The following is a 60,948-nucleotide window of genomic DNA, read 5'->3' as shown; positions in this document are numbered from 1 at the left end:
AAAAAAAGGGAGATTTTCAACACTTCGGACAATAACTCCAAAAGGCTTTCACCAATGACCATGAAACTTTGGTGAATTGTTTATATCTATTGATGTAAGCTCCCTTTTAATTTTTATAATTTTCAGATTTTAAGTTTTGGTTTTATGGGGCTTTATTCATAAAAAAAAGGGGATTTTCAACACTTCGGACAATAACTCCAAAAGGCTTTCACCAATGTCCATGACACTTTGGTGAATTGTTTATATCTATTGATGTAAGCTCCCTTTCAATTTATATAAATTTCAGATTTTAAGTTTTGGATTTATGGGGCTTTATTCATAAAAAAAAGGGGGATTTTCAACACTTCGGACAATAACTCCAAAAGGCTTTCACCAATGTCCATGAAACTTTGGTGAATTGTTTATATCTATTGATGTAAGCTCCCTTTCAATTTTTATAAATTTCAGATTTTAAGTTTTGGATTTATGGGGCTTTATTCATAAAAAAAGGGGGATTTTCAACACTTCGGACAATAACTCAAAAAGGCTTTCACCAATGTCCATGAAACTTTGGTGAATTGTTTATATCTATTGATGTATGCTCCCTTTCAATTTTTATAAATTTCAGATTTTAAGTTTTGGATTTATGGGGCTTTATTCATAAAAAAAAGGGGGATTTTCAACACGTCGGACAATAACTCAAAAAGGCTTTCACCAATGTCCATGAAACTTTTGTGAATTGTTTATATCTATTGATGTAAGCTCCCTTTCAATTTTTATAAATTTCAGATTTTACATTTCCGTGTTATGAATTTTTATGCTTAAAAAAGGGGGGATTTTCCAATTTTGGGACAATAACTAACACTTTCACAAAATTTTATGCAACTTTGATAAATTGTTTATATCTATTGACATAAGCTCCCTTTCCATTTTTATAAATTTTAGATTTTAACGTTTTCTTAAGTAATGAATTTTTTTCCTTAAAAAAGGGGGATTTTATGAAACTTTGGTGAATATATTAAAGTAACATCCCTTTTGATTTGTATATATATTTCTAGTTGATCATATAAATTCATTTAAAGCATAAAAGACAAGTTAAAAGAGCAACGGGCGTATCATGCGCTAAAGCGCAGCCCTTTATTAAATATTGTAGAAAGAAGGCTATTTTTACTAAAGAAATAATTGTTTATTTTAACAATATTATCACTCAGAAATTATTGCATGCATTTATTATTGCAATTTTGTCATTTTATGCTAAAATGCATTTTTAATTTTTGCAATATTGAGAAAAAGCCTGTTTAGTTCATTTAAAAAAATTCATAATGTGATTTTAAATTATTGTGATTATAACTCTATCGTATTTTTCGCAATAATTAAAACATTGCAATAATTTCTGAATTGCAGTATTTTGACATCTTCAAGATACATGATATGAAATTAGAGGACCTTAGTTTAATTTTTTTCCTGATCAATTTTATTCCAATTTTTCTGTATATGTGACTTGAATTTCTCCTACAAAGTTACATATCATAAACAAGTTGTGAAGTAAGTTGATTTAAGAGATTTACTATGAAACTGTCAACATTTGTGTGGATTCAAAAGGTTAACTGCAGTTTTAAATTGTCATATGTAAATTAAATTGGAGAAATAAATGATAAAGCTTACTGTTATTCAATTGTTTTTCTATGAACAATTTAAAGTAAATAGAGCCAGATGCCAGAAGATGGTTTTCCTATTATCATATATTTTGTCACTACTTTTTTGTACTCGGAACAAATTTATACTAACAGTTGTCTATAGTAAGTGGATACATTTTTAAACTGCATCAATGTTTTACGTTGCTATTAATCTGTGATATTGTAAGATAAAAAATATTTATATATAGCAATAAAAATGTGAAAATATTTAATGTTTGTTTTTATATGTGTACATGGACAGAGCTGTTGGAATTGCACTATACTGATTGATATTTCAGTCTAGGAAAATATGGGTTATCTATCAGTTGAACTAGCTTGCAGTAACATCAAGTACACTTAGAATGGTTGTTTGCTACTACATGTATTTTTTTCGGGGGTTCGTATAATACTATGATATTGTCGTCCTTGCCGAAAACACATATAGTTTCTGGTCAATAAGTTTAAGTTAATGGATCTTTATAAAATTTATACTGTAAGGTTCAATACCACAAAAGGAAGGTTGGGATTTTTTTGGGGGGTTATGCTGCCAACAGTTTAGGAATTATGGGCCAGAAATGTGCCAAAAAACAAGCATTTTCGTGGTTTATGGACAATAACTTGTGTCTAAGTGTATGGATCTCTCTGACATTGTAACACAAGGTTCCATATCACAAAGGGAAGGCTGGGATTGAGTTTTGGGGTGATTGCCCCTATCATGCAGGAATTAGGGGCAAAAAGCAAGCATTTTTCTTGTTTTCAGACAATAACTGTGTTGAAGTATCACATGTGCCTGTGTGATGAATGTAAAGTGAAGTACCTTATCGTAATTTTTGGCTCAGCTGATCATCTTCCTGTAATAATTAGGCTTCTTTATACCAACAAATTAATGTGGACATATTTAATATTCAATTGTAAAAGTAAACTATAAAATGTAAATAAACTAACATGAATTCAATTATAACACAAACAACGTCTTCTTTGATTATTCTTATCATACACCATTTAAGCAATAACTTTAATAACACCAGATATTTTTATGATCTAGAAAAATTAAGTAACACATTTTGTTTTCCTTGAAAGGAGCGGTTAGGTTAAAAAGGCATCCCCCATCCAAGAATAAACATGCATAATAATTTTATAAAACAAAAATGAACTGTCCTGTTGCAAGTACAGTGAAATGCAACCCCAAACGTTTATGTAACAAAAAAAGTTCTTGTCATTTTTTCCCAATAAGAGAAAGTTTCACATGTTTCAGGGTAAGTTTTTATTAAATTCAAAATATTTTCACTTTTATTAATGTGGTACCCAACACCTTGACTAAAATTAATTTGGCTCGTTTAAATTTCATAAAACTTTGACAAGATATGTTCTTTGACTCTTTGATAAAAATATAAAAATTTCAATAAACTTGAACCAATCACTTTCTCAGGAAAAAAATTGGTTGGATATATAGCAGTTTGACAAACACTAATTTTGATCATTGAGAAGCTTAATATTTCCTTAACAATACAATGTGATTAAAACGTTTAGCTGATTTTACACAGTTATCTCCCTGTAGTGTTAGGTACCACCTTAATTAAGTAGTAAAACTAAAAATTGTGATATAAATTTTACATTTAAATTGTCATGGTTAAAAACTGGTAAATGTTTACTCAAGAGTGCACACGCTGAAATGTCTCACCTTTTTTTACTTATCATTGATATTATGTTGATAAGTCATAAATATAAAGCTTAATTACAACTGTCACATAAACTCAACATTAACCAAGAAAACAAAACATTGATCAATGAACCATGAAAATGAGGTCAAGGTCAGATGAACCATGCCAGGCAGACATGTACAGCTAACAATTCTTCCATACAACAAATATAGCTGATGACCTATTGCTTATAAATTAAGAAAAACAGACCAAAACACAAATACTTAGCAATAAACCATGAAAATGAGGTCAAGGTCAAATAAAACCTGCGCGACTGACATACATCATAAAATATTTCAATACACCAAATATAGTTCACTATAGCATATAGTATTAGAAAAATCGACCAAAACTCACAAACTTAACTTAGACCACTGAACCCTGAAAATGAGGTCAAGGTCTCATGACACCTATGTACACATTACAATGATTCCATACATTAAATATAGTTGACCTATTGCATATAGTATAAGAAAAACAGACCAAAACACAAAAACTTAACTATAACCACTGAACCATGAAAATGAGGTCAAGGTCAGATGACGCCTGCCAGTTGGACATGTACACCTTACAGTCCTTCCATACAACAAATATACTAGACCTATTGATTATAGTATCTGAGGTATGGACTTGACCACCAAAACTTAACCTTGTTCACTGATCCATAAAATATTAAGCTTTTAGGAAGTAAGATAACACTGCCAGATCACAATCCCTATGTCAAGCTTTCTGCAACAAAAGTTGCAAGCTCAACAATAAAATCATGATTATTTTTCCCTAGCAACATAACACTAAAAAGAGACAGACTTGGCAGTTTATTATTTCACATAGAAAATGATAGTGGGAGTGGGGCATCAATAATCCTCTACTGAGTTCAAAATATTAACATAAAATAAAACAAGAATGTGTCCATAGAACATAGATGCCCCACTCACACTATCATTTTCTATGTTCAGTGGACTGTGAAATTGGGGTAAAAACTCTAGTTTGGCATTAGAATTAGACAGATAATATCAATAATACCATAGGGAACATGTGTATTAAGTTTCAAGTTGATTGGACTTGAAATTCATTGAAAACTACCTTGACCAAAAACTTTAACGAGACAGACAGGCAAACGAACAGACGGACACACAGACCAGAAAACATCCTGCCCATAAATGAGGCATAAAAATTTAGACATATTTTGAAATACATTTAAAGATACATGTATAACAGAGTCTTAACATTATCAATGATTAATGCAAATACTGTAAAAGTAAGATGAACCATGCCAGACAGACATGTTCACACAATCATTCTTTACAACCTACATCAATTAACATAATGGTAGTAGAAACCTATTACTTATACATGTAGTAGATGTATCTGATAAATGATCAGACCTCATAACAAAAAATTTATGTTGACCAATGAACCATGAAATTGGGTCAATGTCATGATAACTGTATCTCATGGGCATTTACTTAAGAATTGAATGCTCTTTTTTGTAAATTTATTGGGGTGTAAAAGCGTTGACCGAAGTACATTTTGTATGAACATGATGAAGGGCGGAAGCGCTTCATACTAAAAATGTGCGCACGGTCAGCACTTTTACAACCCTATAAAGTTACACAAAAAAAGCATTCAATACTTATAATTACATTTTTACTTATAGGATCATGAAAACACGCCTTTTATCAAGTTTTTATTTCATTTACCTGTGCACTTTATTGTTGAACCTCGTGTCATCATGAATGAAAAGTTGCATTGTGTAATGCAATTAATTAAGTAATATCACGAGATTGCTAGTTAGCCAATCAGAATAACGTATTATAATGAAACATACATCTAATGTAATCATTTAGCAACAAGTCTATATATATATATACATTAATTATAAAATATAAGTGTCATCCATGCAAGGTTACGGTCATGAGTAAAATACTAATATTTGTTCTGAGGCATTTATAAGATCTTTTTTCAATGTAATTATTATAAATAAGAATGATAAGAGATATATGGATTCACAGGAATGAGCCATCAACCCAACACCAAAATAAGAAGTAAGATATTTAGAGATCAAACAATGTTCTTAATACATAATTAATTCAACAAATACAACAAATACAAATCAAATATGTTTATTGGATAATCAATATATATGTACAGTGCACAATTGATGTCTTCCACACAATGAACAGATATTAAAACAATTAATACAAAATAAATGCATATACATTAGAAATAATATCTGGACAGAGCTAAATACAACAAATACAACAAATTACAATTACAATAAACATATCCTTCAAATTTTAGCCACAATATTTTTGAAGCCATGAACATGATGAAATGGTATTCAAATCTTAATGGTTGCAAGTATTACTTGTTTGTGTTTCTTCAGTTTTTTAAAATTTCTGACCAGCTTGCAATTTGGTTAGAATTTCGATTGAATTGCAAAGGTGGAGAGAAATGTGCAGCTATTACCAAGTCGAATTAATATCAAAATGTAGTTCTTGTTTCTATAAACTAAGAAATATCAAATTCAACTTTGAATAGCAATGGCTTATATAATGTATTAAAAACTCCAATTAATAGTTAAGCACCTTTTCTTTCTCCATGGCCAGTTGTTTTTAAAATATAGACAAATCGTTGTAGTCATTTGTTTGCAAAAGTTGATAGTACTAATAGATCATGGTCTCTGATATTTCAGAAAAATGCAAACAATTCAAGAGTGTATCTTACTCTTCAAATACTACATCTGAAATTAAATAAAACATTTAATTACTTTCTGAGACTGAGGTTTAAATTTCCTAATTATTGGGAAGCCTTCATCACAATTCATCATGCAGCTTGTTGTTTTCACATATTTCTGCATAATTACAGTTGACTAAGTCATCATAATACTTCATAAACTGTTTGTATTCACATATTTCCTGTCCACATGCAGGTATAACAACAGGCTTTTCATTGACAAACATTCTCACTACATAAACCTCTTCTGGATCTTCACTGGCCTCACACTGGTATAGTCCTATGCCAAAACTGGCAGACATTGGCACTATCTTACTTGTTCTAAATAATCGTTCCTTTTGAGATTTATAATTATCAGCTTTCAGGGGAATGGAATCATTAAATAAACCAAATGCAGTGTAAATAGGAATAATAGTTTCTGCATGTGCAAACTGTATATCTGCTACATTATAACTGAAAAGAAAGAAAAACGTGAGAATAAAGTAAACAAACTAAGAACTTTCTTCATTGTATGAAGTATTAATTATAAGGCTTAAATTAATTTATTGTTTGTTTCCTCAATCCAGACCCTGCCAAGTCAGGTGTGGGTAGGTAGGAAGAAAAATAATTTTATTTGACTTAGTTTTGACAATAAAATTTTGTGAGTCGGACCGTTATTGTCAAATCTAAGTCAAATATTATTTTATTCATTTCTGATTTTCAGGCTTGCAGGATCAACTGATATTGTTCCAGCTTTTTGGAAAAAATAATATTTTATTTTATGCCTAACCTTCAGGTTACATGAAGCCTGTATGGCTTATTACCCCTCCACATGTGTATATGATTATAACTTGGTGACTGCAGAACATATAAGTTTGCAGAACTCATAAAAAGCATATAAATGTTTTCTTATAAAAATCATATTTTTTTCTTCATTATTGTGTACCTGAATCAGGCTGTTAGTTTTTCTTGATTCAATTGTATTATATTGTCATTACTAGGCATTTTATACCTGACTTTGCGTTATTTCGTTTTACTCATTGTTGAAGGACATACGGTGACCGTTAGTTGTTAATTTTTGTGTCATTTGGTTTCTTGTGGAGATCGAGTTGTCTTGTTGGCAATTAATTATACTACATCTTTTTATTTTTAAAAGCTGTTTATCTAGATATACTATCAACTCTGATTTTGTGAGTTCAAAACATGAGCCATGTGAAGATATGTTGGGCTCAAATCTTAATTTACAAGGACTATCAGTTCTCCTACTGAAGGCTCATGTTGTTCTCTCTGTTAACTCTGACTCCTCAAACCATAAGAACTGGACACCATGATTTATCCAAGGTAATTGAAAGTGGTGTGAAACATCACACATCTTTGTTGGCAATTTGTTTTCTCAGATATTAATCAAGTTCAACACAGACCATTTTTTTTTTTTTACTAAAATGAATTTGAAAATATTTCATTTCTGTCCTTTTGATATTGATATAATTTACACATAAACCTGGTGGATATCTTTTGAGATATAACACATTAACCCAGATGATATTTCAAATGCTGCAGTTCAATTAAGCTGTGAAGATTGAAGATGAGTTCACTTACTCTACACCATTCCTAGCTTTATGGATGACATCATTTAGCTGTTTGAATACATTGCTGTTAAATGGACATGACATTCCCCAGTTAACTGAGTGGCCATAACCTCTTTTCCAGTATTGCTACAAAATATAAAAAAGGTAAGTAAAGAAGTTTCACAGAAAAAAAACCGTATCAACAGTAAGAGTAGAGGTAGGTGCTTTTTTGGTACATCATTTTATGTGAGCAATATAAACCACCATTTTTAAGGGACTTTGTGGTTGATGGCCAATTTTTTTCAAGTTTCTGCAAAATTTAAAAGCGACCCTTATCAAAAAAAATTTCAATCAAAATTTTGTGAACCAGGGTCCCTAACATTATGACAATTAAACTGAGAATATCATACCAAAAATATAGGTAGATAAATTACTATACACACATATAATTCTTTGTATAAAGAAAGATAGAAGAATTTTCTCACAGCCCGTTAATATTCTGATAAAAATAATATTGATTAGTTTTTTGTAAACAAATATAACACTGCCTCTCCCTACCCCCTCCCCCCAAAAAGCAAAAAAAGCATTCAGGGTCCAAGTAGCCTTAATTTCTTATCTGACAAAAAAAAATCCATATCAAAATTTAATTTATAAGATAAAAATCAGGAAACAAAAATTATTTTACTTAATATTTTTTTGATTTCCGTTCATTGTGATTTTATTCTAAGAAGTCAAATGATCAGATGAATTTTCTTATCATTTATTGTGTATTGATATAGATTTCTGCTGTCATCATTTTTTCTCAGTATAATTGTATTGACGTAATCAAGGATTTTTATACAGTTGACATTTATCATGTTTATACAAATCTGTTGCAATCATCTGTTGCTAACATCAATTATTCTCATTGTCTTATTTGTTTGATTTATGTTGGTATATTATATACTATATATATATATTCAATAGCTTACCTTCAAATCATAAAGATATTCAAATATAAATAAATCTTCCTTTTCTAACATATCACACCAATCAGACTTATCAAACATGGCTAGTTCAAAGGCACATAAATGGTGAATAGTCTGGGCTTCTTCTGTAATAGAAATTAATAAAATATTCTAAAACTTTTGGGAACAATATGTACATTTCTGCCTAATTTCAACCTAGTTTTTGAAAGCTAGATGTAATGAAGAACTTAGTATAAGTATTGTTAATAAAAAAAATTCTAAAACATTTTTTTGGGACAATATATACATTTCTTCCTAGTTCCAACATTGTCCAACTAGTTTTTGAAAGATGTCATGACAAACTTATATTAATTTCATTAACAGATAACTCATCAGATAAGTAGAACTACATGTTTGTCAATGAACTATGAAAATGAGGTCAAGGTCAGATGAAACCTGCCAGAATGACATGTGCTTCTTGCAATCATTCCATACACGACATAAAGTATACCTACTGCTTATATATTAGTATCTGAGAAACAGACCTAATCATGTTACTTTAACCTTAATCACTAATCCATGAAATGAGGTCGAGGTCAGATGAACCCTGTCTTAGGCTGAAAGATGTGTAGATATTGCAAGGAACCCATATACCAACTGTAGTTATCCTTTTACTAAAAATGAGTGAGCAATTCACAATACAAAAAAAAATGTTAAAGCAGTCACTGATCCATGAAAATGAGGTCAAGGAATATGTACCTAGAATGTATGACAGACAAAAACTTTGTAACATAGGGGTCTTCTACCTTCTGAAATATAAATCTTTATTCAAAAGGTTTACACTGCCAATGCTGGATAGTAAAATCTTTGTCTCGATGTTAGAGACAGTTTTTTTTTTATGTTTCACTAGTGTAATATGGTTAAGATGATTCTTAAGGAGGCTCGAGGGTATAAAAATATTAGAAAAAAAATAAACATTTATTTTTCATTACAAATATTATTCATTACCCTTAGTAGTTGTTACTTTATCATATGGTACAAAAATCATTCAAAAAAATCAATTCCTGTTGTCCCCAGATGACTTTTAAAATGTATATATATATATCATAGAGAAAGCTCCAAATTATCTCCCTTTGGTGCAAAAAATGCCATTTTTTGGCATTAAAATTGAAATATCTTTTTAACTCATCGGTGACCTATATTTTTTATTATAATTTTCAAATAAGTTGTACATAAACCAAACTTTTGTAATTTGAGAGATTTCTGTAATTAAGTTCTTTTTTTATTTCAATATTACCTCTATTTTTCCTACATGTATTAGTTCAACAGAAAAAAAGTGCCTCTATGAAAATGTATGCTTCTTTCGAAGCCAGATTGTGAGCGTAAATAAGCGGTGACCCGTGTTTTTATTTTATTTTACTATTAAGTATAAGATAAAGTTCTTTTATAGAAAAATATAGCAAAATCCTAAATTATAAAAAAAAAAATGATTTAGACCCACAAGCCTCCTTAAGCCATTAAGGTGTCTGGTGTGATTGACAGATTCATGTCAATAGTTTTTGACTGTTGGATTTTACAGTATGATTTTTTTTTCATTATATGTTGAGATTCATAGAGAGATAAGGTGCTTTAATAGAGAGAAAGGGCAAACTAAATGATAATAATATTCATTGATAGTTGCATTTTGATATATATGCAACATGAAAATTGAAATATCAGAAGAGGATTTTCTTTTTTTCAATGTATGTGGTGGTGTACAAATGTAACTTCATGTATCTGTTTTGGTTGAAGTGACCCCTTCTGATGTTTTGATTTTCATTTTTGGTGATCATTTGTGAAGTACAAATGTACTGTTAAATGTTAATAATTAAAAAATGATCAAGAATCTTGTGAAACTTCTGAAATATTATTTCTAATTTAACTTGTTGGCTACAGTTTGAATAAAGATATATATTATAAAATTATATAAAAGCTTCAGGTGTTTTTATCGTGTTTATGTGATGCTTCATGCATGTCATGTACATGTACCTGAATTTAAAGTCTTTAGTCCAAGTTTGTCAGCAATCTTTTGAGCAATTCTTTGCATCTCAGCTCCATACTTAAATGAAGTATGTTCTGGGGCGGCTGTTTTATTATTTTCAACTGATTTAATATATTTGGAACAAGTGTCAAAGAACCTCAGGAGTTTATCATTTATTGCCGGCTTCACATTTTTCCGTGATTCCCCATCCAATGTGTCAGTTAAACCCTCGTAAAATGACGCACAGCTTGCCTGTGTTCGCTGCTTATATGTGACACCATAGAAAATGTTTTCCAAATCACCAGTAAATAGTAAACTAAACCTTCGCCCAAATCTCCTCCCAAGTGAAAAATGTTCATCTTCTCCTAGGTCAGACAAATGACCAGCCTGTGTTTCTGGGAAAGGATTTTCCCATGAATTAAGAAAAGGAAACCTTTTAATAACCTCAGGGTTGCTCTTTAGGATATTTCCAAGTGCTGTCATTTGCTTTATCCAAGATAAAGTAGGTGATCTAGACCCATGTCTAAGAATCAAGTTCAAATGAATAATTTGACATTCTTTATTGTCATAATCAACCCAAATTTCCTCATCTTCCCCTATAAATTCATCTATATCTTTTCCCCAGAAATATGGTGTTTTAGTTGAATACAAAGGAATCCTAAAATCGTTACGGCCCATTCCATAATTTGCTATGAATAATGATAAAAGACATAAGATGAACAAAAGCAGACTATCCATTTTCACCGGAAGTTACTGAAACCAAAAGTGAAAGTAGATTTTAAAAATATGTCTTACGTACCGAATACAAAATATCGAACATTAAACTTTTTAAAGAGGATTTTTAGACATATTGATAAAAATAATGATCGCATTTTTTTTTAAATACTGTATTATTAATATGATCGTTTATCAAAGTGATTTTTCTGAGCCATATAGGCTTTTAATTGATACCAAAAGTTGGGGTTTATTTCGGGATTAAATAGCTTCTTTTATATCACACAACATCCTGTTTGGTCAAGCTCCAATTCAGAATCTGAAAGATGAGTGGAGACAAAATTTATTCGAGACATGTAAGATTATATAAGATATTAAAATACAACAGCGTTTATCCATTCATAAGTCAAGAAGGTCATTGCAAGTTTAGATGATCCTGAGTCTAAGGCTGAAACTTTGATGGCTTGAGACTTTGACACAACTAATTTATCTCTAGAGAAGATCTACTACCATGACTACTCTAGTCTCTGGAAATACAATCATCTAAATAACCTTTATCATAGATACTGTATATGATTTGAACAGAAAGTAAAGAAGATTAAAATGAAATATCTAACCATGAAAATTATAGCACACCTGCACTTAGTCAGACAACACATGCAAGTGAAGAACACCCCAAAAATGTATTATGAAAATGTTTCAACTCCAACCTTACAATATTAGAGGTCAAATTTGATATACCAGAAATTGAATATGATAAGGTCAATAACGATCTTACTACCATGTTGGGACCTCTTATAGTCGACTATATGATATGGGGTTTTCTCATTGTTGAAGGAAATACAGTTAAAATTGAGAATAGAAATGGGGAATGTGTCAAAGAGACAACAACCCGATCATAGAGTAGACAACAGCCGAAGGCCACCAATGGGTCTTCAATGCAGCAAGAAACTCCTGCACCCAAAGGCTTCCTTCAGCTAGCTCAACAATTCATTGCATCCACTTTATTTGAACTTTGGTGGATACATGTACATGTAAAATATATCTGTTGTCTCATAGGCTATCATCCCACATCTCCTTATTTTTATATTACCATGAATACATTTGTAGATGTAGTTATTTAGAAAATGTTTAGCATGCATGACATAAAGTGATTCACTTTCATGATTGTTATTGAACCTATTTCCAATGGCAATGGATATACATGTAGACATGACAGTTGGATGGAAGATATACATGATATATAGGGAAGAGAAAGAAGCCTATTGAATTTTGGGTCAATGGATCAGAGGGTAATCATGGTAATGTCACTATGTACAATGATGTAAAAAAAAAAAAAAAATGAAAACAAATTCAGATTGAAATGTAGAACTCAACATGCTCAAGATTCACATGGTCAATGATGGTTGACTGTATTTAATCTTCATCCATATATACATGATATACATGTAGTAAACATATAATAAATGTGAAGTTCATGGAAGCCTATTGATTTTGAGGTCTTCATGTCAAAGGTTAAGTGTCACTAAATATAGCAAAAAATAGTGTCTAGTTCATGTAGTTCATGTAGTTGGTAGCTTAAGTGTCCTTTGCTTGATTTAAAAGGAACTTATTCATTGTTATTCAGATGGAAGACAAAAAAAGGGGGGGGGGTGTAGGAGTCTATTAATTGTGAGGTTACCAGGACAAGGTTCAAGGTCAATGCTACCAAAAAATTTGAAACAATCTAATGTAATAGGATGGTATCCATGGTATCCCATTTAATACAGGTGAAAAATTAGCAATACTACATGACTAGTATTTTGAATCCTTGAACATTTGTTGAAATGACATGAACATGATGAATGAAATTGTTTTCTGTAAAAAAAAAAAATCTTTAAATTTATCTGATACATGTATGTGTTTTTGCACTTTAACATGTTTAATGAAGATATTTACCTATTTTTGTATATTTGGTCAATACTATATATTATTAATTAACTACACTGTTATTGGACTTAATATGATGAAAACTGCCAATGCAATATAATGTGTAAACTCGGCCAATACAGAATAACTCGGCCAATATAGATTTTTTTCTGTATTGGCCGAGTTATTCTATATTGGCCGAGTTGACACAAGTGCAGGATTTCGGAACGTCTCTAGATTTTACAGAGAAAGACACGATAAACACAAACTGAAAGTAAACAGTTGTTTTGAAGACGCAGTTGTCATTTAGTTATCTTAAACATGCTGAAAGACAGTCACATTCATTTAAAACGTACTTTGAAAGCAGACGATAGAACTATTTCAGGTTTGGGGAACAAGTAGATTATCACAAAGTTCATTTCTTGACGACCTCATAATTTCACATCGATTTTAAATTAGTTTCTGCATAACACATGCAATGGCAGTACCTTTCCAATTACTATTTATGTGTTGCGTCTAAATTTAAGTTGTAACACTTTATAGTGACTGAAAAAAGTAGAAAAATTCATCAGATGAGAAAATGCTGAAGACACCTGGAAACAGCACGAGATCATTATGTATTGCATCTAATAAAAAGAAACAAACTGAGATTTGGATAGTTCCACTTCAAGGTAAAAATATTTATCTCTTTTGAAATGAAATTAAAAAAATATTGTAACACTGTAGTTAATTAATAAAGATATTATTACGTGTATTTCTGTATTGGCCTTGTTATTGGTCCTCGGCCAGCTGTATTGGCCTTTGGCCTCGCCTCAGGCCAATACAGCAAGCCTCGGACCAATAACAAGGCCAATACAGAAATACTTACGTAATAATATCATACTATACCTAATAGGGTAGTTATAATATTGTCCTTTGATGATTTTGTTTTCCTTCAAATGTTTGCACAGTCATGACAGTATGCAATACTATGATAAGTAAAGAAATCTTTAATAAAAATTTGCAAAACAAGATCTAAAAATGTGTCAATATAACAGAAATTGGCAATAGACTGTGTATTGGGCAAACTTTAAAAATATACAACATGTGCAAAGAAACTATTTGCAGCAAAATGACCAATAAGATGAACTCTGCAAATAGATTTCAAAATTGAAGTACACTCTTACATTGATGTTTTATAAAATAATTGACCTTGATTGACAATTTTTATATATTTTTGTATTTAAATTTTGGAGGAAAAAACTATACATGATATAGGAGAAAGATATAAAACTGAATTATTATCATCAATACAAAAATCAACAAAGAAACTTCTCAGACAGTCATGACTCATGAATTATATTTGGGTCTTTAATGATTTAGAGTTGCCATGGTTAAAAATGCACATAGTTCCAGGCTCTTAACTGACTAAAGCCCCTGTGTTTCATAGATACCAACTTGATCTACATGTACAACAGAATTAAAATCTATATTAATTAAATCCCTTTTTGACCACAAGGGAAAAAAAAAATATTTAGTCCACAAGCATGACAAGACAGAACAATGTACATGTATGTATGCTACATTGATATACATGTATTGTATGTAGTTTAATTTGGCTGCCAGAAGTTTTAGTTCATGTAGCGTAAATAGAGATTAAATTATGAAACCTGTCCGGAAAAGTCTGTACATTAAATACAGAAGGGGATCCAGGGGGGGGGGGGGGGGGGGGGGTCTGGGGGTTGGAACCCACCTTTTTTTTAGACGATCAATGCATTTGAATGGGGACAAGTAGTTGGAACCCGCTCTTTGTCCTGGTTTAGGACCCCCCTTTTTTTAAATGGCTGGATCCGCCCCTGATATATAAATAAATTTATAGTACAACACTTTAAGATTGCACTCAAACCAGTGATTAATTTGTCAAGTGCAGTTACCTCAACAGGTCAAATAATATCAGAATTAGTTCAAAATGATTAGGATGTTCTGGTATGTGACATTGTGTTCACAACATTATTGAGTCTGTGAAAACAAAATTAAGTAAAGGTCAAGATTTAGAACAATGGTGCAAGTTTACTTATTATGACATATACATAATCTAAAAAAAAAAATCATAATTTACCCTATAAATGTAATTGGATCACTATACTGAACATGCTATAAGATGTCGCTTAGATTTTGGTGTAAATATATGTCACTCAATAAATTTACCAAATTAGGGGATCAAAATGATATAATTAGGTAGTAATAAATTACCTAGAGCCAGTTTATTTCATCATGTTACATGTAGATAACATTTACGCTGAAGGCAATTTAGTATTCCGATTCCTTGAACTTATATGTAAACAATTTATAAGGCATATTACTAGTGATTCCTAAAAGCAGTAGCTACCCAAACTGCCTGTTAATGATGTCGGCCAACTATTTTGCATGGAATTCCTATGGAGATCATAATTGCAAGAATGTAGGTTAATTTTTGACAGACTATTGAAATTTTTAATGATTTAAAAACTTTTCAACGACATGTTTCTATACAATGCTAGATAAGTTTAATCAATTTAAAATTACTAGCAAAACACAAAAAATCATAAAAAGGAATAAAAGATTTAAATGTGTGGTATCCCTGTATAGCTCAATGAGACAGCAGCAAAACAAAACAAAATTAAACACAATTAAGACAGACTACAGGTTATTTACCATTATTTACCATTAACATACAGTCTACAAAAATTGTCATCTATTGGCCATAAGGTTGCCTATAATTGCTTACATCCACTTCATTAGAACTTTTGTGGATAGTTGTTGTATTTGTATTCATTCCACATCACTTTATTATAACAGTGTAGTGCTGGCACCATTTGTCCCTTCAATATTTGTAAATGTAAATTGACCCTATGTCTGTTTCAAATTCTATATGGCCCCTGAGAACACAGTTATTTCGTAGTGCATTTCTTTTAGACAATACATTCAAATTAAAAAAGTCCTACTGCTCTTTCTCAAAAAGATTTTTACAGTGTAGTGTACTACCAGTGAGACAAATAATATCAAAATTATAGAAACTTCTACCAGCTCTAACTCAAAATATTGACAGTTCTGTGTTAAGGGGGTGTAAAATTCAGTTTGACAGCTTCAGACGTGATAAAATTTGAACTGGACCAAATCACTACTTAACATAAAGATTCAGCACCTAAATTTTTTTTACATGTAATTACATCCCCTGACTTAATATTTCATGCATTTGATATCAAGAAATAAATTGGGAAAGAGTATCAAATAAAACATGCAAGTTTTACACTGTTTACACTAGCTATAGGGACTATATTCGTAGACAACAAAAACCAAAGGACGATAACTGTGTCCTTAGACCATATATGAGAAAATGTCAATCCCCTTGTTTTTGTGTCAAATATAATTTATAAACATTTGATTTGCAGGGATATTAATATAAATAGATAACTATAATATTTTGTTCTTGTTTATAACATTTTGGTAAACTGAAAATTTGAATAACACTGACCCTGTCATTCTGTCATACCATTATTTTTATTCTTCAAAAATAACTGTCGATTTTTTTAATTTAAAAAAATGATATTTAAGATAAAAAATAAAACATGTGACTGTATTTAAAAATAAGTTATCTGTAATATGACAATAAGAAGTTATAGATACATGAGATACATGTACATGTAATAACAGATGACTTAAAAATCTGTTACTACGTAACATGTGCATGTATTAGGACAAGAATGCATATGATTTTAGGCTTGATAAAAGAGGCCAGAGATCTGAATTCAGGTCTGAAAATAGCTATGCATTTATTCTCCTGCTACAAAAGTGAAATTATGTACCTCATGTTCATGATCTTATGATTTTCTAATACATGTGTAATAACCAAGTATTTGTGTTGACTATGTTTTCGCACATGCATATTTCTAATAAAAGGTCAAAATTTTGGTAGGATAATACTATAATGGTTTTATAAAACCTTGATATTAACATAAAAAAATTATTCCAATTAGAATTGGTTGCTTTGGATTGTCATGATTGTAATTGTACTGAAAAAGTTTGCACTCATACCAATGGCGGATCCAAAACTTTTCCTAAGGAGGGGCCCGCTGACTGCCCTAAGTGGGGGGGCCTCCAGTCATGCTTCAATGATTCCCTATATAATAATAAAAAAAAATCCCACGAAAGGGGGGGCCCAGACCCCCCTGGATCCACCTATGCATACATGTTATATTTTTGAAACCATAAAAGTTAGTATCCCAATTATTGTACCACTTTCACTAGATAAGTGTTCACCGATTTGATAAAAATTCATAATGTAATTTTTTTCATTTTTCTTCCCTCAATCCATATATGATTTCTTACTTGATAGATCATTGAGAAGTAACAGATGTTGAAAAATTAAAAATAAAAGAAATATATATATACATATAAATCTCTCATTAATAACCATACGTGACAGTTGTAAAGTGACTTAGTCCTGTCTCAGCATAAACATATTCATAATTTGGACCTTAAATTTACATCTCTGGTTAGGAAAAGGTTGTTTATTATGTCAGCTTTCAATTTTTCTTATGCAATGCACCAGGTAAGCAGAATTAGCAGATCAATATTGCTGAAGAATGAATATACGCATTTGTATAAATTAGTCTTAGGTACAATTAAGTGAGTTTTTCATTGATGAAAGACTTTCTTACACATTTAATAACGATGCGGTGAAACTTCCATACTTGAATAGTTAGCTTTGATAAACAACTACTATTTGTATGACAGTTTTCAATCTATGAATTTTAAATGAATTATAAAAAGATTTGAAGTTTTTTAATTTTTAACTATATTTTTTATGCTATTTAAACCTATGAATTGATGGGCGTTGTTCTTCCTCCCTTTTAATGTACAAAAGTTTAAATCTAAATAATATAAAGATAAGATAATATGGTATGATTGACAATGAGACAACTATCTACTTAAGTTCAAATGGAGTGGATGTATGTAATTATAGGCAACAGTTAGGCCTTCCACAATGAGAAAAACCCATACCATAGTACATGATTGTTAAAGATTTCTAAGAAAAACTGTAGTTGTGTATCTTTTAAAATTAATATTTCTTAGTTTGCTAATGAAATAGAACTTTTTGTATTCTTTCAAGTTTCATACAAAGAAACTAAATTTGAATTTAGAATTTACTAATAAATCATTCAATTTTAATGCCCAAATGAAAAATAATTAATAGTTTCATTCAATTGGTTTATTTAAATTACATGACTTTTTCTCAGCATTTTTTTTTTATACCAGGTATGACGTCCTTATGAGAAAGATTTAAAGTTATATAATTAGATAAACTTTATTCCTGTGAAAATAGAAAGATTATTTTTGTAAACTATTAACTTAAATCTCATTTTAACACTCATTATTTTAAGATCAGATTTAAAATGTCTAGGATAATTCCCACAAAAATTAATTTTCAATCTAATATGTAAAATTTGAAGGCCTTTATGATTAAAGAAAGAAATTTTTGTAAAGTACAGAATAAAAAAAAGTTGAGTACTCATAAACTATATATATAATAGAAGTTTTTTTTTTAAAACAAGAGGATGTTTCTCAACTACAATATAATCTAAGGGCAACAACCCTGAGATGAGATGTTGCAGAGAAAAATCCTTGTATTGCTGTTTTTCTAGGCAATGTCAATTTCAATAATGTAGGCTCATGACATCATATATTTTTTTCAGAGAAATTCAATATGACATGTCAATTGGGTAGTGTAACTGAAAAATGATCACAATAAAAAAAGAAGATGAAAGCAAACATGGCAAAGTGTGACAAAATTGGGATAATATTTAAAATTTATCAAAACTAGATAATTTTAAAGTGTCTGTTCAAGGTTCTGATTCTCTCTGTAGGTTATTTTTGAATTTGATGAAATTTATGACTGTTGAAATTATAATTACATATTGTATCTTGTACTTTTATTGAGAGCATACTTATTGTGACTGTGAGTACTGTCATTATTTGATCAAAATTGCCTCCATACATCTTTATCATTGTCTTTTTCATTGAGGAAAATTAACTTTTACAACTATTTTATTTTAAATTATTTTACACAGAGATAATAGGGTACTGGGAAAGTGAGCTTTTATTTTTATTTGAATTTTTATTAATGTCTGTTAGAAGAAAAAGAAAAGCAAGCAAAGGTTGTTTATAAAGTATTTCAAAATTTGAAGATTTTTTGGAAGAGACTATTTGAATTCCATTCAAAATGATAATTTTGTATGTTTTTCTTAGACAAACGCTTTGTACAGCAAACACTTTGAAGAACTTAAACAGTCATAATTGATGTTGCAACTTTGATATACATGATTCATTCAAACTTGGAAGTAGTTCAATGTCTGCATCATTTTAAATTTGATCAATTATGTGTATCAAAGTTTTACTGAATGTACTCTATTCTTTTTTAAGAATCCCTTCTGTTTGTTAAATGTATATATATCCATTCATTCAACAGGAAGCAATAACCAACATGTATCTTGCAAGTATACATCAGGAACTTCAGTGCAAATGTTGTAGATTTTTATTTTGCTTTATCTTATTGAATGTGAAAATTACCTCATAATAAAAAGGCATATTATTTAAGGATAGATTACAGGGTTACCAGGAATACAGGTCTTTTTTGAAGGCCTATTAAACTTTTATATTGAGAGATACACTTTAATTTGGTATTAAAAAACTATATTCTAAAATTTTCTTATTAAAAATATCTCTTTGCTCTACTTTTCCCATCCCAAGATAAATAAATAGAGAAAAAAGTATCATAATCTAAATCATAGGGAAACTTCCGATCAATCATATGGTAGGTTAGGAGATATGAATGACCTTAACATTTCTCTTGTAGGTGAAAATATAGGAGATCTAAAAATATCATGTGATAATTGAAAATCATATTTTTTTTAAATTTTTATATAACCCCTTGAAATTACATGATCGTGGAAAAAAAGTTCAAAGTATTATTTAAAGATCCTTGGCTTACTAACTAAAAACTTGAGTAACATTGTATTGAACAGAATCATTAAAAGTTGGCAAAACTTGAGTCCCATTAGGTTTGTTCATTAAGTTACTGGCATAAGTAATTTTATTGGAAATCTCTATCATTACATTAAGCATGTTAAGTTTTGAAGTTTCCAGGAACATAATTGTGCAATCACAATTGCAGTCTTTGTTAATGGGATTTGAAATATTTGTAAGGTTTAAGAGTATTACATAAGAATAGAAAATAACTGTATTTGAGAAGTTGCCCGTGACTGTCAATTTTTGACTGTGGCAAATCTTCAAGTACAGTACTTTTACGAGCTGACTTCACCTGTTACGTTGTTACACTTAGAGTTTAGCCAAGTGAAAGGGGAAACTTGTTTTGTGTTGAAAACAAGCTTAAATTCTTTTTTTACATGTATTTACATGCATAGATATGTACACAATGTATATATATCTACCAACAACATGCCTGCACCATCTGACTATGGTCATTAGTAATTGTATACAAGAAAGATTTAATGTTCTTTCATTTGATTTCTTTTCAAACTTTAGGCTTTCAAGAGTATGTTGAGTGACAGCTTGTTGGAGTTTCTATGAAATCAACACAATCTTTTGTTAGTGAAAATTATCTATATTGATTATCAACTATTTATACACTGAAAAGATTCATTTCTGGTGCATCAATGAAATTTCTTTCATACGTGGCTCAAAAGGACAGTAAATTTTCCATCAGAATTCAACTATTTATAAACTCAACATTTGTTGATAGTAAAATAATGAATTACAACAACAAATTTGTATTGCAAAATTTCATGTTATGAGGTTAATTAAGTTCTTAGTAGGAATTTGTATTGACTCTCAACATGTTAAATGGGAAATTATATGTTGCATGGTTATGAAACTCTTGGTTTGTATATGTACAGTAAATGATGTACTGCTCTTGATGCTCTTGTCCAATCATAAACATAGTTTCCATATGACCATCTCTGATCAGATTTGATTCTTATTTTATCACTATATAGATATAGGAAGATGTGGTGTGAGTGCCAATGAGACAACTCTCCATACAAATGACAATTTAAAAAGTAAACCATTATAGGTTAAAGTACGGCCTTCAACACGGAGCCTTGGCTCATATATTTTATATTAACTTAAGTTATTTATTTTTTATTCTTTTTCTTAACTTTTGATCAATGGGGGAATGAGAAAAGCATGATTGCCCAAACAAACAAAGAAAAAAACTTACAGAAATGATCCTCATGAGGTACTAAAACATGAGATTAAATCTAAAACATGTAAAAGATAATCATGATAGCGATCCATTGGGCACTTGCAAATGCTTTAAAAATATAAATCTATCTTCTGTCATGCACTTTTTTAAAGCAGGATATACTGAAAAAGAAGAAATTTTCATGGAGGATTTAATTTCGTTTATTTCTTAGAAAGTATACAGTCCACGAAATTAAAACCTCCTCGAAAATTTAACCCACATATAATATCACTTCCATTTACTAGAAACCAAGAAATTAAATCCCAATGAAATCTTATATAGAGACATAACTACGAAATTTTAACCCTACGAAAATTAATGTTTCTACAGTTTATGTTTTAGACATTAGACTAATCTTCTAATGATTTAAGTCATGCAATCTTAGTTCTTCGTCTTGTACTTGTTTACTCTCAAACATATATATCTCTCCTTTGCTTAACCTGCAAAGGACAAAGTAGAAACTTATTTTTCATTAATTTTATTCAAATATTGAAAGTCGGTTATTCATATTTATAATAAATACTACAATGAATCAATCAGTTTCTCCAGAATGTTTATCTAAAGTCTGTATGTAGTAGGAATAGAAGACTGGTAAAACAATTATGGTACATATATGTATTTGCACAAGAGTCATATAATATTGTTCTTCAGAAACATGAAAAGGGGAATTTTGTGGAGTGTTAACTGTTTAAATGAAAAAGCCAGCTGTCAAAAGTTGGACCCTGAAATAATTGTCCAAAATAGAAATTATTCATTATTCCACTGAAAACTGATCCTGCATTTACACGAACTTAATTTATAAATCATAGTTGTTTCAAATGACAATCTTTCTTAGTTTCAATTAAAAAGGACTAAGCTTAAGTGATAAACATTTGAGATTTCAGTAAATTAGTCCAGTCAAACTAAGTTCGAACCTCAAACTAATTGCAACAGAAAATGTTTAAGTTCTTATCTATAGCATAAAAGCCCTAAATATACACATAAAAAAGTTTCATAAAATCAAACTTGAGGAAACCTCAAAATCAGCATTTTTAATTTCTTATGGAAATTAACATTGGAAGGGGAGATAACTCCACAAAAATAAGTCTTTTTTTTTTTGGCAGGTTTTAGTAGATTTTCTTAAAATTCATGTAGAGTATGATACATTGATGGGGTTATAAGTTCGTATTTGACTATATTATATAATCTGCTGCTAATGAAATGTACAAAACCTAAGTGTTATAAGGGTATTTTTTTGGTTTTTTTTTGCACATTTTTCATTAAAAAGAAATGGCAAATTTATGGCTTTGTGACCATTTTGAAAAAGATAATGTGAGTATTTGGTATTGTTTATATCTGTAAATTATATTTGTTCAGTATCTACTTTGTTAAAAGAAACTTTCAACCACAAGAAGAAGAATATATGCTTAATTAGTTTTATTCAATTTGAGATTCTTTACCTTATTAAACGTGCTGAAAAATCTAATAAATTTGGTAAACTAATGAATTATGAAATCTAGATTCAATGGAGATTGATAAAAAATATGAAAGCACCTTTATATAGAGTTGTTTGTTAACTCTAAAGACGGCTAAAATATCAATCAATACATCCTGTTGAATAGAAGCGGTTAAGTTATAATTTTGTATCAATTTTTATTGATATTTCTGCCTTTTTTGCTGAGTTATCTCGCAAATCATTGCAAATCTCTATGGGAATTTTAAAATCGTGATTTTTTTTGTTTTCATCAAGTTAGATTTTTCTGTGAATGTTTGGGGTATAATGCTAAAGATTAAAACTTTAAAATCTTCTGTTGCAATTACTTCAAGGTTAGGGTCAAATTAATGCTAAATTGACTCAATGACTGGACTAAATGTAATGTTGCATACATGTATTGCATCAACATTTCATGCATTTAAAATACAAAGTTATATATTTTCAAACTTGGCCCTTTTATAATTTTTCTCAATAATCACGATAATGATAACATTGTTCAATTTCTGAATCTACAGTTTATAATTTATTGAACAAGGAACAAGAGTTTAAATGTCACAAAAATACAAGGGCAATTTAAATCAAACCCTATTGAAATATTGCATTCTTTTAATGTATTATTTACCATGTTTTACAGACCATTGAATACAAAACATGCAAAAGGAATATATACCATCTTTATGTGTAAAGCATTTTAAATGGTGCTGTAAATTAACCCACTTTAACATGTTTAATACATGGGGCCATTAAGTGTGCTAGAATATAAACAAATCAACAAAATAAATGAAAAAATAGCAGGCTTCAAAGCGCTTGCTCTGTGGTATGGGATTTGCTCATTGTTGAAGGCAGTGACCTATACTTGCTGACTTCTATATCATTTGGTGTATGGTGGAAAGGTTTCTCGTTTGGCGATCGAATCATGTGTTGTAACTTGTAATCTGAGTTGTTATAACTCGTTAATCTTGTTGACATCAGATTTGTATATTAAAAGAATTACAATGTAATATATTAATTCTTAACAAAAATAAAAAATGTTTTTATTTTGTATTTTCCTATGACATGGGCTTTCTATTTAAAATTCTGAGATTTAAATGTTATATTTAGTAGTTGTAAAAATAAAATAAAATAATTAAATAGATGATTAATTTTAAATTATTTGTTAAGCGTAAAATCAGTTATAAGTTAGAGTATGTTTATAAGAAAGCTGATTTCAATTAATCTGCATATCACGAAATCAGCTAACATAGTATTTATCTTATTATGACAGGAAGACAATCTTTTTTTCAAAAATTTGCAAAAGTTTAATACTTACGTCCCTCTTAACTACATTATGTAATGAACAAAAAGTTAAAATAACTCTGATATACCAGAGACTTGATTTATCACCAGGGGCAAAGCCCACCTTTTGGGGTAAAGATTTGTTGACTATATATGATTATATTAAGCATAACTGGAGCTGGTCCCTTTTAAGTCAGTTAGTGGGCTCCCTCTTATGAACATTTCTGGACCCAACACTGTATACCTATTGAAATCAAAATGACTATTTGTGATGAAGCTTCAGGCTTCAGTGCCTGCATTTGTAGGAGGTATTACCTCCCTTGAACACTTAGCTATGCAGTTTTAATGTCAATAAAATGATCTGTTGACAAGTAAAATAAAAAAACTGTAACAATGCCTCAGACAATGTTAGACAAAGTTCTTTGATGTCAGAATCAATTTGTTTTAAGAGATATTAGTAACTGATGATATGGCAATTTCTAGTTTTATTTAAATTTAATATACACACTATAAGATCTTTATTATTCTCTTACCCAACTAACCTAATGATTGAAAAGCTATAAATCATGGCGGGCCTAATAGAAGCTCCTTGTCATATTGAAAAATATGAAAGTAGGGTTATAGTTTTGCATTGATTATGTACAGAACAAAGTTATGCTCTTCTTTTTACCATGTTTACATGGAAAACAAATATAAATTGAAAAGAGTGTTTAGATTTTGTATTGGAGAATATCAAGACCTCAATACTGTTACAGTAATTAAAGTTATTTGAATAATATAAATAATACACACTACTGTTAAAGACGTGCATTTAAACTTGTAACTAGGTAACTCTGAGTTAAAGAGGTGGAACTTTAAATAAGAACATTTATCTAATACAGGTACACACATTTCATATACGGTCTGAAGGTGGAACTTTGTGAAAGATAAAAAATCAAGTAAAACTGATGACATAATTTAGTATATGTACATTACTGGAAAAATCATTAAAAAACATTGACAACTGACGACATAAATAATGACCTCTCATTTTGTAAAATCACTCATCCAATGACCTGAACACTATCTATAAATACTAAGTAAAACAAGTCTATCATCCATACCACAAATACATCATCACATTGCCACGTTATATGAAAAGTTTTTAAATCAATATACTGTACAAAGAGGATTCAACATGTCAGAGAAAAAGCTGATAACTTCAGTAAGTCTTTTCATTTGATTTTATGTTAATTGCAGAGATGACTCTTTAAATTTCTTCCTTGTTCTTAACAATATCACGAATAAATTAGACATAAATATATGCATACAATGTTTTGTTTATACCACACTTTTCTACACTCAAGTTGTAGTTTTTAATCTAAATCAGGTAACAGGTGCAATCCACTAAAAACTTCTTATTTTGAATTCTTTGATCATTATCTTCAAGTTTTCTAAAATTTGAATAAAGACCCTTAAGATTATTGTTTGATTTTTAAGAATAGAGAAGGGGAGAGTAAATCAAGGGGCCCACATTACATGAAAAGGGGTTGAATAAGTTAGATGTAAGATGTAAGATAAATCTACATCAATATCTGGTAACAGATGCAGACATTAAAACTTTTTATTTCTTTGATTATCTTTGAATTTTCCAAAAAGTATGATTATTTAATCATGCATAAAGAAGGGGATTTTAAACCAAGGGGACATTCAAAAACTTTGATTAGCACTTCAATAAGATGTGTATACGTTAATTATAGATTTCTTAAGGTTATAAAATATAACCAAAAAAATAACTGCAGAAATTCACTAATCACCTATACAGTGTATATGTTATTGTAGACATCGATTACAAATGTTGATGTTGACAGTAAATAACTTTATATAAGACATAAACTAGCTAATTATAGTGTTCATCATATCCATAGGAGATATTGAATATAAAAAATAACTTCAAAGTTTTTTTCTTGCCCTGTAACTTAGTAACCAAATTGATAATTACTGTTGTTAATTTAAGATTAAGGTTTTTGTTTTTAACTCAATCTGTAAGTGGCAGAAAAAAGAATCCCCAAACGAATAGGGCACTATATATATGTAAGGGGTCATTCTGTACACTGTTATTAAAAGATATACATGATATATTAATATTGTGAACATTATAATGATGGTATAAAGCAGCAGTAAAATGCTATTTATTAGGCACTTGATTTAGTGTTTTAAATATTGACCTATAAATTGACACTACATCATTATCTTTGTCCTGCACATATAAGAGATACAAGAATTTGACCTAGATGTGTCTTCATATACTGTATATAGTACATGTAGTAAAAATATTCAAATCAGTCTACATTGTCATTCATAATTACCTGACTATTAGTATCAGACTGTACAGAAATTATTCATTGTTAGACCTGGTGTATTGGACATTTTTACATTGATTTATATTCATTGGAAATAACTGTGGCCCTATACATTTAAGAGGGGTCCTGATCCCGAAATTTGAAAAAAAGAATTTCTGGATCCCGAAAGGATCAATCCCGAAATCCTGAGCTTAAAAACACCTGATCCAGATGTCCCGAAAAGGTCTTGGCATCCCCATGGGAGGGCTAACATAACCATTTTAGAAAATATTGCTGTACCCAGTGTTAAATTTTAAAATGTATGTAACGTTACAATAAATTAATTTGACAATTTATAACATTTTCTGTTCAAAGCAGATTTAATAATTATTAAGATGTGTTTGAAAGGAAAACAATATTTGAAAAACCAACTGTCTCACTATTTATAAGTACACAACACTTTTATCTGTGACTTAACAACCAACTTTTTGCATAAATGACATTGATAAATAGCTTTTTTTAAGTAATTGATGTTAAATATTTTTTAAGTACAATTTTAGTGTTGCATAATGGGTGATTTTTGTATTGTATAATTAAGTACATATAGAGACTTTCTTTAAAAAAAGATGTAGTTGAATTTCCTAGGGTCCGCACCGTCCACAAAAATATTCATTCTGATCTAGTGATGATGTTTGAATTTAAAAACGTCACATGTGTTTACCCTTTGTATTGTTAGAATTATAAACCATGACTTTGTTACCTAGCTTTAAGTGACAAAAGAAAATCATTTATTTAAAATTAAACCTCTATTTCATAGTTTTCCCAAATTTTCTTGATAATTGAATTGATTAAAAAGAAGTTGTATCATTTAAATCTCATACACTTTTAATGGCCAATTTACATTAATTCAGAACTGTTATACATATGTACTACAATAAAAGTTTTATATGAAATCAAGAAATATATTTACAGTTTTATTGACATTTAATAGTTCATGTCAATGAGGAAATGGGTTATGAAATCATAGTATGACGTTTGTTTTGTATGTGAAAGTCATGCTGCCCACCAGCACCCTTTGATTTAAAAGAACAATATTTTTCAGTGCTATATATATGTCCACTCTTTGTATAAATTGCAAGGTATTTTTCACCATTTAACTGAAAGTTATTTTTGAGTTCTAAAAATAGAATGAAACTGGCATATTATTACTTTTAATATTGATGTTTTACAGTTGTTTAACTGTTGAGTTATGCTTGACAGTGCAACTATAAAGCCATTGAAGCAGTACTTAATAAATAGAATACAACCACTTATAAAGCTAGATTATGATCATGTAAACTTTTTAAAAATACAAAGTAGATTGCTGAAACGATTTATTTCTATACATAGCAACAACTATCAATGTTACTTCATGATGATGAAATTTCATAATGAATCAATTTTAATTGACAATGGTCTACTTGTAAAGAAATAGTTTAAAAAAGATATTTAGAAAAGAGCTTAGTTTATGTAATGAGCATGATAAGGAAGAAAGAAACGATATGTACAAAATATAAATTGAATTGTGGAAAAGTATCAATAATCTATATGTAATTTGATTATTCATAAGTATGAAAGACAAAGATTTAAACAAAAATAAAGTTTTTAGTAATTATTTCCCAATTCCTCATATATGAAAAAAAAAAAAGTTTTACAATTTTAGTTCCTGATGAGAGTATATCATGTATATTATTATGACTTCTGAAATACTTTTTTCATAGGAACTAATGTCATGAATGTCTAGCTTGTTCCTGTATATTGATACTAGAAATTCTATTCTCACAGGAACTTTAAATTGACAATGATTTAATTATTTTCACAGGAACTTGGAAGTTCTTCTTCCTGTATATTAACGCCAGTATAATCCTATTTTCACAGGAAATATCGTCTTGATATTCATGATAAAATGCCATCAATAATTTTATGTAAGAAAAAGAAATTTAATATATAATTTTTTTAGCTTTGTTGCAATGTCCCTAATCTTTTTAGATTATTTTAAATTTGATATCATGGAAAATCTACTAAGGAACACAAAAGTTTTTATTTAATCATATTTTTTTTTTCTAAACTGATAGATACATGTATTTTAACATGCACACACTGTAACAGTTTACATTTATAGATAATTAAAAGCATAAAATTTGTCCACTTCAGAATTGTGTTTCCATTTTGCAGATAATACTTTGAGTCAGTACTTGAGTATCGCTCACAAAAAGAAAAGTGTACTTGATTAGTAATATGGTAATTCTTCAAATGTTGAGTTGATCTCCACCACCTATTGACATCCCTAATAATTTTACATATAACAGCCGAAAAAAAGCTCTCAATACGTACATGGTTAAACATGTAAAATGTACTGAACAGGAATGTGTCCCCAGTACACAGATGCCCCATCCCCACTATCATTTGCTATGATCAGTGGACCGTAAAAATGGAATAAAATCTCTAATTTGGTATTAAAATTAGAAAGATCATATCATAGGGAACATGTTTCAAATTGATTGGACTTCAACTTCATCAAAAACTAACTCCACAAAAACTTTAACCTGAAGTGGGACTGACGAACGAACAGACTGTCTATCAAACAGACGCACAGACCAGAAAACATATTGTCCATAAAAAATTAAAACTTGTAAAAATTATATAGTGTTTAAATAATCTATATTTAAATGAAGTCAAGAAAAATCTTTAGATAATTAAATAGTTAATGTATTTTAAAAAGTTGAATATCGTTACTTTTAGAAAATGTAGTAGTCAATTTAATAGAAATGCAAGATTTTTGTTTAAGATATGCACCCTATTGAGCTAGAAGCATGATTATTTCATACTTTTTTTTCAGAAATTTATAAATAAAGTCAATGTAAACATTCTATGTATTTCTTAAATGTAATACAAATAATTTCTAGGAATAAATGAAAATAATATGGGGTGTATAGATGTTGCATAAAGGTAAAAATCAGTAATCAAGGTGAAACTATGATAATTGTGTTAGAATACACTATTGAATTATAAAAAAAATCATTTCTTGGAATAAAGCACTAAAAAAAGCCCAGTAGAAAAAAAAGGTTCTATTGAAATGTTTGAATGGGCTGGAGATCTATAAGTAATACTATACATATTATAAACTTGTAATACAATACTGAACCAGGAACCTTGTTATTTTCCAATAATTCATAAAAGGCCAATTTAAACCACAAATTACGTACTATATGTCTTTCCTGTCATTACAACATTGGACTAGAACATATTTAATTTTTTGTATTGTTTGGATGGTTTTTTTTATACATGATACAAAATAAAAAAATTGTGAAAAATCTTAAAAAGCCATGCAGACATTTCTTGTAAAAGTAAAACAGAAGTTTGACATGACATTCATTGAAACGACAAATATTTGAAGACATCAATCAAAAAGATCACATTTAATGGGGAAAAGTGTTGTTTTCGATGAAAGATTTGTATACATGTGTAGTAACGTTGATATATATTTATAGACTTGGTCAATATGTTACAAATAAATAACGTTAAAAACTGGATGGACATGAAAAAGGAAATATATTTTGATTATCATTTACAGGCAGTGCAGAAAGCCACAAATGTTACTTTCCAAGAAAACCTTGTTGGTCGTGATAAGAGAGGTCAGGTCCTAGGACAAGGAAACCGTTTCTTGGGATGCACTGTATGGTTGACGGGACTCTCAGGAGCAGGAAAGACCACTCTTTCATTTGCTTTGGAAAATTATTTGGTCAGTCAAGGAATTCCATCATACAGTTTGGATGGGGACAACGTAAGAACCGGTTTGAACAAGAATCTCGGATTCACACCTGAGGATCGTGAAGAGAACATCAGACGTATTTCTGAAGTTGCTAAGTTATTTGCTGATGGTGGAATAGTTTGCCTGACATCCTTCATCAGTCCATATGAAAGGGTTCGTAAAGAAAAATATCATACTTTTATTATCAATTTTTTAGGTCAGTTTTATTTTTGAGAAGGCTTGATTAAAAAAAAACTTTGTAAGATGATTCTGTATATAGAATTTTAAAACAAATCAAAATGTCATATGCTATTGTAAGTTTAATTCTCCTTTCTTATCTGCTTATGGTCATCTGTAATAGAAAAAAATCACAAAAACTATAACAGTTCCTCAACATGCACAATTACATGCACAGCAATCACAGTAATATATATGTATGATTCTCATTTTAAATATATTTTAAAATTCTTAATTTATGGAAGGAGATCTAGATTTATATAAATTTATGCTTTATGAACTTAAGTGCATGTCCATTTCTATTACAAAGGAGTAAATAAATGTTTATGTTTATTTTCATAACTTGAGAATATCAGCTTTTTATAAGGCATTAACACTATAATAAATTAATTTTAGATACATGAAATTCAAAGATTTTAAATGAAATGATAAAAGATACAATATCATGTCCAATTCCTGGAAATATACAGGTATTACATTTTCATGAATTGATTTAAAAAAAATTAACAAATAATACCCAACTCCAAGTTAAATTCTGAAAGGGGAAGTACATAAAAACTGACAAAATCAAACTAAAATTTAAAATTACTGCTCCAAAAATGTGTACTAAAGATAAATTTATTATTTTCTACAGCATTATGCTATTGTAACAGAAGCATAGGTCAATTTTTAGCTTAAAAAATCATTGAAAAAATTAATGTAGCACTCGATTAACTTCATGTGCACATCAATAGCATTTCACCATTTATATCTAGACTAAAATTATCAATAGATTTCTGAAAAATCTGCAAGGGTCCAACTTATTGTGTATACAGAATAAAAAATGTCTAATTTCTCTTTTTATATCTTTTTTACAGGACAGAGCAAAGGCCAGAGAGTTGCATGAGAAAGCTGGACTTAAATTTGTGGAAGTATTTGTAGATACCCCACTAGAAGTTTGTGAAGAGAGAGATGTCAAAGGACTGTATAAGAAAGCCAGAGCTGGACAAATTAAAGGTTAATTCTTGGAGATTTTTGTTTAAGAAAGTCAACATAGCTCTCTATTCATAATCAGTTTGGTTCATAATGGACATAATTAGACTTTTTTTTATCCCAATTCAGAAGATTTAAATGTAAAATGTAGTTAAAACTCATCATTAAAAAAGTCTTCTTAGAATTAACTGATGTTGATTCAGACTATAAACTTGATGAGACTCAGCTCAGTCCAGATTTGGTGGTAAAGACAGAAAGGCTTGCTGTAATTTGATCTCTTTAATAAGTTAGAAAATATGAAAATTTCTTCCTTAAGATTCAATGATATGGAATCAGACTAGGTAAATTTACTTTTACAAATTGTGACTTAGATGAAGAGTTGTGTCATTGGCACTCATACCACATCTTCTTATATCTATAAGATATTGACAAAATTAACTGTCATTGAAAATAAACAGATAAACTAAAATGTACTGAAAGTTTTAACTAATTTTGATATTTCTCTTTGACAGGGTTCACTGGAGTTGATTCAGCCTATGAACCTCCTTCTAATCCTGATGTTAGGGTGAAGGCTAGTGAATTTATTGTGGATGAATGTGTTAATCAGATCGTTCTACATCTCATGGAATTGGTATGTGATATACACAACAGCTTAAGGAAAAATATTTTCCCATGGCCTAGCTGTTGAACTGTAGCTCCTGTAAGGTCCTTGTGATATATTTTGACATTTGCAGACTATAAATTGTTTAAAAATATCATTATGACAACAAGAGTTACAGTTCTGCAGCTACACATGGTCTACATATTTAGATCTGGAATTGTCAAACAAGTAAAATTACATTATCACCTTTTATTATTATGGTATACATGTATTATGATTTTGATGACAACTTGATTAAATGTTTACCATTATACTACAATGTACTGTTACAGAATAATTTTTACTTGTTTGTAGAAAATATTATTTATAAATAAAAAGATATATGGTTAAAAAGCCAATGAGACAGCAACCCAAATACATAAAAAGCCTCAAAAGGTCAAACATAGTATAGTATATTGTTCAACAACAAAATTTAAAAGTAGGATATTTTGGATAAATATAAATAAGAGATCTAGAGTTGCCAAACAAATTATTTTTTTCTCTACTTTGGTAAGCCAGTGAATCAATCTTTGTTTTAACTGCAGTCGTTTTTGAAATACCGTAATTATTATTCAAACTAAAACAGGATTGGCATGGAAAAAAATTGGTAAAGACACATGCAACTTTTTTTTTATGTTGGGTTAAAACCCATGATTGTACAGGGCCAATAGTAATGTATTCAACTTTACAGTTTTTCAGCTATTTTAATATTTATTTACTCTATTTTTTAAGGGAGTAGTTCCGTCTACAGCAGTAAGGAGTGTAAAGGAGTTGTTTGTTCAAGAGAACCAACTAGAAGCTGCCAAGGCAGAAGCTGAAGCTCTCCCGTGTATGGAGATCAATAAGGTATCTAATTAACTATTAATTATTGATAATAAGAATAAAAATTGATTATTGGTCAGATTTTTAGCATGAGAAATTCAAACATTTCCTATGTATCTCAAAAACATTTTTTTTTTATCATTTTTACATAAAATGTCAGGTGAGAAACTATCTCCATTAATTTATTAATTACTTTTCTCTAATTTTTTGTGCTATTTTCACATTTCTTGATCAGTGTGAGAAAAATACTTCTCCTCATTAGTGAAATATCTGTTCTCTGCAAATAATTAGTAAAAATTTGATTTTGATGCCAAAATGTTTTGTTTTCTTCTGAATTTTCATATTGACTGTGACGTCATGATAAAAGGTGACCTTGTCTGATGACGTCCCATATAAAGAACAAAAGTTTCTGAAAATCTTTGAAAAAAAATGATAAAAATCTTCAGAGAAACAGATTTGGACACTATAACTCATGTATTACGATATTTCTCCACTCTCGACAGTTTAATTTTAATTATTTGAAAAGCTCGGCAAGCCTTGCCCTTTAAATAATTAAATTTAACTGTCTCGAATGGAGAAATATCGTAATACACTTGTTGCAGTGTAGGAATAGATATATATACATTATTATCAAAGGTATATTGCAAAAACTTGGGTGTTTTTCCTGCTAAAGTATTCTTTCCTTTAATTTTATGTTGGATTATTAGCAGCAGTTTAAAAGATGCAAAAACGAATGTAATTTATTACTTTTTCAGCTTGATACTCAGTGGGTACAAGTTTTATCAGAAGGTTGGGCCACACCATTGAATGGTTTCATGAGGGAGAGAGAATACTTACAATGTCAGCACTTTGGGTGTTTGCTAGATGGTAGGTAGAACAAATGCAAAATTTTACTATAAATATAAAAATAGAAGTTGTGGCATACCTGTCAACCTGTGACGATGAAAATGCAGGTCATGACCTGCATTGAAGAATCAAATCTCAGGTCATAACGCATACGAACTTTTTCGAGCTGAATTTCAGTATTTATGGTACATTTTCTTATAATGTATATCAAAGATACCAAAACATCAATGCATGTTCACTTGGTTAAGTCATTTTAAATCTTATTTATTATTATTTCATTACACTTTTAAAGATTTTTATAAACTTGTGTATCACAGTCTTATGTCCTTTACTTTTTGTCATCATCTAAAATGTATTTTTCATATGTAATTTTAAAATGAGACTACTAGCCTTTAAACATACCATGTAGAGGTATTACATGTATGAACATTCATCTCTCAACTGGTAAGGAAATTAGACTATGATAAAATATAGTAATACAGTTAAAGGAAGTATAAATGTAAAAAATAATTTTCAACTTTTTTTTAAAAATTGTATAAAGGTATAAAAATAATGAAAAGTTATTTTTCAATATGTATTTGAATTTTATATTATTATGATTTAATCTTTTTCATCCATAAAACGTAAATATAAGGAATAATTTTGAATGGTGACAAATAAGGGGAAGTAACTCTTAGTTGAAATATCTTTGTAAAACAACAGGGCAATTTATTTACGACCTAAAGCTAAGGTAATTGGTGTTAATCAACAGTGTGTTTGACACCAAAGCTGTCAAGTGAAGCCATGCACTCAATGGGTCACTTAATTTGACAGTTTACATAGCTAGATGAACTGCATGTTCATGGAAGAATTACGAATTTGCCGGTATTTCAAAGGAATATTACTTCTCAAGGCTAAGAAATATGGGTGAAATCGGGTCATTTTCGGAATTTCCGGGTTATTTCAATGACCCGGCGGGTGATCCGGGTGATCCCTCAAAATTGTGAAAATCTCGGGTCACACCCGCAGAATCCGGGTCATTTGACAGGTATGAGTTGTGGTATTATTGACAAGGGTGACAACTCCTCACAAGATACCAAATGACACAGAATTAACAATTATAGGTCACTGTATGACCTTCAACAATTAGCCTAGCCCATGCTGCATAGTCAGCTATAAAACACTACTATTGGGTTTTTTTAAAACATGTTTCTTTTTCAATTGTGAAATATTAAGTTCAAAAATAAAATGAAATGATCTATATCCCTATTAGCCACAGCCTTGTGACTGTTAGAGGTAAAAATGTTTCTTTTTCATGGATTTTAAAGGAAAAAAACTGTCACTTGACTTTTGATTTATTATTGCTTGGGGAAAAACAAGCATTTTATATTAAAATAAAAATTTAAATAGCAATTTTCATAAATTAATTATGATAGATGTCATTATCTGTAGTTATACATGGTGAAGTGATTAATTTGACATTAATCATGTTAATGCCTATATGACTTTATAAATTGGTTTTATCCTGACATAATAAAATATACCTTCGGTTTTAATGTTTTCAGTAATTCAAATTGTGATCTAGGGTAACATCTAACCGAGTCACTGAGTTACATATATATATATACAAATTTATGTACCAAATATATTGAAAAAATCTAACTGTTGTAACAAAAAAAAATGAAGGATACTGAGAAAGTCTTGATATGACTTTTTCCAAAATCAGATTGATTGATTGATTGATTGTTGGTTGCTTAACGTCCAGTGGCAAATATTTCATGCATATTCAGGACGATCCAAAATCAGAGAAAATATGACTGATAAAAATTTACTATTATAACACATACAATGTATAAAAACTTACTATTATAACACATACAATGTATAAAAACTAACTATTATAACACATACAATGTATATTATCTATTTAAGGTAGCACAATACAAAGATTTGTTCACTCCCAATCAGACAACTTTAAACTGATGTAATTCATTTCATCCTTCTTTATATTTTATAAATGAGGTAACAAAAGAAAGAAGAAAGATTAATCTTTCAAATTGTGAAAAATTCATTATGACATAATTATTACATAATTAATTATTATGTAATTAGTCGCTATATTGTGATGTCCACACTTGAATGAATTTAGCGTCTTTGTTCTTGATAGCATCCCAAAATATTTTATAGATTCTTGTACAACACAGCTTGACCTCCAAAACTGTGTTTCAGATTTCCAAAAACATCAATAGAACATATTTTATACCCAATTGAATTTAGATTTTGATTTGCAGGAGGTGTAACGAATCAGTCTGTACCCATTGTACTTCCTGTTTGTACTGAAGACAAGGAGAGACTGAAGGATTGTACTGCCTTTACGTTAAAGTACGAAGGGAAAAATATAGCTATCATTAGGGATCCAGAATTCTATGCACATAACAAGGAGGAGAGATGTTGTAGACAGTTTGGGACTAGTAATAAGGGCCAACCCTATGTCAAGGTATGTTGTAGACAATTTGGAGACTACCGTTTTAATAAAATTGAGAATGGAAATGGGGAATGTGCCAAAGAGACAACAACCCGACCATAGAAAAAAACAACAGCAGAAGGTCACCAACAGGTCTTCAATGTAGCGAGAAATTCCCGCAACCCGAGGTGTCCTTTAACTGGCCCCTAAACAAATATATACTAGTTCAGTGATAATGAACGCCATACTAATTTCCAAATTGTACACAAGAAACTAAAATTAAAATAATACAAGACTAACAAAGGCCAGAGGCTCCTGACTTTGGACAGGCGCAAAAATGCGGCGGGGTTAAACATGTTTGTGAGATCTCAACCCTCCCCCTATACCTCTAGCCAATGTAGAAAAGTAAACGCATAACAATACGCACATTAAAATTCAGTTCAAGAGAAGTCCGAGTCTGATGTCAGAAGATGTAACCAAAGAAAATAAACAAAATGACAATAATACATAAATAACAACAGACTACTAGCAGTTAACTGACATGCCAGCTCCTGACTTCAATTAAACTGACTGAAGGATTATGATTTCATCATATGAACATCAGGCACAATCCTTCCCGTTAGGGGTTTAGTATCATACCATCATAACATATATGAGAAGAACATAACCCGTGTCATGCCAACAACTGGTTTTTGAATAAATGTGTTTAGTTCCGATGCAAAGAAGTCTGTATTCCAAAATTTTTTGTTTTCGTTGCATAACTTAAGTTTGTCTAAACCAAAGTTTTGGAAGCTTATACACAATGATTATTACCTCAAAATCAGATCAGGAACAAATACGGGTAGCATCACTTGTACCATTCTTGAGTTATGTCCCTTTATAATGTTACATGTCAGTGGAGGCATCATCTGTGGTCCATGGACACATTTCCCCATATATTTTTTATAAAACAATAAAGACTACAAAAGATGAAAAGTACAAAAAAAGGAAAAAGTGTTGCCATATAAAATTACAACCAAGATTTAAGAGCAAGTGGGGAGACATGTAGTGTTCCTTTGAGATTTGTGAAAGATGTATGTCATATCAAAAACATTTATACTTTTTTTTAGATTTTTCCATTAATTTCCATGATAGCAATTGCAATAATAGCTTCAAAAAATTAAATGTAAATAAATGAATTGTTCAATTTTTTCAAGCCAGTAAGTTTTTAAAATTTATCTTTGCACCTTCGCTTTTAATGGATCACTTACCTAAATGTTATTTCTAAACTACAATGTGTTGAACCTGATTTTTTTGTCAGATGATATATGAAAGTGGTGACTGGTTGGTTGGTGGTGACTTGTCTGTGTTAGAACGGATAACTTGGAATGATGGTCTAGATGAATATCGATTAACACCATTAGAACTAAGAGCAGAATTTAGAAGACTTGGGGTAAGTGTGTTTGTGTTGTTGTTGGATGTTGCTTGAGACTTAACAAAGTTTTTTAAGTGGGTAATTTGGAAAGATTTAATTAGATAGCATTGAAACCATAGGCACTTGAGTAGATATTTGTTTACTGTACCAATTAATTGTATATGGAACTCTTATGTCTGAAATATATTATCTCTCTCTATGAACGTTGGCAATGAAATTAATAAAGTTGTCATAGGTAAAATAGCGATAAACAGATTATCATTGATCATCATAACTCAATTGTTTTTCTCACTTTCGCCATACCAGCTCAAGCAAGAAAATCAGTCTCTTTAAGGGAATACGATACAGTAGCAGGGGCAGATAATAACATTTTCACAACTGTTCGTGTTGTTTTCCCGACGTTGGTAACCAGAACGTTGTAATTTCGCGATGTTTCTTATAAGAACGTTAACATTTCGCGACGTCGCTTTAAAAGAAGTCATATTTCGCGGAATATTCACTGACGTCATTAATTACGGTTGCGCGAATTTCAAAAAAGTACTCGCTAAAAAAGTGGCCATTTCTAAAAGACGGAGAAATCCGCCGAAAAGCAGTGAGATTAAAGGAAATACTTGAGATAACAAAAATAAATCAAATACAATTTTGCATAACGAAATTGAAGAAATAGTGATAGACACAGAAGAGAGTATTGACAGTATAACATGGAAAGACGGAAGAAGAATTGTGGAGCTTTTTAGTCTGATACTGAATAACTGTCAAAACTGCACGGCCCCAGCGGAATCTGCTCAAGGTAGAGAATGAAAAATTGCAAGGAATTGGGGTCTATCTTACTATTCGTTGCTTAAACTGTTACATGCTGAAAAACATTTTACCAATAACACAATTCGGAACAAAACGACCTGCAATAGCTAATTATGAGTATTGGTAGCTGCTTAACGTCCAGCGGCAAATATTAAATTGCACATTTATGACATCCAAATGTTATTTTAATGAAACTTAAAGAAATGAGAAAACGTACGAACCCGTGATTAATGAGAAAAAATTAACAAAATCTATATCGCGTAGGGTGGCCGAATCGGGTCTGGTGTTGAAATCCATACACAAAAGTCATTACTACGGCGTGCAATATTTTTCATGACGAGAACAGTTATTTTCATTTATTGATAATGAATTCGAAGTAAATAATACTATCTTGAATTGAACAAGAATGTGTCCATAGTACACAGATGCCCCACTCCCATTATCATTTTCTATGTTCAGTGGACCGTGAAATTGGGATAAAAAATATAATTTGACATTTAAATTAGAAAGATCATAACCTAAGGAACATGTGTACAAAGTTTCAAGTTGATTGGACTTCAACTAAATCAAAAACTACCTTGACCAAAAACTTTAACCTGACACTTGCACTTTCATTTTCTTTGTTCAGTGGACCGTAAAATTGGGGTCATAAGTCTTATTACATTAGAAAGATCATATCATAGTAAACATGTGTACTAAGTTTGAAGTTGATTGGACTTCAACTTCATCCTAAACTACCTTGACCAAAAACTTTATTCTGAACGAACGAACGGACGGACAGACGGAAGGACGGACGGACGGACGCACAGACCAGAAAACATAATGCCCCTCTACTATAGTAAGTGGGGCATAAAAACATCAGAATCAAAAACGTTAAGTTTGTGTCTTTTTTTTGTTTTTTTGTTAAGCATTTGGCAGCCTCCAAATTTTACGGAGAATTGTCATTGTAAGGCCAAATTTAACAGACTATCAATGAAATAACAAAACCGACTTCATGTGCGAGACCCTCATTGGTGGACAAGGTGTTATAACATCCCTATTCGTAAATAAAATAATAAATAAAGAGAGTGTCTCATCCTGTTCTGGACTTGAAATTGGTACATAAAAAAAAATTGCCGATTTTAATTGATATTTTAAAAACATATAATATTGTATGTGTATGTAGAAAAACTGTCAATAAAAGTCCATTAAAAAGATTTCAAAAAAATATATTGGTGTCATTTTTGGTTTGAATTTAAGCAAAATATTACCAATAGATGCAGAATTGTCACACGTTAGTTTGTTTAATTGATTGTATTCTTTTTGTATATGAAACTGGATGTAATAGACCAAAACAAGAAAACGCACGTACACATGCCGTTAAAAGGGCTTGTAATTAAATGGTGTCTTTTGGTATTGTTCATCATATTTGTATTTAATTTGTTCATTTGAGTTGTTTTGCATTTGTCATGTTGGGACCGCTTTCATAGCTTACTATGCAGTATGGGTGTTACTCATTGTTGAAGGCCGTCCGATGTCCTATAGTCGTTAAGCCATTTGGTCTCTGATTGAGATTTACCTCATTGGTAATCATTCCACGTCTTCTTATTTGTATTAGCATGTCCCTATTGTACTTCAATGTATTGAGAGATAAAAATTGAAGTATCGGCAAATGTACACTAATTGCAGACAGACAGATCAGAAAGTGTACACACGTTAAAACTCGTCGTATAGTTAGACGATCGGACAGACGAACAAAGTATTTTCAATATAGCTCTACTTCTAGACAAACAAGTACGCCAGTATTCATACGTATACGCCGTAAAAAAGGTTATGTAACTTATCTATTTATAAAGACATCGTTCAATATTATTCTCTTATACTGGCTGCTGTACTTCCTATGAAATATTATATTACAACTTCATTTTCGGTCGATTGAGGCAATAATGGTATGAGTTAAATTGCACGAAACAGCTCTTATATTATAAAACAAGAAGTACTGCTTATTATCTAAATTTGAAAGATGATTATCTTTTGAATGTAAAAAAAAATCAAAGTACGTCGGGACCTTTTAAAGTTGACGATACGGTATCGGTTTTGTCATTGTTGAAGGTTATACTGTTGTCAATTTATGGTATCGCCTCACTTAATTTATAGTTGGTTCACATTTTGTCAAGTCAATAATGTTGTCTATCCTCTAATGTCAGACGGAATTTATACTTCTATCAGATTTTCTTTTTTGCCGTACATCTGACAAAGCAATCTGCTAGAATCCTTTTTATAGTTTTTTTTTTTATCATGAAAAGGTTCCTGTCCAAATTTCGTTTCGTAAATGTTTAACACAAGTGTTTTTCCATTTTATGATTAACCATCTTATAATTTTTTATGATAAGTATCAACGCTTTGAAAAAACACCTGCATATACTTGACAGCGAACTCGTGTACGGCGGGAATGATTACACGACGTTGTTGCGATTAAAACTTAATTTAACGTAATTTAGCGCCATACTGACAGACATCGTAAAAAATTAAGGTATATGGCTTTTATTGAAAAAACAAGCACATGGACCCCATTTTTTTTCTTTTGCAATCAATCAAGTACTGTTTCAAGAACACTCCGCCAAAATTTCAGGAAAAAATCAACGTTCAAATTTTTTCTGCACTTCCGAAAAGACGCAAAAATATGGTCAATTTTTTTATTTCGGATATAGCAATCTAAATCCGGAACATGATGATTTGATTTAACCTTAAACTTGTTTCAGCATGTTGATGCCATGGATCAAGGGAATATTTTACAAAAAAACCGAATAAGTTATGACTTTTCGTTCAAAAGTATTGTTACTTTCTTTAAAAGTCATAATTTATGAAATTTCAGGGATTTTCTTCCAAATATGCAAATTTCGAACCAAATTATCTCAAAAAGTAAGTCATTAAGGTACTTTTTTCTTTGAATATTTGAAAAGTACACATTAAAATTGACCTTCTATCAAAATTTGAAGAAAAAATCAACGAGGGATCTCTACTGTATCGTATGCCCTTAAGATGACCAAAGTTAATCTATAATTTTCTTTGGTTCAAATCCTATCTTAACTGAAAAGTATTGTCAAATTTCAAGTATGTAAAAAAAAATGTGAACAATATATTTTAATCAAATAAACATTTGAGGGTTGGGATCCCACTAACATGTTTAACCCAGCCACATTATTTATGTATGTGCCTGTCCCAAGTCAGGAGCCTGTAATTCAGTGGTTGTTGTTTGTTTATGTGTTACATATTTGTTTGTCGTTCATTTTTTTTTTTTCTTTTTTCTTTTTTACATAAATAAGGCCGTTAGTTTTCTCATTTGAATTATTTACATTGTCTTATCAGGGCCTTTTATAGCTGACTATGCAGTATGGGCTTTGCTCATTGTTGAAGGCCGTACGGTGACTATAGTTGTTAATGTCTGTGTCATTTTGGTCTTTTGTAGATACTCATTGGCAATCATACCACATCTTCTTTTTTATATTGAATCACAGTACGTCGTCTCATCAGATATAAGTGCAATTTTAGCATGTTTTTAATTAGTTTTTATTCATTGTAGGCAGACGCAGTGTTTGCATTTCAGCTACGCAATCCTATACACAATGGACATGCTCTATTAATGGCAGATACAAAGAGAAGACTTATAGACAAAGGATACAAAAAACCAACCCTTCTACTACATCCTCTAGGTATATTTTTAAGAAGATATAAATTTAAAATAAATTCATAAATTAGTTTTTCCCACAAAACATGCAATAATAATCCCATAATTCACATTTATATTATAAATAAAAAAAATCAAGAGCCCCTTAGCAAAATGCACAAAGATCTGGTATTTTCTAAGAGCAGTCCTAAAATCATTGCAAGCAGCTTTGTAGAGTTAATGATGAAATAAAAACTAAAACTAATTTTTAAAATGTATAACGACTCATAGACATTTAAATTTGTTTAGAAGGGTACTTATGTTTTACAATTTACCCTATTGTTTTTAACATTTAAAAAATACCTACTAGGACATGTATTGTCAGTATAACAATGTGCTCTACTAGTTACTACAATTTTTTTAATGCTATTTATATATACTTGATGTAGATGAGATTTAAAATTGGTAATAATTAAATAGATTTTCCATAAATTTGATCTTTTATGAATAGGTGGTTGGACAAAAGATGATGATGTACCTTTACCTAATCGTATAGAACAACATAAAGCTATATTAGAAGAAGGTGTATTAGATCCAGAATCAACAGTGTTAGCCATATTTCCATCACCAATGATGTATGCTGGTCCAACAGAGGTTAGTCTTACATTTTATTAGGCTGTAGATGATCAGTTTGTTTTAATTAAATTGAATTATTTAATTTTCCAGTTTACACCATATAAAAAATCTACTATGGTGAATATTCAGAACATGTATTAAATTATTAAACTTATAAAATAAAAAAAATCCATGTGCTTTATTTCATTCCCAAGTTTACAGCATATAAAAAAATCCTTTATTGTCAGAATTCAGAAGTAGTGTCTATTATTGAAACATAATGTGAGCTTACAAATATTGTTATGAGGCAAACTCAAATTTTACAATTTATGAATTAGTAGTTGAGTTCTTATTAGATTGCTTAAATCTAGAATCTTATCAATTTGATTCATTTGTGAATAGGTACAGTGGCATGCCAAAGCCAGAATGGCCACAGGAGCAAACTTTTACATAGTTGGTAGAGATCCAGCAGGAATGCCACACCCAGATGGAGGGAAAGATCTATTTGACCCTACACATGGAGCAAAGGTTGGTTTTCTTTATACCAAATTAGAAAAATTATTATTGTTTCGCTATTAAATTTAAAATTACATTATAGTGTTTTTGCAGTTAATGAAAGCCAGCTCGAACTCCAATAACAACTAATAAATAAACCGTGTCTTCCACGACTTTAATACCAATCAGCCATTGTAAAGAATGTATAAGCATATAATACATATTCTTTTTTACATTAAAACAGCAAAAAGTGACATACACACAAAAAATGAAATTAAATTATGATTTATGATAAAATACACAGCTCAAGTGTCGCACACAGCATTTGAATAGGATTATCAGTGACCAAGTGATCTAAGTAGTTCTAGTTAACTCTAAGGTTGTGAGTTTGAACCCCACTCATGTGGGTGCAATCAACTGCAATCTTAATTGACTAGAATGGTCAGTATTCATATCTAAGATCATGGTTTTTTTGGGGCACTCTAGCTTCCTCCACCCATAAAAACTGACTTTAAGTAATTAATCATATTAAGTATAACATGTACTAAATGTACTCTCAATTATTAAGAGTTTCGGCAAGTATATCTTTTTAGGACTTGGTTACTTAGTTTTGAATAACTGTTTTATGTGATTGACTAATTTACGTTCACTATTTTTAATAGGTTTTAACAATGGCCCCAGGTCTCACACAGTTAGAAATAGTACCATTTAGAGTAGCAGCATACAACACAAAACTCAAATGTATGGATTTCTACAATCCTGAGAAGAAAGAAGATTTTGAGTTTATATCTGGCACAAAAATGAGAAAGTTAGCCAGGGAAGGTCAATACCCACCAGATGGGTTCATGGCACCAAAGGCATGGAAGGTCCTTCAAGCATATTACCAATCTTTGAACAACCAATAACACTAAACTCGGAACAAAAATCTATGTGATAATGGGATCGACAAATTGTGGGACCATATTTATTCAAGAAGTTGTACTTCTTAAATTTACCTTTAATGAAATATGTTTCAAATATGTGTACTATTTAGAGAAAAAAATCTTTTAGAAATATTTACAATTTACGCAATTTATTTTAATAGGGGTCTGATCAGAATTATGTAAAGTGTAATGATTTAAAAAAAGCCTGCATATTTAACCTCTTTTCTAAAGTTTTTGCAAACTTTTATTTACCAAAAAGTTTTAAATATTTTTTGTTCGAAAATTTATGTAAAACTGTATGTAAAACGAAATTGAATTTGTGCAAAATGGGTGGTATATTACCAACATCTTTGTGTGTGGTATAGTTTTGTGTAATTACTTATACACAATGTGATAGCAGTTCTATTTTTAAATTTATTTTTCAATCTTTATTTCTTTTAGGTTGTACAGATTTTAATTTATTTTTTTACATCGAGAATTTAAATTAAAACTTGATATTTAACACTTTTCCATGTGAAAATCATCACTGCCAAAACGTAAAAGTTATGGACCAATCTTCCTGTATTTTTGTTTACTCCAATTGTTGGATCCCCTTTCTACAAATATATTTTTGTTTGTCTTTTAACATGCATTTATGAAGCAGTTTCAGTTGTTATAGTATTTTTTATCATTTATTTATTATAAATTTGTATTGGCTGTTTATCAATCTGCTGCACAGAACTTTTATGAAATTTATATTTTACATATTTCTGAATGCAATGTTACTTGTATCAAAATTTTAAGTGTTTTTTTTATTGATTGTTAGAAGAGAAAATATATTTTGGTTGAATTTCAAAGATTTTAGATATACATTTGGGACTTAGTTTATATGTGTTGTTGTTATTTGAGCCAAGAAATTTAATTAGTTGTCAAATTAGTAGAATCAGTCATCTGTTCTATTCACAACATTTATATACTATTTCCCTACTTACAAGTAATAATGTTTTTATGCCCCACCTACGATAGTAGAGGGGCATTATGTTTTCTGGTCTGTGCGTCCGTATGTTCGTTCGTCCGTCTGTGCGTCCGTTCGCTTCAGGTTAAAGTTTTTGGTCAAGGTAGTTTTTGATGAAGTTGAAGTCCAATCAACTTCAAACTTAGTACACATGTTCCCCATGATATGATCTTTCTAATTTTAATGCCAAATTATAGTTTTGACCCCAATTTCATGGTCCACTGAACATAGAAAATGATAGTGCGAAATTCAGGTTAAAGTTTTTGGTCAAGGTAGTTCTTGATGAAGTTAAAGTTACATCAACTTGAAACTTTGTACACATGTTCCCTATGATATGATATTTCTAATTTTTATTCCATATTAAAGTTTTTACCCAATTTCACGGTCTACTGAACATAGAAAATGATAGTGCGAGTGGGGCATCCCTGTTCTATGGACATATTCTTGTTTTTTTATGTTTTACATTGGTACGGTTCTGGAAGGTTGATAACACTTGAAGGTGTGAAGTGTTATTTCTTGTTTAAATAAATAGCCTTAGTGTCCTTGTGTAATTGTTCACACCTCAAGTGTTGGAAATCATGAGTTCAATCCCAGGCTAGGCCAAACAAAAGACTATATTCAGGAGAAAAAGCAAACAGACTGGTTTGGCTCAGAGTCAAAATAATGTGTCCAGGTAGGGTGGCATGTCTTCCTGGTAACTGTTACCTTGTAAACTATATGAAAATAAGATGTGGTATGATTTCCAATGAATCAACTCTCCACCAAAGACCAAATGACAGAAGTTACCAACTTTAGGTCAACTTACAGCCTTCACCATCGAGCAAAATATATTCCACATAGAAAGCTATAAAAGGCCCAAAATGACAAATGAAAAAAAATTTGAACGAGAAAAATATCACCTGATTTATCTACAATAATCTGCCTCTGTGTGTAGTACAAATCAGTGGTCCTTTTACCGGTATATCACATTAACATATGCATGTTCCCAATCTGATTTTGCATGTAATATATGCCACAGGACTTTAAAGACTATTTCACCACCATTGCCATCTTGTCCGACTGTTATTAAATCAAATAAAGGACATGTTGTATTGCGTTGGCTTGGAAAAGATGAAACTATTTTCTATCTTGAATTTACTTGTTGATATATAGGGCACTGTTCCATTAATGGTAGATTAAGCTGGAGAACCCAGAGGGATAAATGAATATCAGCAGGAAAACTAGCAATTATAGTTAATTATGATCACAGTAGAATATACCTTGCAACTTGCTAGGTATAAACTAGCAAGTGTCGCTGGCTATTGATCACTTTAGATGAAATACTTAAAACATATGGCCACCAAGGCCCCAATGCCTTAAAAAAAAGAGGAAAACAAAGGAGTAGGGGCAATAAGGCCCTTATTTGGCCCAAAAATTACTGCAAATTTAAAAGTTATCATAAATAATCTTAAATTACTGAAAACTTTACTAATGTATAAGAAAAACAAAACAAATTTGACATCGAACAAGTTACCATGGCAACAAATCATGACCTAATTTGCATATTTTGGTAAATTTCGTGATTTTCCTTGTTTTTTCATCAAATTTTAGGTATATTTTGATTGAAAAAGTATGCGCACCCAAGAAACAACTTTATATTTGGTGAGATTATGCCAATAGTTGTAATAAAGCTTCTGTTAAATTATTTTGTTGTTTTCGGCTGCGCAGGATGTTTCCACAACGGAAATAAAGACAGAAAACTGCATAAGTTCTGTATTTTTCATCCTTTTTTTGAAAACAGTACATATTATGACATCATTGTGATGTCATCAGATCAAAATCTTTATGTTTTTCATTTATATTTCTTTACCCTATGCATTTCTAAACATTATGTGCCAATTTGAAATGGTTATCAAACATTTTTTTTCATGGGCCAAAACTAGGCCTTAATGCCCCTACTCCTTTGAACTTTTGACAAGAATTAGATTTCTATAGAAGAATATTAGTTAACACTTCTATCAAAGTCAAAATGGTGTAATGAGGACTTATGATTTTGCCTCTAAATATGATTGGGACACTCGCTAAATTATATTTTGTTTGCCTGGTGGCTCCATAATTATGAAAAAATTCTAAAAACAACTATGAGAAGACAGCTCATGGTTATGTTAGTATCTCACTTGCTTAGGAATAGAGGTTTGTATTTTTATGGCCCGCAACAAAGTTGTTGGTGCCATATTGTTTTACCCTAATTGTCCGTCATTCCGTCATTCTGTCATTACATCATTTGGTCATTCAGCAACAAAACGTTATACTGACTTTATTTCTAAACACCTTCAGATATTGGGCTGATATTTGGTATGTGAGTTGCAGATCAAGTTTTAGTTTCATTTTGCTTCGTTAATTTTTTGCTGAAATATTGGGCTTTGGACATTGATAAATTGTTGAATTTTGAGAAATTGAAACAACTAATCAACATAAAATTTCGTACAACATGCAAGGTATAACTTATATTGTCAAAACTAAGTATTCAGTAGTTTAAAGTTGTCAAGTTAGGAAGCAATTTATGATGTTGGGCCAGGTATTTATATTAACCTATTTGACCATCTAAGGGAATTTGGAATAAAAATTTCATAAAAGACCTAATAATTTACCAGTTTCAAGCAAATTGGTTGAATATAAAATTGAAGATGTGGTATGATTGCCAATGATACAACTCTCCACAAGAGACCAAAATGACACAGAAATTATCAACGATAGGCCACTGTACACAAGGTACATGAAGCATTCTTTAGTTATAGTCTCACATGTTGATGACAGACGGAGGAACAGTCAACAGTTTACAATAATACTTCCTATAAACAGCAGATAATTTAATGTATAAAAATGGTTAAGAACTTTCAGGGCAACAACCATTAGGAGACTACTGACAATTTCAGTTATATGGTTAACTTTTTTTAGTGCCAATTATTTCTGGGTCTAAATTCATTGTTCTCAAGATTTTATTTGTTTTTAATGCCCCACTTATGGGTATAATGTTTTCTGGTCTGTGGGACTGTTCATCTGTTCATGCGTCCAGTCGTTAGTCAGTCGGTCCCATTTCAGGTTTAAGTTTTTGGTTGAGATAGTTTTAGATGAAGTTGAAGTCCAATCAACTTTTAACTTAGTACACATGTTCCCTATGATTGATACGATCTTTCTAATTTTAATGCCAAATTAAGAGTTTTAACCCTCCACTGAACATTACAGTGCAGATGGGGCATCCGTGTACTAGGGTCACATTCTTGTTGGAGATATAAGACGATACTTGCACTTTTCACTATGTTTGATATAAACCTACGGTGACCAGCTGGTTTCTTGATCAGGGGAATAATAAGTTTCAAGATAATAGCATTTAAGAACAATCATGCACTCCAATTAAGAGTTTTAAAGAAGATTTCTGTCACATTAACTTATTTGTAGATCTTGTCTTGCTAATCATTTCTGCTGTAATGAAAGTTTCCATTTATTATAGTTTTAACAGCATTAATCACTTTAGTAGTAATCTATTAGTAAAAATCAATATTCTGAACATATTGTCCCTGCCAGATGTTGCCTATTACAATTTAATGATACTTGCATTTCAATCTAATTAAAAACCGATCTCTCATCGCTCCTGTTTCTGATATGTCGCGTGGGAGATCTAACGAAACCGGCTTTGAGGTCACATGTGAGTGAACTAAAAGTCATGAATTTATAAAGATATGCAAATGAGTTGACGACCTATTAATAAGCCAATCAAAAAAGTTTATGAATTAATATGACTGACGATTTCGTCGTAAATAAAATGAGTTACATCCCTTTGCCTTACGTTAAACTTCCAAGATCGTGGAAGACTCAATTTCATTGGTCGAAAAAGACACACCTACGAGGTCACTCACATGTGACCTCAAAGTGGGTTTCGTTAGATCTCCCACGCGACATACCAGAAACAGGAGAGATGCGAGATCGATTATTAATTAGATTGCTTGCATTTTAGCCCATATGTTCTATTTCTGGTAACAGCTGCCATGTTTGTTGATCATCAAGCACATGTTTAAACTTGATTATTTAAAAAATGTTCTGATTTGTCAAGAAGTTTCCAAGGACGGAAAGTTTTCTAATGTGTGACTGATGGCAAGTGATGGCTTTAGCTCATAATATTCCTTTTCAAAAGTTTACTACCAAGTTTTCCACCGGAACCTGTGTCTCACCTGCACTTGTTTAAAAAGTTATGTTGACTGCGGCAAACTAAGGTGATAAAAGGAAAATTGAAAACATATGAAAGTAAAAAAACCTTTCTCAATAACCAGACTAATGTTCAGTATAAGAAACATGCTGCTATATACTGTAAAAGCAAAAATTTTCGTGGGGATTTAATTTTGTTTAATTTGTGGAAAGAATATATCCACGAAATTAAAGACCCAACGAAAATTTAACATCCATGTAATACCACTTACATTTTAGGAAACCAGGAAATTAAATCCCCATGAAATCTTATAGAGAGACAAAACCACGAAATTTTAACCCCACAAAAATTTATGTTTCTACAGTAGCTATTTTGTGCTGATGCAGCGTAAATCAATCATCAATCAATCAGTGAATGAAACGGATATGCCATCAAATCAAAATTTACACTTTGTGTATCATTTTTATCCTGTGTTCAACTGAATTGTTTTTGATTCACTAACACACATTGTAAATGTATATTCTTTCATAGAAACATGTTTCTGAGAAGTTAGTCTCAGTTTAAAGAACAGGCATATCCTAATAATAGTCAATTGTTAAAGATTGAAGTAGTTTTAAATTTTTAATTCACAGTTTTGACATTCTAGAAAAAGTGACATTTCAGCAATACTTAATAATACACTTTCTGTGGTATATTGTTTATACTACTGTACTGCACGAAAGAATGAAGTAATCACATGTATTGATATTATCTATATTTTGAGTCTACCAATCTTATTGCAATGTCAAGCTAGTTCATTATTTTCGGTCCTTTTTCAAATAACTTTACATCTTCCTTATATTTGCAACAATTTTCAGTCTTAATATACATATATCTCTATACAATTGTATTCTTTAACCTGTATATACAAAATCTATAAAATGATTATTTTTGATGTGTTGATATTATTAAAAAGTTTGTTTACAGCAAAAAACATGAATCTATGTTAATTTTCAACCATTGTCAGGTTCAGGTTTAATGTTTGATTGTGCAGCTGCTTGTTCACTGAACACACTTTTCATGCCCAAGTCCATGGCAGATGATACAGTAGATAAATCTGAAGTACCAGTCCCTATACTGGGCCCTGTCCCTGATGGTAGAGATACTACTACTATCTTCTGAGTTGGTGTTCTTGGTATGACACTTTGAGTCCTTGGTAAAGACCCTGGGTTTGATGATGAGACAACTTTTACGATAGTTGGCGTGTTTCCTAGTGATGACGGTAGAGACTGTCGTATCTGAGGTGACATGCTGATGGGTTGACCTGGTGTATGTGTTGCCCGTGGCTGGGATGACATGACAATGAATTTGGGTTGAGATCCTACACCGGGTGTTCGTGGAAATGGTGATTGATGTGTCATTGTAGGACCTGCTGATCCTGGCTGCTGTAAAATGATTTGTGGTCTGGCCTGAAAATACATAAACAATCATATCAACTCAATCAATTACTCACCAAAATGTAATACTCAAAATAAATAAAGGACTGAGCGATATACATAATATTTATGTTATATGAGTTTAAGACAAAATTACCACAGAATTAAGCCACCTTCCAAAACCAATAACAACAATATCAACTCAAATTCTCAAAATAATGAAAAATGCAAGGAAGAAACCGAATTATTAGAAGATCTTCAAACAGGGAAAAACATGAAAATTGGAAAACAAAATTTCTATAACTCCTAGAGGGATAATTTTTGAAACGAATTTTTTTTTTTGCATTTTTGCCTTTTCAGATATTCTCTTTTCTTATGGGTGTGAAGATATTAGACAGTGATTTTAATTTAACCTTTACATGTTTTATTTGGATTCTGGTGGCCATGTTGGTTGATTAGCAAGAGCAATTAACAAAAATCTAATAACCTAAGGATTATTCAGCCTAAATATGGTTGAAATTTATCTTTGTGTTTTTCAGAGGATAAGATTTTTTCTATTTTAAGAAGGTTGATGACAATTGCTGTTGTCAAGTGATGGCAATGTCATAAGGCAAGACAAGCTTAAAATAGGACTCTAAAGAGGCACACACTGATAAGTACTGAAACTATTTACCTGTCTACTTTTTGGACCTGTTTGTTTATATTTGCATTAAATCAACTTAGAAACAAAAATAACTATAGGTTTCAGTATACATTACGAATAAATAAAAGTACAAATGTATAAAATATTTTACCTGACTGAGGTTGAGCTGTGGTCTTGGAGGCTGAGCTATTCCTACCATTGACCTTGAGTGTTGTGATTGAGGTGATATTTGTGGTGTTCTTCTCTCTCTTTCCACTGACTGGTGTATATGTGGACCAAGATATCCAAACTCTTGTATATACTCCTCAACAGTTACTGATGGTAACATTGTATTCTTCAATACTGGAGACAGGTATTTCTGAAAAAAAATATTTCTACATTTTTACAATCAGGCAACATTTTTTCAAAATCATTTCATGCAAGGTAAGAGTTAGATCATCCCATTATATATGTGAATTCAGAAATATTATGTGTTGTTTTGACAGAAGTTAATAAACAAGAGGCTGTCACAACGACAGCAAACCGGATTTATTAACATTTATTTGTGTCCTGGCAATATCACAAGAACCATTACTGATGAATGATGAAAGTGAAAATCGTCAATATCAAATTTGACCTCCATTTTGTCATCAGTATCAACATATTAAAATTTGAAAAGCTTAGATTGAATGGTTTATGAGTAAATGTAACAACGTGAATGGAAACGTCATTTTACGATCTTTCAAGAACCATAACTCCTGAACGATAAAAGTCAAAATCGTCATTATTAAACTTGACCTCTATTTTGTCATCAGTAACAACATATAAAAATTTTAAAAGCTTTGGTTGAATGGTTCATGAGAAAATGCACGGACACGACTGGAAACACCATTTTTCAATCTTTCAAGAACCATAACTCCTGAACGGTAAAAGTCAAAATCGTCATAATTGAACTTGACCTCTATTTTGTCATCAGTAACAACATATTAAAATTTGGGAAGCTTTGGATGAACAGTTCATGCGTAAATGCACGGACATGACTGGAAACTCCATTTTTCAATCTTTCAAGAACCATAACTCCTGAACGGTAAAAGTCAAAATCGCCATTATTGAACTTGACCTCTATTTTGTCATCAGTAACAACATACTAAATTTTAAAAGCTTTGGTTGAATGGTTCATGAGTTAATGCACGGACAACATTTGATTGCCGCCCGCCTGCCCGGACGCCCGCCGTAGATCCCCAAATCAATAACCGACATTTTTGTCACAAAAATCCGGTTAAAAAGACCTAATTGGTTGTCCAATATGGTTTTTTTTTACAAATACATGTACACTTAATATATAAAAAAAACTATCCCTTTTTATTTTTCCACTGCGATGCTTTAAACCATTTAAAGTAAAATGTTTTAGCTAAAATAATGAATTTTGAATATGGTCAGATACCACTAGGCTTTATAATAATATTATATTTTTTTATTTTTTCTCATTTTGATTCTCATTCTATCAGATTCTATTTTCAACACTTTGTAATGCATTTGTTCAGCAGCCCCTATATAAATACTTACAGATAGAGCTTTCTTTATATTATCAGCAGCTATTTTGTCAGCATTATTAACAACCAGACCTTCCATTGTAGCCTTCATCCTGTCTGATACATACTTCACTCTAGGTACAAGAAATGTTCTTACAACCTACAAAACAGTAATTGTATACATATCGGCAAACTTTTGAAAATCACAATGAGATTTTTAATTTGTGATAACAATTTCAAACGTTACAATTTTTGTGGCTTTTAAGTGCATGCTGTTTTGTAATCTAGAAAGTGTGTCAATAAAAAAAACAACCATTTGAACTGGCTTATTTACATTTGTTATTTTGGGGCCTTTATAGCTGACTATATGGTATGGGTTTTGCTCCTTGTTGATGGCCGTAGAGTGACCTATAGTAGTTAAATTCTGTAGACCAACACCTGAAGTAGTGGTTTGTGGTAGGGTTATAAAGGAATGGACACCTAAGGGTATTCACAGTTGATTTTAAAGAGATTATGTTGTGCATGTCCTAATTTTCTGTCAGGGATGTATACCCCAATATCTCTATTACACCTAAGGGTATTCACAGTTGATTTTAAAGAGACTATGTTGTGCATGTACTAATTTTCTGTCAGGGATGTATACTCCAATATCTCTCTTTTTTCTATTAAATGCAAAAGTAAGCTTTTTTCCCCCCCCCCCTTCTTGTATGATAATATTTTTTTTGGTCTTACAAGTTCTTGACCTACTGAGTAATAATCAGAAAGCCATTGATTGATAATATTGTTTCAGCTGTAAGAAGATTTTTATTAGGTATTCACAGAGCCTGATTGGTTTTCCCTGGAATTAGATTAAGTGACATACTCTTCACTTGAATGCAAGAGATTTCTCTATTATACTTATATTTGTATGTAATATAGTTTTCATTATCTGATTCTTTTTTTGACAGTTTATACATCAATTATCATATCATTGTTTCAATAAAAGGTTAGGGTTACTTTCAATACAGCCTCTAAACAAATAAAATGTGTACCTCTGCACCAAGCTCTCCAAGGCCAGCAACAGCACCATATTGTGAAGCTAAGGCAGCTTTCTCACTCTGTATGGCAGCACTAAATGTTTTGGTAATCCTAGACTGAATATTGTTGATATTTGTGCTGAAATTTCTGAAAAAAATATTTAAATATAGTCAAAATCAAAAGTGATATGTTTGTCAATGTCTTGTGATTTACAATGAGATAACTACATATGTAACACCAATTGGAAAAACATTTAAAAATAAATATAAAAAAAAAACAGATGATGCCCCTGCTTGCATACAACCATATGAAGGGACATAACTCAAGATCAATAAAGTGATGCAACCCAAATTTGTACTTGATTTAAGTTTTGTGGTAATAAGTAATGTGTATAAGTTTCGTGACATTTGGTTGAGGCAACTGAAGTAAGAGAAGGAAACTGAAAAATTTTGTAAGTTTTCCATTTAAAAAGGGGCATAACTCTAGAATGGTAAGGGTGATGCTACGAAAATTCAAAATTAATCTGTATGTTGTGGAACTTAGCCATGTGTATAAGTTTCATAACATTTGGTTGAGACAAACTTAAGTTAGAAAATGGAAGCATAAAATCAGTTCTGTTTTTTTTTTATTTCTCAAATACTGTATAATACAATTTGTTTAACATTAAATTCCCCCTAGTTAATTTTCGTCCAGAAAATTCTCTTTAAGTTATTCAACCATATTTCATGCAACATATATGTGTCCAAAGAGTAAATGTAAGACAATAATTTATGCAATAAGTATCGGTAAAAACTTATTATTCTGAGAACTAAATACTTACTTGCACATCTGTGCCATAAGTCTAGCAGCAAAATCTCTTAATGCCCAGTGATTATCTGCTTCAGGTCTCATACACAACTGTTTACTTACAATACAAGTACAAACAGCTGGTACAAACTCATGCAACTGAAAATATACAAAATTCATATTTTGTTTTTAACATTTAACATTATAGCCATAGATTCAGTTTTGCCTGTATTTCATTCTCAAATTTAATAACTGCACAACTCTTTACAAAATTCCTGTTTTTCTTTTTTATGTAACATGATTCAATTCAATTTTATATATGCTGTCAAAAAAAGGCAAGCATCATCAACATTAACTATAAAATTTCCCATCAAATTTTGTAATTTTTCCTTTCCTTGAAAATGAACTGCTTTTTCACTTTTAGATCAAAACAATTGTAAAACTTATACTAATTTTTATAATACTAAAACTTACATATTTTTCGAGGTATAAAGTCTGATTATCCATCAAGGATTTGACCATCCTCATCAGGTAAATCAACAAAGCCAAATTATTCTGTACAACATTGGTCTTCACCTAAAATATTGATCCTGTTATATTACATCACTATTGAAAATAGTAAACTTGCCAATACTCAATATAAACTTATATAACTTTGATGACACTTTTAGACAAAGTTTAAGCATTTTTTCAATGATTGCTTAGTTGTTTAATATTTATTGATAAGTGAATGGTTTTGAGGCCCTTTATAGCTTGCTGTTTGGCGTTAGCCAACGCTATGGTTGAAATTGTACTTTCACCTGTAATGGTTTACTTTTACAAATTGTGACTTGGATGGAGTGTCTCATTGGCTCTCTCTCATACCACATCTGCTTATATATATATCTATTGATCAAAACTATGACCTCCATTGCAGTAGAGGAAGTTGATATCAGCTGATTCTGTCTAAATTAAATTAAGTTTTCAACTTTGCAATTTTGATCTGTTATATATTTTTTACTCTTTTACAGGTATATTTACAATTAATTTTAAATCATTGCAATATGTGGATAAATTAATCATCAACAATTATACAGATGACATAATAATTTTATTCAATACCAACCCCTTCAGATATAAAAGTACTAAATCTTGGCAACATCTGATGTAATCCAGGATCTGATGATAAACTCTGTAAAGCTTCCTAAAATAAAACAGAAATCAATGTTAAATGTGTGTATGTACAATCAAAAATGTACATAACACAGTCAATAGAAGACAAAATGTGCAAATCACTGCATTTACATAGGAAAAATTCTTTCATGACATGCTCTATATTCATATTAAGATGGGTATGCATTATATTTTCATAATCTTTATACTGAACATTAGTGATGTTTAAAACTTTGACAAATGATGCATACCTACATTGAATTGTCCCAATGTAAACTGTACAAATACAAATAAATTACTTGAATTTCATGACTAGAATCTCTTGTAGAAATTATCATGTTTTTTTCCAGCTTTGATTAAAATACAACTGATGTTAAGTTTTAAATTCAATTCTGTCAGACATCAAGCATGTGTTCCCAACGTTTTATTGGAATTTAAACAAGGTATTGATTACTAAGTGAAAGAAAATCACAATATTAACCTTTTTGGTTATTTTCAAAAAAACAATTTATTATAACAAATGTATCATGTTCCTTGCTAGAATATCTAACTATAACATCTTATAAAAATGACTTAATTTTACCAGGATAAGAAATATATTTTAAAATACTATATAAAATCTTACAGATCTCCTTCCTTCATCAGCACCAACACAAGCCTCTGTAATCTCCTTGTAATACAACTGTTGTTCCTGAAAAAAATAAAATATTTACATATAAACGTCTTAATGGGATGATTTCTAACTAATTTTACCAACTGATTTAAAAATAAATGTAAAGATAGCAACTTCTAAGACAAATAAATAATTCTTCAACAAATAAAGGAAAGAAATACACTGTAGTTTATGTAAATTATAAATTTGTATAGCTCTAAATGTAATAAGGACCTAATAAAATCAGTTTATAAATAACCCCTATTATTGTATAGCAATATAATATTTCCCACAGAACGTAACCAAAAGTTAGCGTGCAATAAATTCTAATATTGCACTAGTGCAATAAATCTTCAAAATTCATGACGTCATCAACGTTTAAATCTTAGTTTAAACCAATTTTTACTTTTAAATATTATATTGCTATACAATAAAAGGGTTATTGCATGAATATTGGGGAATCTTGTCCCTCGTAGAACATATATTGCACTCGAAAGCTCGTGCAATATAAAATTCTACTCGGGACAATATTCCCCAATATTCATGCAATAACCCTATATTATTTAAATAAATATGGAAGAATTTCTTTGCTATGGGTTACTTTTCTCACTGCCCATCAGTAAAATCTTGACAAAAGATGTCATCCAAATATAAATAATGTTTAAAACAACCTCCAAACAAATTCCAAACATACTCATAACTTCTAACCAAAAAAGAGCTCATGACCTTAATATATGAAGCAATTTAAGAAACTGTTACCTCTGCAAAACACTCATTTCAAGGCTTCTGGTATTAAAATGGATATACTACCAACAGCAAATTATTTAATTTGACATATTACAATGCATTACGAAAGCCTGTATTTAAGTGGTTGCACAGTAAAAATAAGACATATTACAATTTAAAGAAATAATTTATTCTTGCCCGACTACAAGCATACTACAAAATACAAACCACAGATAATTCATGGGTAGATAACTCCTTGACTTTAACCAAATCAACAGCTTTATGTCGATGCCGAGACTTCTCTGGAACAACAGGCTTCTGTGGTTTGTTGTCAATAGCTGTCTTTACTTTGGTATCTAATATCTCTTTCTTCTGTTGATCCTTGCTGGCTTGAGGAGGATTTTCTGGTATTGTAGGCTGAATACCCTCAATACATAACCAATGAGCTAAAATATCAACAACATATCTATATTTAATTTTGTTTGATAAGTGTTATTTTATGATAAAAAATAATAAATACAAAAAGAGGTGAAAAATATATTTTTTAAAGTAATGTTGTTTAATTTCAAATAACCTTTTTTCTGCTTAATTAAACATGTTAAAGCAGATGATTAATGCTGCCAGTATGTTTTTCTCAATCTTACTTATCTTGTAAATGAATCATACTAAAACAGCTGATAGAAAAACATTAAATGACAATAAATTTAAATTGCCAAATTCCTATCTACTAATACATTTTTTGTATATATGATATCACCAATTAATTTTGAATGCACAATGCAGAAAGCAAACTGTCACTCTTTGGTATGCTTTCTGTTGCAAATTCTAATTAAAATTAATTTTCATCTGTATCATATGAGAAGTTATTTTTAATGCTATAGTGGATTTCAAGATATCAATATACATAGATTAAGGAAAATATGTCAATACATAAATATTGGATTTCTCTGTATTTCATTTTGAACCAAAGACAGCATTTGTTGAATATTAAAAATTTGTGATTCGTCTTTACCCCCAAAAATGCACATCTAGAAATAATAATAAATTTGCAGTTTGATAAATAATTGCACCTTTCAAAGCCACATCTAGAGGGACTTTAGGCAGTGTAGTGTTGATGATATCTGATAACTCCAACTCTTTCTCCTCAGTAAAATGTAGCTCTCTTCCACCCCCACTAGCAAAACGGAATGGTACAAATTCTTTACTGTGAAATCCATAAAGAGGCTGTAAAATATTGAAAATTTGATGAAATTGTATAATTTACCAAATGGAAAGCTACTTCTGACATTTCTTAGATTATTTATTCATAAAAAAACATGATAAATACATCTATATACATTCTATTAGATTTATTAAATTTTCATAGATTTCTAATAATTTTTTGATTCATTCACTCTCTTTTGAAATGTTTGGTGCACATTTTATACAAATATAAAAACAGACACAAAATTTCATGTTTTGCATAATCATGGTAAACCTTTCTCGTCACCACATTGTACTAAACAAAAGATATTTTATTTCCTCTTCTCATGAAAAGACAAATGTAGATAGTCTCTATCTGGTTGAAATCATGAGATATTACAACTTTTGTTGCCTACTCTTTTATCTAATGGCATGTACTCTCTTCAAAAAACCATTTTGTAATGATCAATTTATAAGAAATAAATTGTATGTAACATGATCAGTCTCTTTGATCTGCAACTTATACTAGTACTGCATACATGTATTATACATTTATCTATGTCTAAGGATAAGTATACCTCCACATTCTTTAACCTCAATGCCTGATCAAAATCAGAGGTTGACAGCTTCTGTCCTTTCCTATGTCCAGAAAATTTGATTGCTTCCTATAATGTACAATTCACAGGTAAATTTGAAAAAGCTGCACATGTATAAATGAACATGAGGTTCCACTACATAAATAAACTATTTCTTTAGTTTATATTTGTGTCTGACTTAGTATCATGTTTTTTGACAAATTACTGAACTGAAAATAAGTTTCTTGTTTGTAGTAACAAACTATAAATCCTTGGTCTTAAATATAGTAAGTAGTATAGACAACAAAAACGAAAAATTATGCAATTTTTAAAATGTTTATAAAGGGGCAAAACTCATGAAGGCAAAAGTGACCCTTCCTTAATTTGAACTTGATCCATATTATGTTGTTATTATTATTGTATGTAAGTTTCATAATATTTGGTTGAGGAAAACTAATGTAAGAGAAAGGAAACCAACTTTGGGAGGTACAGATGGATAAGGGTAAAATTTAAGCAAAAAAAATATAAAGAAGGCAGAAAACATAAAACTGGATTTCACCATCCCCTCTACATCTATGAGTAGGGTATCTTATTACTTGCACACCTGTACTAATTGCTTAACTCTGTATGTACAGTCTGCTGCTAGATACTGTGCTGCATCATCTGGCAATCCCACAATCCCAACTTGCTCAGAGACGACCTTGACAGACTCTGAAGTAAGATGGCTGCTGATCTTATGGTCCTTGTGTTCTTTATCAGCCATGATAAGTTACATTTTCATGTCTTTTGGCAATATTTATCCTACAATGTATAATTGATTCATTTAGTCAAATATTATTAATACATTATTACATATTGATTTGTAAACTACAAAGTACATTATCATTGTGCCAATTAAAAATATATGTGTGGTTTTAGTTACCCTACCTACGCTACTTTTCAGTCTTCATAATAGCAAATTCTTAAGATATTATTTATGGCATTTTTCATTAAGCAGTTACAAAAATTGCAGCAAAAAATTAAACATTTGTTTTTTCATTACAAATTTTATTTATTGCACTATTAGTTATTACTTTATGTTATGGTACAAAATAAAACCCAAAAAGTTGATTTGGTTTGGCCCCAGATGACTTTTAAAATGTTAATATCAGTGAAAAAGCTCTGAATTATGTCCCTTTGGTGCAAAAATGCCATTTTTTGGCATTAAAATTGAAATATCTTTTTTAACTCATCAGTGACCTATATATTTTTTTTATTGTTTTCAAATAAGCTATACATAAACTAAATAATTGTAAAATTTAAGCGATTTCTGCAATTTAGTTCTTTTTTTATTGCAATAATACCTCTATATCTCCTATTAATTCAACAGAAAAATAGGACTTGAACAAATTTGTATGCTTCTTTTGGAGGCAGATTGTGAGCTTAAATGAATGGTGACCCCATTTTTTATTTCAATTTTCTATTAGGTATATGATAAAGTTCATTTATAGAAAAATATAGCGAAATCTTATATTAGAAAAAAAAATGATTTATACCTGAGAGCCTCCTTAACAATGGTTAAAGACATTATGTTGCTCACATAAACATGATAGACTTGAGCAGTGTAAAAAAAAAAAAAAAGAAAGAAAGAAAGAAAAATCCCTACCTACATGTACCTTCCCTTACTTTTTTTAAGATATATACATGTACTGGTAACTGGACCAAACATATTATTTTATTTGGTCTTATATCTTAAAACGAATCATGTGTGACTTATGGCATTATTAGTAAAAAAATGTATTTTGCAAAATTGGCATATCCCTGTTTGATTTTAGACAATAGTGTTTTTTTACTGAGTTTACTAATACTATTAAAGTAAATTTAATAATCAACTCCCTATACATCAGTTCA

General features: G+C 30.4%; 3 protein-coding genes across 6 annotated transcripts in view; 1 reads left to right on the top strand and 2 right to left on the bottom strand.

Annotated features, from left to right (window-relative positions):
* Positions 1–6,027: 6,027 nt before the first annotated feature.
* On the bottom strand, positions 6,028–11,376 carry LOC139488346 (multiple inositol polyphosphate phosphatase 1-like). Its single transcript, XM_071273880.1, has 4 exons — positions 10,614–11,376; positions 8,610–8,731; positions 7,670–7,785; positions 6,028–6,544 (listed from the first exon to the last, which is right to left on the bottom strand). Exons 1-4 carry the CDS (start codon positions 11,341–11,343, stop codon positions 6,172–6,174), a joined length of 1,341 nt encoding a protein of 446 aa, XP_071129981.1. The 5' UTR covers positions 11,344–11,376; the 3' UTR covers positions 6,028–6,171.
* A 192-nt stretch (positions 11,377–11,568) lies between these two features.
* Positions 11,569–45,085, top strand: LOC139488345 (bifunctional 3'-phosphoadenosine 5'-phosphosulfate synthase-like). Of its 4 annotated transcripts, none has more exons than XM_071273877.1 (12): positions 11,569–11,675; positions 30,192–30,542; positions 31,463–31,601; positions 32,090–32,208; positions 32,950–33,063; positions 33,795–33,906; positions 36,156–36,361; positions 37,629–37,760; positions 42,106–42,235; positions 42,701–42,843; positions 43,207–43,332; positions 43,962–45,085. In XM_071273877.1, the coding sequence occupies exons 1-12, from the start codon at positions 11,646–11,648 to the stop codon at positions 44,202–44,204; spliced, it is 1,845 nt and encodes a 614-aa protein (XP_071129978.1). In that variant the 5' UTR covers positions 11,569–11,645; the 3' UTR covers positions 44,205–45,085. The 4 variants fall into 4 exon arrangements, with proteins under 4 accessions (XP_071129978.1, XP_071129977.1, XP_071129980.1 ...); XM_071273876.1 differs by lacking the exon at positions 11,569–11,675 and adding an exon at positions 15,599–15,667; XM_071273879.1 differs by lacking the exon at positions 11,569–11,675 and adding an exon at positions 17,634–17,797.
* Positions 45,086–50,007: 4,922 nt separating this feature from the next.
* The window catches only part of LOC139488344 (transcription initiation factor TFIID subunit 6-like), a 13,610-nt gene continuing 2,669 nt past the window's right edge, over positions 50,008–60,948 (bottom strand). Inside the window, exons 2-13 of the mRNA XM_071273874.1 lie at positions 59,663–59,859; positions 59,062–59,148; positions 58,372–58,525; positions 57,530–57,747; positions 56,549–56,614; positions 55,877–55,954; positions 55,246–55,347; positions 54,806–54,930; positions 54,000–54,132; positions 53,003–53,128; positions 51,609–51,815; positions 50,008–50,847 (exon numbers count right to left, since the gene is read on the bottom strand). Coding sequence (XP_071129975.1) covers positions 50,392–50,847; positions 51,609–51,815; positions 53,003–53,128; positions 54,000–54,132; positions 54,806–54,930; positions 55,246–55,347; positions 55,877–55,954; positions 56,549–56,614; positions 57,530–57,747; positions 58,372–58,525; positions 59,062–59,148; positions 59,663–59,821 — 1,911 coding nt within the window. The 5' untranslated portion in view covers positions 59,822–59,859 and the 3' untranslated portion in view covers positions 50,008–50,391. The remainder of the gene's footprint in view (positions 50,848–51,608; positions 51,816–53,002; positions 53,129–53,999; positions 54,133–54,805; positions 54,931–55,245; positions 55,348–55,876; positions 55,955–56,548; positions 56,615–57,529; positions 57,748–58,371; positions 58,526–59,061; positions 59,149–59,662; positions 59,860–60,948) is intronic.

This window comes from Mytilus edulis, chromosome 9 (genome assembly GCF_963676685.1).
Source record: "Mytilus edulis chromosome 9, xbMytEdul2.2, whole genome shotgun sequence".
Taxonomy (NCBI): domain Eukaryota; kingdom Metazoa; phylum Mollusca; class Bivalvia; order Mytilida; family Mytilidae; genus Mytilus; species Mytilus edulis.
Note: the sequence above shows the minus strand (reverse complement) of the source record. Positions and strands in the feature narration are given on the sequence as shown.

Coding starts and splice junctions, on each gene's coding strand:
- LOC139488346 (XM_071273880.1), bottom strand. CDS start 11,343: ATGGATAGTCTGCTTTTGTTCATCTTATGTCTTTTATCATTATTCATA. Junction 8,732..10,613: donor ACTAAAGACTTTAAATTCAG/GTACATGTACAT, acceptor TTTCTATTACAG/AAGAAGCCCAGACTATTCAC. Junction 6,545..7,669: donor AAAGCTAGGAATGGTGTAGA/GTAAGTGAACTC, acceptor CTTTCTTTTCAG/TTATAATGTAGCAGATATAC.
- LOC139488345 (XM_071273876.1), top strand. CDS start 15,611: ATGATGTCGGCCAACTATTTTGCATGGAATTCCTATGGAGATCATAAT. Junction 33,907..36,155: donor CTTTGGGTGTTTGCTAGATG/GTAGGTAGAACA, acceptor TTTGATTTGCAG/GAGGTGTAACGAATCAGTCT. Junction 36,362..37,628: donor AGGGCCAACCCTATGTCAAG/GTATGTTGTAGA, acceptor TTTTTTTGTCAG/ATGATATATGAAAGTGGTGA.